The sequence below is a fragment of the Notolepis coatsorum genome, assembly GCF_963971535.1.
Source record: "Notolepis coatsorum genome assembly, chromosome: 2".
Taxonomy (NCBI): domain Eukaryota; kingdom Metazoa; phylum Chordata; class Actinopteri; order Aulopiformes; family Paralepididae; genus Notolepis; species Notolepis coatsorum.
The window spans coordinates 94,041,544-94,113,632 of NC_140166.1; positions in this window are offsets into that span (position 1 = coordinate 94,041,544).

Below are 72,089 nucleotides of genomic sequence, written 5' to 3' on the forward strand. Positions count from 1 at the left end.
GTTAAGGAAGTTCAGAGTATCGGGAAAGATACTCCAGTCCTTCTACTCAGGAGCTGTAGAGAGCATCCTGACCGGAAACATCACTGCCTGGTATGGAAACAGCCCGGCACAGGACAAGAAGGCCCTACAGAGAGTGGTGCGCTCAGCCGAGCGTACCACAGGTATTGCACTACCCCCCCTGCAGGTTCTATACAACAAGAGGTGCAAATCCAGAGCCTGCAGGATAATGAAAGACCCTCACCACCCCAATAACAGCCTGTTTCAGCTGCTGAGGTCAGGCAGACGCCTGCGAACCCCAGCTACTAGGACAGAGCGGCTTAGGCTCAGCTTCTTCCCCCAGGCCATCAGAGCCATGAACAATGAACATTGAGTGCTCAGAACATTGAACTGTCCACACACAAGCACACATGAACACACACACGACACGCACACTGTGCACGCTCACACACGAGCAGCCACTTAACACTTTAACATGAGCGGGCACACACTCATGTCGCACACACGCACACTTATGGCCAAAGGAAAGGACACTTTAAATTAGAATAACAGGAACAGTGTATTGCACTACCAAAGCTAACTAGCATGTCCCATATGCTCTGTAAATAACTATGTACAGATACCGAGATGTCACTCCATGTTACCTGTTACCTGTTACTGCACAATGTTGTTTTCTTCTTTTGATTCTATTATATGTACCACTGTATTGCACATCGTTGCGGGCAAGACCACCCGCATTTCATTGTATACCTGTATGCCGTGACAATTAAAACTCTTGACTTGACTTGACTTGACTTGACATGGTGTTATTGGTTCTGGGTCCTCCCAGTTGTGAGACTAAGCTCGCCTCGTGTGTCCCTAAACGACAAGGTACGGTTCCCTGGAAGGCGAAGCCACTAAACACAAGTCCTATACTGCCACCTATTGACCAAATTATGTTAATGTCTCCCAATAAATATAAATGACTGTTCTACCTTGTTTCTGATGGAGGTAATCCTGTACCAGTATGTTCACACTGTTTTGACACATAATCTAAAGATATTAACGTGATACCACTTCTAGTGGGCATCACAACCGCAGCAGTTCAAAGAGGCAGTTGTTTGGGTGGCTGGAGTCTTTGATAATTCTCTTAGCCTTACCCATGCACTGCTTGTTGTAAATGTTCTGGAGAGTGGGAAGCCCCCCTCCAATTGTGCGTTCGGCTGAACGGGCCACTCTCTGTAGTCAGCTACGGTCTTGTGCGGTGCTATTCCCAAACCAGGACTGACTTGGAACTTCCTTAGGCACCTGAGGAAGTAGAGGCGTTGCCATGCCTTCTTCACAACACTGTCAATGTGTGTGGTCCATGTCAAGTCCTCGGATATGTGGACTCCGAGGTACTTAAAACTGTTCACTCTCTCAACCGGTGCCCCGTCGATGCTGAGGGGGCTGTAGTCCCTGACCCCCGACCTCCTAAAGTCCACAATCATCTCCTTTGTTTTGCTGACGTTCAGGGAGAGGCTGTTCTCTTGACACCATCCCGCTAGGACCTTGACCTCTTCCAGGTAGGCCCTCTCGTCGTTTGCAGAAATCAGACCCACCACTAATATGTCATCAGCAAATTTGATGATTGTGTTGTTGTTCCACTGAGCCACACAGTCATGTGTGTACAGGGAGTAGAGGAGGGGACTCAGAACACAGCCCTGGGGGGCCCCTATGTTGAGAGTGATGGATGAGGAGGTGCAGTTGCCTGCTCTCACCACCTGGGGTCTGCCCGTCAGGAAGTCCAAGACCCACTGGCAGATGTCATAGTTCAAGCCCAGGTCCCTGAGCTTGGCTATGAGTTTGGAGGGGACTATGGTATTGAATGCTGAGCTGTAGTCGATGAACAGCATTCTCACATAGTTCCCCTGCCTCTTGTCCAGATGTGATGCTGCTGTGTGCAGGACATGGGCTATGGCGTCCTCCGTGGACCTGTTGGGGCTGTATGCAAATTGCAGGGGGTCCAGGTTGATGGGGAGGGAGGAGCAGATGTAGCCCTTTATTAGATTCTCAAAGCACTTCATGGCTATGGAGGTGGGAGCTACAGGGCGGTAGTCCGTCATTTAGAATTAGCTCTGCGTCGCCGAATGTAGTCATTCGAGGAGAGGGCATCCAGAGCTCTCAATGAGCATTGAAATTTCGAAAAACTACCTTTCCCAGCCGATTCCAGCTTCCTGCAAGCAAATTACTTCTGTATTAATTATTTTTATTTCTCTTATTTCTTGGGATTCTCTATCACAAAACTGAATGTTATTGGCATAGATTGGAGCGCAGTTACAGTAGTGTGTCTACCTTCTGTGAACATTTAGCAACAATCCCTGTTGCAATCCGATCCAAAATGGCGGAGCCATATCCATTATAAGAATGGAACTGTACATATAGTAGATTTCCTTCTCAGTTCTTCCTGCACGCCTGGTGATACTAAATCCAAATTGAACTCTGGCATTGGAAAGAGTAGATTTGGCCCGATCCATAAATGTGCAAGTTAGCTATAATATGTTAATTTATAGGACTGATATTCTATATATATATATATTTTTTTTATTGATCTTTTTCCCCCTCCATTTTCCTCCGATTTTCTCCCATCCCAATGTTAGTCGTATGCCAATTCCCAGTCCCTTCCTGGTCGCTGCGCACTTACCCCCCACAGTCAGATAATCTGGGAGAGTGGAGGCTACCACGTGCTTCCTCCGACACACGTCCAGCCAATCACCGCTTCTTTTCACCTGGCAGCGCGGATTCTCATCGAGAGGGCGTAGCGTGTGGGAGGATCACACTATCCCCCTCAAGTCCTATCCGCGCTTAGCAGGCGCCCCGACCGAACTGTAGGAGTCGCTGTTTACAACGACCCGGACCCACCCCACCAGCTTCTCCCACCCTCTAATACAGCCAATTGTATTAGTGCAGACGGCCAGCCAAGCTGGTGACAACCCCGGAGCTGTGAGCTGGATTCGAACAGGCGAATCCAGCTCACAGCTCCGGGGTTGATATTCTATATTCTATAATAATATTTCAAATGGCATGTGTCCGGATGGCAGAATTCAGCACTGTATCTACAAAACCTTCGTCATTTTTAGCATGGTGTTATTCACCGTCAAAGATCCAAAGAAAAATCATAATTTATATTCTCCTTTGTTTCATCACAATTTACTCAAGTTTATTAACTGATTCTCTGCCATCAACGATTATATACGTGTTTGTCCGGCAATCGGTGAATGCCAACCACGTATATATACGTTACTTGATCGTTTTTCCTTTTTTTTCCTCGATATTTTTATTCATTATTCATCCATGGACCTTGGTGTTACCATAGGGAATGAGTCTGAGATCGCAAAAGTCCAATACCGCCGCCTGGTTGGTTGCGGCCGGTGTTGCACTTCCTTTGAGACTCTGTGTATGGGGCTGTGCGTCAATGAAATGCCTCCGGGTGGACTTTTCTAGTAACCTGAACCAAGGGTTTCACCCGATCGCATTGAATAGTTTTCAGGACCCCCGATTCATTATGCTGTGGTGGGTTATGTCTTGGGCCAAATGGACATAGGATCTACCAGATGGCAATCAAATAATTGGAATATTCTTTTTGAATCCCACCGGCCACAGGTAGGGATGGGTATCGTTAGGATTTTATCGATACTACTACTCTTATCGATACTCGTATTCAAAATGGTATAAAACGGAAATGTACAGATGAAAAAACAATCCGTTTCGTACATGTTGACTGCAAGCAAGTCATTGATAAGCGACGGGTGTATTAGACCCATAGCCATAATTTAAGATATAGTTTAAGCGTAGCAAATATCCCCGTCCTCCCATTGACTAAAGCACTGGCACGGAAAGGGCCATCAGCAGAGGGCGCTGTTGGCCCGGAATGAGTTAAGAACAGAATCGACATTGCTTTATTATTCTTTTATATAACTATATTACTGCACATGGCTACTTTTTGATCAATTAATACAAGCAGTCAGATAAATTACCTATTTTTGGACTTTCTATTTTATTTAGAAAGTTCTTAAATCATATTATGCAATGGCATGCACATTTCTTGATTCTGATTGACTGAGGTTTTCCCCAGGACGTCGTCTCGGACCGGGGGCCCCAGTTCACTTCCCAGGTATGGCGGGCTTTTTGCAAGGGATTGGGGGCAACGGTCAGTCTTTCCTCTGGTTATCATCCCCAGACTAACGGACAAACGGAGAGGATGAACCAGAGCGTGGAGTCTGCTCTTCGGTGTGTGGCTGCCGAGAGACCAGCTTCTTGGAGCCGTTTCCTTCCCTGGGTCGAGTACTCCATCAACTCCATGGTCAGTTCCGCCACCGGCCTCTCACCCTTTGAGGTATCCCTGGGCTACCAACCCCCTCTTTTCCCTGCACAGGAGACGGAGGTGGCAGTTCCCTCCGTGCAGGACCACCTCGACCGGTGCCGTCGGGTCTGGGAGATCGCCAGGACCACGCTGCTCCGGTCATCAGAGCGCGCCTGTCGTGGGGCTGACCGGCGCCGGTTTCCTGCGCCGACGTACCACCCTGGGCAGAGGGTGTGGCTTTCCGCGAGGGACCTCCCACTTCGGTCCTCGGCCAAGAAACTTAACCCCCGGTTCGTCGGACCTTTCGAGGTTCTGAAGGTACTCAGTCCGGCGGCGGTGCGCCTTAAGCTTCCTGCGTCCATGCACATTTACCCCGTTTTCCATGTGTCCCGGGTTAAGCCTGTCTCTCTCAGTCCCCTGATGCCTCCTGCTCCGGATCCACCTCCTCCCAAGATGGTGGACGGTCACCCCCAGTGGCAGGTCCGCCGGTTGATGGGCGTTCGACGGCGGGGTCAGGGGTTCCAGTACCTGGTGGACTGGGAGGGTTACGGCCAGGAGGAACGGAGCTGGGTCTCCCGCCAGCTCATCGTGGATCCCGGCCTGATCACCGACTTCCATCGTGCCCATCCGGGCGAGCCGGGTCGGCCTGGTCGCCGGGTGGCTCCCGTGGAGGGGGGGGGTACTGTGAGGTTTTGTCCGCTGCCCACCTATTCGTTCTGTTCCTTTAAGGTATTTTGTTAAATTAATTGCATTCCGCGCCTCACGCTTCTATCCTGTAAGATGCCGTTTGATTGGTGCTCTCCCAACCACACGCTTCTGGAGCAATGATCAATTTCATCCCGCAGCTGTCACAGCTTGTCATTAAGCGCCCTGTGGCTTTAAATACCCTGATCTCCCTAATATTGATGTTGGATCGTTTTGAAACATTCCCTGCATTTGCCTGTTCCTTCCCGTCGCTGCTTTCCCTGTTCTGTTGCTTCCAAGGACTCTCGAGAAATATTCCGTTTGGAGAACCTGCTTCCCCGTTACGAAGCGGCCGCCTCGTTTGATCTGCCCGCCTCGTTTGATCTGCCCGCTTTACGCGTTGCGCTCTGGTGAGTTTTTGTAAACAGTCTTTTGGATCTATCGTTTTTGTGTGTTTTTAAAGCACCGAAGAGATCCCGTTTTTGTTCATACTGTTCTCACCTTTTTGTCTGTTGGAATTACACGTTTGGATTACCTAATTGTTTTCACTCTGGACACTGCTCACTGTGTGTTTCACACCGAAGATCTGTCACCTGGATTATTTGTTTGGACAATTCACCTCACCAGTCACCTGTCAGTTTCAATTGTGCGCTGAGCTAACTCAGGATCTCTCTCTCCCTCTCCGCCTCCATCTGGAGCATATGCTGGGAGGATCTGCAGAGCGGCTCAGACGTCACGGACAAATTCCACAACATCACCTTCTGGGAGAAGCTGCAGAGCAGCAAACATTCCTCACATGCCTGTTTCCCAGTTTGTTCTGTTCACCACCTAATTCATTCTTGTTTCTCAGTAAATAAACACGCCCTTGATTTTGGCTAACTCTGAAACAACTCTCTGTGCCGTTTGCGTTTGGGGTCGGTTTCAAACCCTAACAGTAGTCGTGTGTTATAGGAATTAGATCATGCCTAGGGGGGTCTAACGACCCTCCGCTGCACGTCGGGCCTAACAACCACCCCTAGGCATGATCTAATTCCTATAACACACATAATGCTTAAATGTCCCACCCAATACCCAGCTGTTAAAAACGGTTCAATACCGTTCATCATTTTATTAGTAGAGGCTGACACTCGTTCACCCTATCCTCTGTCATCCTTCCTCTAGCTGCTAGGGTGAAGGGACTTTCAGGGTTCCAGACTAACTTTTTACATTGGTTGCACCAGTGCGCCTATCTTTTTCATTTAGGTGCACCAGCACATCATTTAGGTGCACCAGCACATAATTTAGGTGCAACCAAAAACTTTCACTGCGCTTTTTGCCGCTGCAATAATATATTTTAAGCGTTACCGTTACCATTACCTTTTTTGTCACTTCCCATACACTCAGTACTGTCGAGTCTTGACTTTAGGCACATAGCGCACATTGCTGTGGTTGAGTAGTAGCAGGGACGTGCACAGGACTTTAGAGGGGCAGGTGCTCAAAGGCTGAAAAGGGCACTACACTTGTGTGTATATATTAACCGAGCGATTTTTAAGGGCCCTTTTCGGGCGGGGGGCCCCCTTTTTATGTTTTTTGGGGTTTTTCGTGATCAAATATTGAATATTGAACTATAATAATCAGTGCAGGAGCTCACTTATCCTTGAAAGACACTTTTATCACTGACTTAAAAGGCCCATATATCTCCATAAATGTTCAGGGGGGAGGGAATAAGTGCTTACCCTACAGACCCCAAGAAGTGCTGTATATTCTGTATTATTTAATATAAATGCATTTTTTATTCCAATCCCGATTTGTATTTGAGATTCCCAAATCCCATCGGACTTGACTTCTTCGTGTCCCTCAATGAGTGTAATACCAGCATTCAACAGTGGTTTCTATCATCATCATCACCACCTACGCTATGCATAAAATATATAGGTCCGCGGAGAGGCACGCTGAGGAGGCTGTGCAAACTGCAATGGAATATGGGGCATCTCTCTCTCTTTACCTAATATTTTAATTCTATCCTGACATTTTTCAGTTGGAAGGGCAGTCTATATGCGTAACGGTAAAAAAAAAAAAAAAAATGTTTTTTTTGATGAGGCTCAAAAAGGCAGGTGCTCAGGCACCCCTTGGCCTCTATGTGTGCACGTGCCTGAGTAGTAGTACATACTTACTGGTCACGGGAGGCTTCAATAACGTTTGAATGATAATCCATTTTGTGAATCCATTTGTTGAAACAACTTTGTTGGCCGACGGCTCCTGCTATCTTAACGTTAGCTGCGCTCTAACGTTACATAGCTTAATTAACGTGCATAACATACCTGTGTAACGTTAAGCAGCTTGTGTTCTGCTGGGAAAGCATCACTGCATACACTTTGTTTAATCCAAACGTCCATTCGGAAACATTGTATTATGAAACCAGTATGAGATGCTTATTTATCGTTTCAATTCGGAAAGTTGATGTCATTCAGTCATTCAGCTGTGGTATAATATCTAATGTTCTCATGTAAATATAGTCCCCTCCCCTATATCCCCTTACCTGTGCCCCCCCCTCTCTGTGGAATAAGACACTCCCCTCCCCTGTGTCCCCATTACCTGTACCCCCCCCCCCCATCTGACCTATCAAATGGGACCACATCCCCCCCTTGTTAACTATATAGGTCTCCTCCCGAGATCTATCCAGGCTTCTTACCTGGGGGATTTCAGCTGATCACCTGGGGGGAAACCCTCAGCCATTCTCTCTATGTAATTCTATCTGTTTGGTTAATAAACCTTTGTTATTATCCAAACCTCGGTTGACTGAGAAACATTCTTCTTCAGGATATCCACAAATATCCCACAATTGGCGTCTACGAACTTGTGACGGACTTTTTGCGTCCTCCCGGCGTGCTGTATTGTTTCAACTATACAGAGAAAAGTGAGTATAATAGGATGGTCGACCAAAAATGTATGGAAAGGAATTAAAACCTTCCCGCTTTTCTCTGTGCCAGGTGAATATTACAGAATGTTGTCAAACATTGAGATCATCATTGAGTAAGAATAATGTGCATTAATATATCTGATCTGTATTGAGAATCGTACCGGGGAAACGCGTGTACCTGGGTCCTTATCTGGACAGATGTTCTGAGAGGATGGGTTGTTGTGCTATTCCCGGATTTGAGCTGTTGCCAAACCGAAAGTTAGGGCACAAAATAAGGTTGTTGGTTTGCTAACCCAAGTCTAGCTGATGCAGGCTAAAATATAGGCAACAAGGCAAGAAACGTGGGCTTATTATGATGTGATATCCTTGGAAAAACGCTACTCTATTGGAACCTATTAATTACCAGAGTAGCGTCAAAATATTCATTGTTTCAACCTCAAACTAAGCCCACAATCTCTTCCATTCCTGAAATGATGTATTTGGATTGAATTCCAATTGATTATACAGATAGCGGGAAGATGACCGGCGATGTCTCGGGAGTACGTGAATGTACATTTAACGAGTCGCAGGTCGAAGGGACCGTGAGTGTGATTAAAAGGTATATATAATCTAATATATCGCTGGTAAATTTCGAAGTCAGGTTCGGTCGTTATGACTTTAATAATGATGTGTAGTTAAATCAAGGGATAAATGCCTTGTCGCAGCAGAGTGCTGGCCGACTAAACGTACAGCGATCCAATACAGTCAGATATTCACGCACGTTAACTTATATGTATTATTGTTGTTTTGTCTGTTTAAAGTCTCGTTTGTATTTGCGTGCGCCGAGCATTGAGAGACTAGTACCGTTATATTAGAGAATAACATTGAATTCACGCGACAAACTAGGAAGTAATTTCCGGAATTAACAAAACGGCCCACGGGAACGACCATTTGGGGAAGTATAGTTTATCGTTTCAGTTTGTTTACGTTTTCACATATGAACAGGCGCGTTCATTCGGTAACAAAACGCTGGTTTAGGAATTCCAGGCTATTGAGAGCTCGTTGGAAAAATACTGTATGAATTGCAAAGCGTTATTTCCGAGGCGAATGAGAACGCACGAACGTCGCATGGAGCGATGACGTCACGCTATGCGCGCCGTGAAGCTATGATTTTATATTAAACTATCCATAGGCGAACGTAAAGTTTAATGTGCCCAAGGCCGAAGGTGCGTGAAATCCACTTGTAGTATATGTTTTATTTGTATATGTATGTGCGCGCTGCTATTGGAAAGTGTTGAGTTGCGGTGGCGAGATGCAGAAGAGTGTTTCCAGGATTGCATTATCCCAGACCACCGGAGAAACGAACCGAACATTGCAGCTTTCCCCGGTGAGTATGAAAATCATGAATATAGATGCTTTGATTGATTGATTGAAAACTTTATTAACAGATTGCAGAATGGGTACAATACAGTACAGCTCAATACACACAATTGTTAAGGGGATGCAGACCAGAGGAAGACTTTTGTCTTGTTTACATCAGGGTCCCCCATTTTCAATTCATCAGATAGTCAGTACTGCTACAACTATACATTTATGACATACCAGATTTGCAAATTCAGTACTGTTTGTGATACAAAAGGAGTCAAGAAAAGGGAGTCATTTGACGTAGAAACTGTACACACAACTATCATCTCAGTTACAGTAAATTACAACTATCTCAGATCACTTGAGTGTTTATGTTGCTTTAATTTACACGTTATAAGTCACATAAAGCTAATTTTAAATAAAATTCTAATCAATTGGATAGATTTGATCTAAAAACTAAAGAAAGAATAACAACCTTTCTTTAGAGATAATGAATAAATGCAGATAATGTTTAAATGAGGCCAAAATCATGCCTCCTCTTTTTCCACAGTAACATTGATGAGTGAGATGATGAAATAGAGAAGGACTAGCTAATGTTTGTTGAGCACACAGACAGTCAAAGAGGATTCACCCAGAATCTTAAGAAAGAGTGGAAAATTAACATGTGTTTGTATTTACAGATCTGGCGCTGAGGCGAGATGCAAAACAGTGCATGACTACACCCAAATTGTATCACAAAAGACAGAAAATCCAACAATTTGCTTGTCAACCGAGAGACAGTGTGGAGCTGAGAGACAATCGATTGACCATTCGGAACAAATCTACATCCAAACACCCACATGTAAATTTCTTCAGAGTGGGCACTTGGGAGACAAAGCAATGCAAATGCCTGCGCTCGTGACCACAGACTTGATGAACTCACCTGGCGGTGGATGGCAACAGAGAACCACTTAATTAACATGAATTAGACACAGGTGATGAATTTGCAGTTATGAAAATCTACCTAACTCCCATACTAACAATAACTAACCAGTCGTTTTCATCATCTCTTTTCAAGAGGCACATGAATTAGAGAAGTGCCCGAGATGAAAGATTAATGATGAAAACAACTTTACTTACAATCCCCTCCTTCTATTCTCTGTTTATAACCAATAACATGCATGACTATTCCTTAGACTATTCTTTTAACAACTAATACATTTCCATGACTGCAAAATATCAACCACAAAATTGAAACACAATTATCTAAATGTACAAGGTATACACGTACATTGATCATTTAGCTGACACTGTATGACAGGACATCAAAAAGGGCACAACTCTATCAGCTGAGTAACAATGTTCATCAAAGTGTTGAGTGCCACAGTGTAGGTTAGTTTTATTAGTGTTGAGTGCTACAGTGTAGGTTAGTTTATTAGGACAAATGCATGACAGTAAGGTTAGTTAGGGTTAGATGACAAAACGAATGATTGTTTTTCATGCAAAATTAACTGGCTGTCTAGATTTTATGTTTTTTTCCCCCTATGCCATGATGAGCCACACTGAGATGTGAAGAACGCCAGAGAAGTCATGGCGAGGTAAGTATCCTGAGGCACACTCAACGCATCCTGAGGTAAGATCAACTTCAATTTAACATCACAGACTATTTTATCTAATTCAAGACTTTGGCCATTCATTTACAATTTTATTTAAAGCCTAATGCTGTAAGATCTAGTTAGATACAAGATCTGATAAGATTGTAGTGAATGTGACCTTCTTGACACAAGGAATCACTGCTAATGCAATTGGCTTGCATTTCCTATTTTCAATTAAGTGATTTTATTTACAATAAATTGAATTAACCCTAAATGATTTTCCTCTGTAGCAGAAAGGCGTTGAATCATTTATGTGAGGAGTTTTCTAAGGCAGTTTTTATCATCCTCAGATCACGAATTGGTGAGAGGACAGGACGAGGAACACAACCCAGCGACCTGAACGACCCACGACAGCATACTACCACCAGAGACGCCGCCAAGGAGCTGCGGACACAACCAGAACGACGACAGCAAACGTGGGAGAACCGCCATCCAACCCAGCCCACAGACATCCCCAAGAAAGTGGCGCAGGGGACCACGAAGGAGACTGACCAAGGAGACACTGACGAAGAGGAGATCAACCTTTGACGGCCTCCACCCCGGCACTGCAGACCACGGCAGACCAAACCCATCACCTGCAGATGGGAACCAAAGCCCCGACCATCAAGGTGGATTCCCATGACAAGATTGTCATCCGTGTGAGAGAGAGCGTCCTACTGACTAGCCACTACACCGGCGGGCCCTCGCCCTCCATCAAGTGGTACCGCAATGACGAGGAGAGGACAGCGAAACCAGCACAACACATTCAAAAACGCCCTGACCACCATGTCTCTGGGCCTGATAAAGGTCAAGCGTGAGCACAGTGGCAGACATGTGGTGGTGATGGAGAGCAGCGCAGGCTCCAGGAAAAGAAGTCTGCAAGACCACTATAGTTGACTGCTACAAGTGACCCTTGACAGGGAATGGACGGCGACCAGTGAATATTCCCGACTGCATCGTCAAGAAGAGACACATAGCAAATGAGACCTGTGGACCAAGAGATTTCTGAACACACATTGTCAAAATTGTTATGTATTTATTTACTTTTTACTGTCTTACTGCCACACGACAGGCTCACAGAAACATCAACTGAATGTACGATACGTTCAACACACAGCAGGTCACCACAGAAGGACACATCCCTGGCAGAGAACAGATGGTCAACAGCGACGCAGCAACTGTCAGATTCACAAACAAGAGCTGTTTCACAAAGTTCATATGTATCAAGAAAATTATGAACTAAGAATATGATGAAATACAACCAATAAGATTGCAATAACCAATTTATAATAACAATAAGGAATGATCACAGAGTCACATTGAAAATTATATTGTTAACAAGACAGAACCAGTTGGTTTATTCCAAGTCACCAAGTTTGTTTTGACCACCACAGAACAATGCATAACGATTATCATAATCACCTTTTATATTAACCACTAGGTTAACGGGTTTCAATTTTATTTTGACACATTAGCCACTAAGGTAATGTCTATTGTAAATATTACTATGTTTGTATATGTACAACCATGACATAACCATGACATTAGCTCCCCTGAGTCACGACATGAACGACTGAAGGTATGCCAAGATATTTACACAGCGATAGCTTCTAATGATTATGTTAATTGTTGTTTGATATCAGAGTTGAGGACCACTCATTGATATAGGTATTTTGAGCGATTAATAAAAGAAAAGGGTGATATCTATTCCCACATCTCTGATATCAAAATAACACAGACCGCAGTCCAGTCGATCATGTCATGAATCATGTATGTAAATAATTCTATTTTAAACTATTATTTTCACTTTTACCTGTTCCAAACAATCCTGGTATATTATACATTAATCTCACCCACATTATAAGAAAGAAAAGTGAGTATTGTGGTATAATATCTAATGTTCTCATGTAAATATAGTCCCCTCCCCTATATCCCCTTACCTGTGCCCCCCCCCCTCTCTGTGGAATAAGACACTCCCCTCCCCTGTGTCCCCATTACCTGTACCCCCCCCCCCCATCTGACCTATCAAATGGGACCACATCCCCCCCTTGTTAACTATATAGGTCTCCTCCCGAGATCTATCCAGGCTTCTTACCTGGGGGATTTCAGCTGATCACCTGGGGGGAAACCCTCAGCCATTCTCTCTATGTAATTCTATCTGTTTGGTTAATAAACCTTTGTTATTATCCAAACCTCGGTTGACTGAGAAACATTCTTCTTCAGGATATCCACAAATATCCCACACAGCCAATACGAATTTCAGGGTGATGATCAGAGCCAATCAGAGGCAGATTGTTTTCATAGCCATCGCCCTGATCAGCATATGTTGTTGTACTAACAAATGCCGTTGTTGACAATCAATTAATCAGAAACGATCCCCCCTTTCATGCATTCATGACGGAACATAATACCGATCATATGCATTTGAATTTTTTATTGTAGCGTGTATAAGGACGAAATGCCAATGGATTAAGTATAATATACGTCACAGGCTATTACTTGCCTCCCAGGAATTACCCTAAACCGCTCTAAAACCATACTTATATTCACCATGGTATAAAACGGGAATGTATGGATGGATTTTTTTTTTCTTTTTCACATCTTGAACGATAGATACTCGATGTCAAATGGGCCATAGTATTGCATCCATAGCTATAATATAGAATATAGTTATTATAGCCCTGCAAACAAGGTGACCCCATTGGTTTAATGCGTGGCAGCACATAGCCATATCCCGTTCCCAGCGTGACAGAGAATGAGTTAACAGACACAATATTTCTGACACTGGGAATACATTCCATGAGATCCATAGATGTCCCTAGATACCAAGAACATGCAAATGGACCTTGTAGAAGTGGAGCAATCTTCCATTTACTTAGGTATGTATTTTTAGGCGAATTTTCTGAAAATGTGGCTAGGGCTTAAGAGGTTAAGTAAATAATAGGCAACAGCAAGGGGGTAGGTTTGGCTTAAACATTGCAGGAGACAATTTTGAGTGTCAAACACTTATGCACAAATGTATGGTGCAATGTCTTATATAAAGGATAAGACAACCTTCAGGTACCCAGGGACAAAAAAATATAATGCACTAAGGCTCTCAGGCATTCTGTATCGCTTTCAAACATGTATTCTATAGTTACAGGTAAGATGGATATATAAATGTTTTGAAACCCTTATTTTTACCTCTTTTGGGGAGCGGGATGTCTTTCATATATTAGCTATATTTTTTGAGCGGGACAAAATTTACTTTTTTTTTTGTATCCACTTTTTCTCCTCTTTTTCTATTTTTCTCCCATCCCAATTCCAGTGTGCCAATTCTCCCCTCCGCTGTCTTGACCGTTGCTCGCATATGCCCCCCACTGGCCGGTTGTAGGGAGGATAGAAGCCTTGTATCACGTGTCCCCTCCGGTACACGAGGAGGCAGCCTGTCACATCTTTTCACCTGCCAGCGCGGACTCTCTTTGGCGAGGTGTAACATGTGGGAGGCTCACACTACCGCCGCCATTTCCTGTCTCTGCTGTGCAGGCGTCCCCAACCGACCTGTAGGAGTCACTGCCCACAACGTCCAGATTACCACCCATCGACTTCCACCCACTAACTCTGCCAATTGAGTTAGTATGGCGGCTGGCCCAAGCCGGAGGCAACGTCGACAGCCGGAGTCAAACCCGGTGTCTCTTGCGTTGGTGAAAAGCGCAATGTCCGCTGCGCCACCCAGCCCCCACAAATTTACTTTTTAATATTGAGGGACATGTCCCCTGCAACCCCCCTGAATCTATGCACGACAGTGTACACTGCAGTTTTACTCGTTACTTTGACGCACTCTGTCGAGGACATCGCTCGGGGAGCTGTTTTGATTTCCTCCCCTGCCGGAGGTGCTCGCAGATGAAAGGTTTTCCAACTTAGCGGGACAACATTCGTGACTGTTCACAACCTCCCCTTCGGGGTACGAAAGCTTAAGGCGGAATCTTGCGAAAGAATGCCTCGCTCTCATACATCCTTGATTTAGATCTTTAATAAGCGTATTTCTCTTGGCCGGATGAACCTCGTGACCCTGCCCCTAAACACTTAATGTCACCCAAGTGGGATACCCTAATTAATATGACATTAGTGGAAGTGATTTAGAAACATGAGGAGGGTCACTTCTCAAGTATGTTCTGGAGTGTCCTTCTCCATGGCAACCTTGTTGGTGGTTTCCTGTACTGTATTTCAGCAGCAACACACGTGGCTCTCTCTCTCTCTCTCTCTCTCTCTCTCTCTCTCTCTCTCTCTCTCTCTCTCTCTCTCTCTCTCTCTCTCTCTCTCTCTCTCTCTCTCTCTCTCAATCTCTCTCTCCCCCCCCCCCCCCGAGGGGCAATGTTTGGCAGGCAAACAAAATAGTTGGTATCTGGATACAAAATTAATGGATACCAGAGGATCGTCTTCTCCCAATGCTGCTTTCAAATTGAGTCTCTGATTATTGATAGAAATTATACCTACCATTGTATATTATGCTACAGACCCTCACCTGCACCTTGTGTATACTGTTTACTTTTACTCATAGCATATTCCGATTAATTTGTATTGCTTATTCTACTATTATTCTACTATTACCCTGCCCATACCTGTACCTCTCCTCACCCCTCCCCCATGCTGCTATGACGCCTGAATTTCCCCAAGGGATCAATAAAGGAATATCGTATCTTATATTATCTTATCTTATGTTGTCTTGTGTTATCTTATCTTATCTCACTGCCTAATAACAACAATAATGATATATTTGCATGCCCCTGTAACTGGGTTGAAATTATATCTTTATTTTTGTGTTTGAAACTTCCTTATAAATTAATAACATTTGTTTTGTTTACATTCAATGTGTGTTTTGCAGTGATGGGAGTAACGCCGCTAATAATAACGGCGTTAATAATGGCGTTAGTTTTTTCAGTAACGAGATTACTCTTCCAATCCTAATAACGCCGTTACCGTTACTGCCAAAAAATGCGGCGCGTTACTATGATTGAAGCTTTTTTCCCCCATCAGACAGATCTCTGCGCCGAGAGGCATTCTGTCCTTCCTTGGTTAAAGTGGTCAGCGCGCGATTGGCTGAGGTTGAGTAAAATGTCATGGTAAGCCAATCAGAGGTAGAGGTAGAGGTGGGCAGGTGCCTCCAGAGTCTGACACACAGCGACACAACACAAGCGACTCAGTCAACGTGAGACCGCGGGTCCGTGTACGTTTTGATAGTTGGTTTGGCGAGCCCAAATAATCCAAAACTAATCCAACGAACAACACAAGCGAGCAGTCATGAGCGTTTTATTTTCATTCTTCTGTTAGTTGTGTTGCAGCGCAGGGCACTACACAGTAGTGAAGGCTACAGCCTTATCAACATAGTGCTGCCCTTCCTGGTTTAATAGCACAGTCTTCAGGTGCTCAGACTCAGAGATATACATATCTGTATGTCATGCATGTATTAAATGTCATGATTAGATTAGTTTAGATGATTAGATTAGATTCTTATATCTGTATGTTGTGTATGTCATAAATGTCATGAATTGAAAATGGGGGACCCTGATGTAAACAAGACGAAAGTCTTTCTCAGGTTTGCAAAAGGGTTGGTGGTTCTAATCCCGATCGAAGGGTTGGTGGTTCGAATCCCGCTCAAGCCCATGTCCATCCCATTGCCGTTGTGTCCTTGGGCAAGACACTTAACCTACTTGCCTCGTATGAATGTGTATGCATGTGACTGAATGTTGGTGGTGGTCGGAGGGGCCGTAGGCGATGATTATTCGCCGTGAGTCTGCCTCAGGGCAGCTCTGGCTGCAATTGTAGTTTACCACCACCGGTATGACTGTGTATGAACGAATAATGGACTCTGTGAAGCGCTCTGAGTCAGAGAAGAGCGCTATATAAATCCAATCCATTATTATTATTATTATTATTGCATCCCCTTAACAATTGTGTGTATTGAGCTGTAATGTACTGTACCCATTCTGCAATCTGTTAATTAAAATGTTCAATCAATCAGTATATTGTTATTTATTTTTGGTATAGTGCATAATTTAATGTTGCCCAGTTGTGGCCTGTTGAGGGGCCATACATATCAAAAGTTCCAAAACATCTATTGTGTTTGTATTTGTATAATCCACTATATAAACATAGTATATATAATATCTACATACATGGCATTTGATTGGAGGCTAATCTCACTTTGTCCCACAACAACACTTTGGATGCCACGGACGACATAACACGTGTTATCAGCCCGCCCCCTGAATGCCCACGACGACAAATATCGTTTTATTTTTTTATTAGCGATCTGAATTCATATTTCATCAACCGGGTCTACCGTTGGGAAACCAGCCCCATCAGGAGCTCAGATGTGAAAAAAGCGCCCCCTATCGTCTCCCAGATGGTAATGCACCCTTTTGGAATGGACTCAATGAAAATGGATGAGAAAAAATAATCCGGAATCCACATTTTACTTCTCACGCATGTAACCGGAGATGATCCCAGTCATTGTGGACCATCAGAACAGCGTGTAATATGTGTTTACAGTATGTAGCATTGGATCAATAAAAGGATCGATTTTTGGAATGGCGATCAGGAATTGGAATAATCTTTTTGGATACCATCTGATCTCAGGTAAGGAATCTATTTGACCAGTCTTAGGATAATCAGACCTGTTTTCACGGAGATACGCTTTTCCTCTATGTGTGATATGGCTGTTTGGCTGTGCGAGCGATCAGGAAATATATCAGATCAGATATCAGATCGCCTATATAGCGTGCATACGTACACATATACTATCGATAATCTAGCGTTTATTTGAAAACGATTCATAAATAGGCAGATAAATTTGAACGTTTTTTGTTTATTCTAGAATATTCCGTTTATTATGAGACCCCTCTACCTATGCTTTGATCTATTCCGTTAACCCTTAGGAGTCTAATCTAAAGAGCTAATCTAATTTCCCCCTTTTTTTTTGTTACATAATATAAAATTACAGATTCATACCTTCAAAATAAGCCATCTGTAACTGAGGGGTACAATTCCCTGACTGTATTACTAGATATGATACTTACTACCACTACCTTTGTACTTAATATTCGGCCACCCAGTACACGGCATAAATATATTATCATGAACACTCTCACGTAGATGAAACGGATCCAACACAAATGTACGAATTAGAAACAAGTCTTTATTGCCTACACAGCGATGGTGTGTAGACTAAACACTTAATCACTTAATTACATTTATGAATTGAAATAGTATGCACTTTTATGGCAAGGAGTATTCGTCGGTATATCAATAGATAATGTCCAATCTCTGAAGGCGCAGGTGGTAAATATACGACCTGGAATAGTTAAGGAATAACAGCAATGATACTTTAATGATTATAGGCTGGATACACTAGAGGGGGTTAATCCGGTCGCTTGTAAGCCGACAGGAGTAGGAGGGGGGGGGGGGTAGAATCCAGCTGCCTCGTCCGGCCAAGGGTATCCCAGGAGAACCCACTGTAGTGCCGTTCAATGCGCCGGCGATCCTTGGACCACAGATGAAAGCAGGTGGACTCTTTGTGGGCCGGCTCTCTCCGGTCCACGGGGGAGAGATGTGGAGAGACCTCGTCTTGCAGAGCGTCTCCTCACCTTGTGTCCTCTCCAGGGGGGGGGGTTCCAACACACGGTAGTGTCGGGGGTCTTTATCCATAGAATAATCAAAGTATCCAAAGCATAATCCGTGCCTGGGAAGGCGGGCTGTCGTCGGTAGAATAATCCGGTATACAGGTCCACTCGCTCGTCGGCTCTGGGGCTCCTCGGGTGCAGCTTCACATAGGGTCAACCACCCTGGGTAAGCAGCCAGTTCTCTGCCCGAAACGATGGGGTACTGACTACGGTAGTATTATCACCGCACGAAGCACTATATATTAACAGACTATTATTAGCTTAATAGACTACGTCCAACTCGACGATATAGTGCCAAATATGACTATTCAAATATTAATATACACGATGTCTCAATACCGATGGTAGGCGAACTTGGCCTTACTCCCACACGTGGCATCGCGGGGAGGCTTTACGTCTGTGACTCTATTGGAGGGTAAGAAACTGGACTGAAAAGAAAGTCCTACTTTAGTAGCGCAGTATATATACGCACTATGAACAAATAGTCCCATTAGTGGTGCGGTAGCCAAATTCCTACGCGGAACTAGGACTTGTTCGTACATGTCGAGCGGTACGTTTGAACTGGGTCTGAGGGGTATGGCAGCCTGGCACCAAGGTCTCGACCAATAGTAGAATGGAGACTATTATGGGATGTTCAGTAGGCTAGAATGGATATTCAATGCATATTGTACAAGGAATATACAAGGGATATCAGGGAATATTAGAGAATATACAAATACAATTAAATATATATATATAAATAAATATATATATTCGGTTTAATCTGGCCCTTCACAACAGCCACCCCCTGAATAGGTCCCAGACCTAATCAGTTAAACGGAGACAGATTAATCGCGTTGTCTATTTACACATAAGGGTTTGCTGTAGGGGTCAGTCAACTTCACAAAGTCATAGGGTTGTAGGGTCATGGTCATCATCGATTGTGTCTGGGAGTCGAGGCAGTTCTATGAGCCTTGCCACGGGACGGGTGTAAGTGCGACCCTGGACGAGCACTTCAGCTGCTCGGACCTTGCCGTCGGCACCGGTGATCACTTTGCTTACGCGGCCGGCCGGCCACATAGCTCTGGGCAGTGATTGATCAACAATCATGACGACTGTTCCTTCTGTCAAATTGTCTCTCTCCTTTACCCACTTCTGGCGGGTCTGTAGAGACGGTAGGTAGTGCAGTAGGAAACTGTTCCAAAACTTGTCGGCTAATACTTGGCTGTACCTCCACATTCGTCGGCCGTTCGCTTCTTCAGGCCGGTACATTGTCTGGGGTAATGTGGGATCTAGCCGCCCCATCAGGAGTGTGTTGGGGGTAACTGGGTCGATATCCGCCACAGTCTGGGCCCCAAGTACTGCGTACAGGGCTGTCTTTATGGAGCGCACTTCTCGTTCCCAAGTGCCACCGAAGTGGGGTGCGTTTGGGGGGTTGAATTGGAAATCAACCTGTGCTGGAGCGAGGTGGGTCTTAAGTTCTGGGCCCATAGCTTGGAAGCTCTCTCTCAGCTCTCTTTCGCCGCCTTTAAAGTTTGTCCCATGATCGGACAATAGGGTAGACGGTCTTCCTTTCCGTGATATGAATCTACGGAAGGCCATAAGGAATGAGTCTGTGCTCATGGTCGGGAGAAGCTCGATGTGTATCGCTCTGGTGGTCATGCATTTGAATACAATACCCCACCGCTTCTCGGTTCCTCTTCCTTTCTTTATGTGCAGCGGGCCAAAGCAGTCCATACCCGTTGAGTGGAATGGCTTGTCACCGATTCGGAGGCGACATGGAGGAAGGTCAGCCATCCTTGGTATGCTGGGCTGCGCGCGCCACTTGCGGCAGTCTAGACATGTTCGTTGGAAGCGTCGTACCGCCTCTCTTCCTTGTAGGATCCAGTAACGACGTCTGATTTCCGCGAAGACTCTTTCTGCTCCTGCGTGATGTACATCCTCATCGTATTTCTTTATAATCAGCTCTGTGACCTTGTGTCGGCTGTTCAATACGATCGGGTATTTAATGTCATCCGGTAGATTGGGGGCTCTGCGTAGGCGACCACCCACTCTGATGAGGGTGTGAGCGTCGCTCTCGGGGGCCAGATGAATTAATCTGCTGTCGGATGGGACGGGCTTTCCTCCCTGTAGACAGGCCAATTCATCGGGGAACGAGTCTCTCTGGGCTCGCTGCAGTAGAAGCAATTCTGCTTCCTCGTAGTCAGCTGCTGACATATCAGCGGGGGACTTGCACTCCGGGTGGTACCGCAGGAATGTTCTTTGTTGTGCACTCTCTATGGACGTGCAATCGTTTATGTTAGGGTCGGTGGAGGCTACGGTGCTCAATCCACAGAACACAGACTTCTTAATTTCCACCTCCTCTGGACTGGCTTCCCTCGGGATAGGCATGGGCCACTGTCCTTCCGGGAGTCTTAGGAATGCGGGGCCGTCACTGTAGACATTGCGACGGGTGAGGTCATCCAGGGGCATCCCCCGGGTGATGACGTCAGCTGGGTTCTGTTTTGTATCAACGTAGCGCCACTCTGTTTCTCCGGTTAATTCTTCGGTTAAGTCTTGAATCTCGGTGACTCTGACTCCCACGAAGACTTTGTACTTGCATGAGTCCGATTTGATCCAGGCGAGTACCGTCGTGGAATCTGACCACAGGATTGTTCTAGACACCGGTATGGTGAGCTCACGTTGGATGAGCGTGGCTAGGTGCGCTCCGGCTAGGGCTGCGCAGAGCTCTAGACGTGGGATAGATTGTTGCTTGCGTGGGGCTACTCTCGAGCGGGCGAGGACAAATGCTGTGTAGATCTCTCCCCCTTGGTCTTGGGCCCGCAAGTAGGCTACTGATCCGTATGCGACCTCTGAGGCGTCACTGAAGACGTGCAAGTCCATTTTACATGTCTCTGGCCTCACCGTGGGTGGGAAGTAGCTTCGGCGCATATTAACGCCTGGGAGTGAGTGGAGCTCCATCTCCCACTCTCTCCAGGTGGATGTAAGGTGTGCGGGAATGGGGTCGTCCCAGCCCTGGTCCTTGTCCCACAATGCTCGTACAATCATTTTTGCCCTGGTGGTGTACGGTAGAATACATCCTAGCGGGTCATATTGTCGGGCGAGTGTTGTGTACACACTCCGTCTGGTGGTCGGCGCCGCCGCCGGCCTTCCCTGCTCCGTAGTCAGGGGCTTGTGTCTGTAGTGAAGCGAATCTGTTTTGAATCGCCACACCAATCCCAGGGTCATCTCCTGGGCTTCTCCCGGGATTGTAGCCATCCAGGTCTCGCTGCTGGCTGCCTTGTCCTCGGAGGAGAGGCTGCGCAGTACTTGCGGATCGCTGCTGGCCCACTGCCTGAGATCAAAGCCGCCTTTGATCAATGAGGCGCAGAGTTTAATCAGGAGAGCCTCGGCTTCTTCCTGGGTTGAAAGGCTTTGTAGACAGTTGTCTACGTAGAAGCTGTTCTTTACGCTGTGTCGGACCTCTTCGTCCGCTGCTGGGTCCTCTGCTACATGTTTCTGTAGTGCAAATGTCGCACAGCAGGGGCTGCACGTCGTTCCGAAGGGGAGGACTTCCCATTGGTAGATGGCTGGGTGCTCATCTCCTGGCTTCTCTCTCCATAGGAACCGTAACAGGGGCTTGTCCGCCTCTACTAATCTCACCTGCAGGAACATTCCTTTAATGTCCCCGCTGATGGCCACCTTTTCCTGGCGGAAGCGGAGTAGAACGCCGAGTAGGGAGGGGCCGAGTGTGGGACCGGGCAGTAACTCTTTATTCAGATTTTGGGATCCGATCTGGTAGCTGCAGTTAAATACTATGCGGTCTTTACCGTTGTGATGGACCTTGTGGTGGGGCACGTACCACGATTCAGTGGTCTGGTCAGCCTCTTTAATGTCCATCTTTGTGACGTGTCCCGCTGTGATGAGCTTCTCAATCTCAGCGCGGTATACACTCTCTTGGGCGGGGTTCTTGGCTAAGCGCCGCTCCGTGTTCAGCAGGTACCGTTCTATGGCGTCTGTCTTGGCGTGGAAAGTAGGCATTCCTTCTCGCCGCAGGAGTGGCGTGGCGTATCTCAACACGCCGTTGACCGGGACTCTCTTGGTCCCTGTCTCGAGGAGGTGAATGGCGTAAATGTCATCTTTAGAGCGAATGTCTTTCTTTCCATTCTTAAAGGGCATTTGTTCCAAGCTCCATAGCCGCTCTACGTGTTGCAGGAGTGCGGTTTCTCCCTCTGTGACTCGGGAGTGGAGACATCTAGTGGCTGTACTTCGGTTGAGAGATTTGGCGAGCGGGCCTTGGAGAGTCCATCCCAAACGGGTCTCGACTGCTGCAGGACAGCCTCGGGGTCCGGTATGAACCCGGTCTATCGGGACAATGAGGTCTGCATGATCGGAGCCTATCAACAGGGTCGGCATAGCATTGTCTATGAGCGGGATCGGTAACTTGCGCAGATGTGCATATTTCTCCATCAGCTTGGCGACGGGGTATGTGTACCGCGACAGTCCTATTTCTTGGCTGGTGAAAGCGTCTGCAATCTGGTACCGTCGCTCAGGCTGGCCGCTTGCTGCGATAGAGAATGAGACATTCTCGCCCTTTATCGTCTTCAAATCTCGTCTTATTGTCCGAATTGTCATTTGGGTTTCGCTTCCCCGCAGCCCTAGCTGGGCCGCAGCGGAGGCGAGCAGCAGGGTCTTCTCTGACCCGTCATCGAGGACGGCGTAAGTGTCCAGGACTTTATTCTGGTAGCTTAGTGTCACACACACTACTTTTAGGAGTACTCGGGCTCCACTGCTGCTGGCGGGATCGATGTACATGACGCTCGCTTTGCGGCTGGATGGTGCAGGTGAAGGGCGCCGTCTGTTACTGTCGTGAAGTATGTCCAGATGGGCTCCATCGCACTTGGTGCACCTTTTCTTTAAGCGGCATTCGGCTGCCATGTGTGAGCGCGCACAGCGAAAACAGCGCTTGTTGGACTTTATCCATTGACCTGCTTCCTCCGCGTTCAGCTTGGGGAAGGAGTCACATTGCGCTAGCCAGTGTTCTTTCTCACAGTAGGGGCACACTATCTTCCACTTCTCCGTTCTGGAGGGGGTACTGTGGCTCCTGCTGCTCGGTACTGACTCCGATTGGTGCATCACAGTCACCGATCTTCTTCCATCATTTAGTCGTCTGGTTCCTTCTCTGGAGCCAGGGGTGCTCCGTCCGAATGTATCTAGCCGTAGGCTGCTGACTTCTCTCGCCAGGAAGTCTGCTAGATCGAGGAGGTTCGGTTCGGGGCCATTCGGGTCTCTGTGGTCCCTCTGCCGCCTAAAGCGCTCCTGACGAGCGGGCGGCAGCTTCTCCAGGATCCTTTCCACATTTGAGTTGGCGTAAAGTTCATACTTCCCCTTCTCTCTTTGCGCTCCCAACATCCCTACCAGGGACTGCACTCTGATGGACAGGTCGTCCAGTGCTCAATTGTCTATTGCTGGGGGTAAGCGGTCGATGTGTCGGATCTCCTGGATCACGTAATCCCATATGCGCCCATACCTCTGGTCCAATGCTACCAGCGCTGCTGTGTATGGGGTGGTGGAAGTCGCGTAGGCGAGCGCTATATTATGTGCGCGGGGCACCTTTAAGTGCTGCAGTAGGATGGCGTATTTGTGGCGTTCATCCAATACATCCACCAACATGGTCTCCAGACACATGCAGAGTTCTGTATACTGGGCCCGGTTCTCTTGGGTGAAGTCGGGTACCATAGGCGTGCCAATGTATGACGCTGACTGTGGATACATCGGCGAGCGTTGGGGGAGAGGCCTCCTAGGCGAGTCTCCTGGTCCGGTAGAGTACTGTGCTGTCTTCGGGTGTGGTTCTCCTCCTCTTCCTCTTCGTCTTCAGTTAGGTCATCCAGTGCTTGTAGTCTCTGGTTTAGCCTCTCCACAGGATATGCTGCTCCTTCCCGGTTGCTAGGTCTCGCTTGGACCGGTGGGGGGAGGTGGTCTGTGGGGGGTATAGACCTCGTCTGTTGGTCAAGTTCAGGGTTGTTTACTCGGCTAGGGGATGCCGCCCTGGAGGTGTGTCTAGACGAGTTCCTGGAGCCTCTGGCGGAGGGAGAGGGTGTTGTCCGTCTGATCAGCTGTTCTATTAGTTGCGCTTGCTGTCTGTCGCGCTCTGCGTCCCGTTGAGCACCGGCTCGTTCTCGGGCCACATTCTCTTCCATCTGAATGCGTCTTATTTCTAGACGTATCTGCTCTTCTTCGCTCCGCTGCTGGATCTGCAGTCGGTCGCGTTCAGCAGCGGCGTTCAGGCTGATGAGGAAGGCCTGCTGTAGGGTCCTCTCTGCCTCGCTGGGAGAAGGCGGTTGTATAGGGGAGCCTTCCCTCGGGGTACTCCTTGCGGAGCCTTGGAGCTCTATCTCCACGGTGCTCTCCCCGTCTTCTTCCGTGCCGAGTTCTCTCTCGGTAGCGTTGTATTCCTCCCGGGACTCATCGGGGACTACTTCTTCAGTACTGGCGGGGTGTGAAGTCATGTCTGGTTCCCACTGGTCCCCACCGTGAACTTGGTCAGTTACATTAGAGCCCGTAGGGGCCTCTATGGTCGGGGTAGTCTGGGCGTTGGGGTTAGACATACTTTTACTTTCTAGTTTTACCGCGTTTACTGTTAGTAGAAGACTAGGTTGTTGACTGACAGCGTAAGCCTCTAAGTACTGAGGGAGCCGTCGTTCGCGCTGCGGGCGTTGGTTAGGAGGATCGTTTCGTGGAGTGTTCATAATAGGCCATTTCAATATTAATAACACTATATTAATATTACACTGATTACCATCCGGCTCGAAGGACCAATTGTAACTGAGGGGTACAATTCCCTGACTGTATTACTAGATATGATACTTACTACCACTACCTTTGTACTTAATATTCGGCCACCCAGTACACGGCATAAATATATTATCATGAACACTCTCACGTAGATGAAACGGATCCAACACAAATGTACGAATTAGAAACAAGTCTTTATTGCCTACACAGCGATGGTGTGTAGACTAAACACTTAATCACTTAATTACATTTATGAATTGAAATAGTATGCACTTTTATGGCAAGGAGTATTCGTCGGTATATCAATAGATAATGTCCAATCTCTGAAGGCGCAGGTGGTAAATATACGACCTGGAATAGTTAAGGAATAACAGCAATGATACTTTAATGATTATAGGCTGGATACACTAGAGGGGGTTAATCCGGTCGCTTGTAAGCCGACAGGAGTAGGAGGGGGGGGGGGGGTAGAATCCAGCTGCCTCGTCCGGCCAAGGGTATCCCAGGAGAACCCACTGTAGTGCCGTTCAATGCGCCGGCGATCCTTGGACCACAGATGAAAGCAGGTGGACTCTTTGTGGGCCGGCTCTCTCCGGTCCACGGGGGAGAGATGTGGAGAGACCTCGTCTTGCAGAGCGTCTCCTCACATTGTGTCCTCTCCAGGGGGGGGGGGTTCCAACACACGGTAGTGTCGGGGGTCTTTATCCATAGAATAATCAAAGTATCCAAAGCATAATCCGTGCCTGGGAAGGCGGGCTGTCGTCGGTAGAATAATCCGGTATACAGGTCCACTCGCTCGTCGGCTCTGGGGCTCCTTGGGTGCAGCTTCACATAGGGTCAACCACCCTGGGTAAGCAGCCAGTTCTCTGCCCGAAACGATGGGGTACTGACTACGGTAGTATTCTCACCGCACGAAGCACTATATATTAACAGACTATTATTAGCTTAATAGACTACGTCCAACTCGACGATATAGTGCCAAATATGACTATTCAAATATTAATATACACGATGTCTCAATACCGATGGTAGGCGAACTTGGCCTTACTCCCACACGTGGCATCGCGGGGAGGCTTTACGTCTGTGACTCTATTGGAGGGTAAGAAACTGGACTGAAAAGAAAGTCCTACTTTAGTAGCGCAGTATATATACGCACTATGAACAAATAGTCCCATTAGTGGTGCGGTAGCCAAATTCCTACGCGGAACTAGGACTTGTTCGTACATGTCGAGCGGTACGTTTGAACTGGGTCTGAGGGGTATGGCAGCCTGGCACCAAGGTCTCGACCAATAGTAGAATGGAGACTATTATGGGATGTTCAGTAGGCTAGAATGGATATTCAATGCATATTGTACAAGGAATATACAAGGGATATCAGGGAATATTAGAGAATATACAAATACAATTAAATATATATATATAAATAAATATATATATTCGGTTTAATCTGGCCCTTCACAACACCATCAATTGTCAAATTTGAGACGATAGTTTTCAATCAATGTCCTATCAAACATTCTGGTAAAATCCTAACAACTTTTCAGTATAGGACTTGAACTAGATCCAAGTTCATTCAGCTATCTGATGAGAGAACTACACTCCCAGAATTCAATGTGATCATTGTCACTAGAACCATTTCACACCTGGAGCAAAGGCCCAGTCATTCCTTTGTTATTCCAGTGAATGGACCCAGCAGGAGGCCTAGCCTAGCGACAAGCGGCCACTACATAGTTGGGTATTGAAAAAATGCTCATATACACATAGAGAATAATAATCAACAAGAAACATCAACTGTATCAATTGTATTGTACAATGAACAACCCTATATATCGCTTTTGGATTACAATAGTAATACAAGGTAATGTACTGATTTCTTTTGATTTCTCTGTTTGAGAGAGAGAGAGAGAGTGTGTGTGTGTGTGTGTGTGTAGGGGAGTAGTTGGGGGGGGGGGGTTAGGATGATTCCAAGGGCCCAGCAAATGCCCCAAATCTTTTTATAGATTGGGGGCCCCACATTTTTTTAATAGATTGGGGGCCCACAAATTGATTCTTTTCATGGGGCCCAGAATCTCCAGCTACGCCCCTGTGAGCGCACCTTTCTCTAGAGAGCTGTCATCACCATGATGCGCGCTTGAATGAACTGCGAGATAACTCATAACTCGTACACACACACACTCTGTGTCTCTGCCAGTTATGTTGATGAAAAGCATGTTAGACTACTTTTAATACATAAATTAACGTTCCGTCGGGTCCCGTGTATTCTAGAGAATGATAATAATAATAATAATAATAATAATAATAATAATAATAATAATAATAATGCAGGACGCGCTGAAGAAGCATACATAGAAGCAGACTCGACATTAACGTTCCGTCGGGTCCCGTGTATTCTAGAGAATGATAATAATAATAATAATAATAATAATAATGCAGGACGCGCTGAAGAAGCATACATAGAAGCAGACTCGACACAAGTTTCGTCTCGACGCTGCGTCTCAGCGCACACACACACATACCACATTATTCTGCGAAGCAGCTCAGTGTCCTGTGGATATTATTGCAAGAGATAATTCATACATATTAGATATTATGAAAAGCCGATGCCGATCTGTTGTTTAGAATTTGGATGGGGGGTAGCGAGGTGGGTATATACACGGGCGAGGATGAAAAGCATAAGACTACTTTTAATACATAAATTAACGTTCCGTCGGGTCCCGTGTATTCTCGAGAGAGAATGATAATAATAATAATAATGCAGGACCAGATTATATTATCAACGACAGACAGTGAGAAACACAACCCCCCCCTCTCGCGCTGAAGAATATGCATATTAGATCACTCAGTGATTAACACCTATGCGCTGTTGGTGTGTGCGCGCGTCCATGGATGTGACGTGCGATGTAGTTCTTATCGCAAATGGAGATTATTACAAGCATACCATCTAGCAAGAATGAAACGTATTTACAAGTCGTATTAGGTTTAGCAAGTTGGGGGACCTATACCTTACATGTCAAAGCACTAGAAATGGCAATTTTTCTATTTTTATCGATTTCTGAAAAGATGTCCTTTTTGAGCATTTAAGAGGGATTCTAATTTCTTTTGTTGTCCGCCGACGGGTTCAAAGCTCCAGCGTGACTCCTAAGGGTTAATCCCCCAGATATGAACGAGAATTCGCCGAGACAAACCTAGTAAACTGGCGCTCGGAAGAGACAAACTCCATCCCAGTTGCCCCATAAAAACGCCGTTTTAATGATGAGCAACCAAGGCGCGCAAGCCTCATGCGTGATTCCTATCAGAAACACCCAGGGCCAGCACTATGTACACGTCGAGACCCAAAACACATCAATGGATAGTCTAACAAGACACCAGATACCGTTCCTCCAAGCCGCCTGGGGGAACGACAAGAAGCCGCTTTTTTTATTTTAAATTTTTTCAGAAAAAATTATACGGACATGGGTCCCATGCGACGCGGCTGAGGGAAACACCACCCCGTCAACCACACTTCATAAGAGGGGATGGTGAGCGACGTACCCCTATGACGGGGGGAAACCCATGACTCAACAGACCTGTAAGGCGAGGAGTCAGGGAAACCCTAAACAATACCCCGTCCACCTACTCCAAAAAGGAGAGGACGGGGAACCCCCAGAGAGACTTCCCACGTGAGCTGTATAGATTGAAAAGACATATTGCAGCATTGAGCTATGTAACAATTGGGTTAGGACTCTCCGAGGAGGAGCTCTGAACTCCCAGAGGAGAAGACTCCGAACACCAGAGGAGGAGGCTCTGACCCAATACACACACTACCAGTAGGGAGCAGCGCAGAAGAACCACGTCTCTACTGCGTTTTAATTTAATCGAATACACATACAACAGAGCAGAACTCCTTTTTGAAGTTCTACTCACCTTGACAATCTGAGGAGGAGGCTCTGAAACGCTGAGGAGGCTCCCTCACTGGGAGGGAGGGTCCGAACTCACAGAAGGCTCTTCTCCCCGAGGAAGAGCTCTGTGAGGAGGAGGCTCTGAAAACTCCCTGAAACAGAGCCATAACATGGACCCTGAACAACTCACGGAAGTCTTACCAATAGAAACACGCTCAGTGACGTACTCTATGGCGGGGGAATTTCCACAGTGCCCACGCCCAATCTTTCAGGGCGTGGGACCAGGAACCCCCCCCCCCCCCTACCCTGTAACGTGCCGAACCAGCAACGTGACAGGAAGCCCGAAGGACAGGGGGTTTTAACCCCTGACCAATCAGAAAAGGTGAGGAAGGTTCACCAGTTCACCCCTTTACGACCCCTCACCCCTGATACGATGTAATGACAAAGTAGAGCCATGACACCAGTCATAGCATGCTATATGAAGCGTTTAACAGCTTCACATAGCTCATGTGCGAAACCTGCTATCTGATTTTTACAAAGGAAAAACACAGACCCAGAGAAAACAGCCATCTGATTTTTACAACGAAAAATCACAGAACAGAGAGGGCCCCTTTAAGAGCCCCGGTACCAGACTTACACATGTGCTTCTGTGGGCCAAAAACCTAACCCAGTTGTGGACCTCAACGACACACACAACCCTTCATCACAACAAAAAAGGCAAAAGTACACTCTCACTACAGAGGAACGCCGTTTTTCATAACGAGAGAAGACATAAGTCCTCGATTATGTATTGGCCACAGGCCTTGCTAAGCACATATGACAGTGACCAAAACAACCTTTTCCCTAGGAAAAAATCATTTTCTCACGCAGGAGCACAACCCCAGCAGCTTAAGCTGAGGGTTACATCGTATCCCCACAAACATAGTGACACAATATATTGTAAACAAAACATGTTTGAGAGGAGGGGGGAAGCCCCAGGGAAACCGGGGGGGGTCACCCCTCCCTACCTTACCCTTGATACGACCAGGTTGAACAGGTACCCCTGTGTTAATGTGTGAACACGCTGCCTACCTGTTCATTGTCATCACAAGCTGAGAGAAGGACTTACTCCTCGATCACATATCACTAAGCATAGCTTTGCAGGGTAAACAACCCACTTAGTTGTGAGTTCAACCACGTTACTAACGTTACATGAACACACATGTTCTCATCACAACTAAACCAGTTCATTTTACTCACATAAAAAACAACGCCGATTGTCTAGGTAGAGAGAACCTATACCAGTGACAAGACAATTCACACACAACACACGTCGTATCCTCAATGTATTGCAGCAACATACGTTTTGGAAAACATCGCTATTACAAAACATTTAGAAGGGAAGGAAAGAAGAAGTGTTAAGTCCAGTGGGACTCCTACCTACACCTTGAGCGCAGGCTGAGAGGACTGCAAAACACTGGATAACGGGGACAGCCGAAGTCGAACCCGGCGTCTCCTGCGTTGGTGATGAGGGCAATGCCCGCTGCGCCACCCAGCCGCTACGTTCTCCATGTTGACGAAGTCCTCGCTGGCAGGGCACCCGGTGTAGGGTCGACTAACATCCTCTGTCAAAGATGACGTCGTAGTAGAGTGTTAAGGCTTGTTATTCTCACAGTAACGTTCAACAGTGTAGAATTAAGCTAACAGCCACTACGGACTGATAGCAACAGGCTAACGTTCCTAGCCTAGTGAACGCAACGGGCTAGCGCCGTAGCTAACAGCTGACTGGCTAACAGGTAGGCCACACAACTAGCACGCAAGCTAAGCAGCTATCACCTGAACTGTACACAAGAACATAATAAGCCACACTTCAGACAGGCCGCCGTCTGAGTCCCTCCTCATCCTAAGAGAGAAGAGAAAAAGAAATGTCAACACAGTTTTCAACGGTGATTTAACAGACATAACAGCGGAGTCGGCACAATTCCCGTATGGGCTACAGCCGACTTGAGCATGGAACTTCCGATAACGAAGATCCAGACTCACTTTTCCTCGTGCTTAGGGTTTAATCTTTCATTCTTATTTGAAAGATGGGGCCTTCACGGGACAGAGAAGAATCCGCTCGTCCAGAGAACCCCGGGTTTAAACCAGATCTTGGTCTCAGCCCACTAGTTTGACCATTATGGGCGTCAGACCAGGACCCTCCGTCCGTCGCCTAAGAGGCCGAACAGAGAACCTCAATCTGTGGCCGGCCTTCGTAAAATTGTCAGCTAACCCCCATAGCATTAGCAGTACAACCGGCGCCCGCATAGCAAAACATCACTCACCCAGTCCAGAGGCAACCAATGTCTCACAAACAGCCGGTGCCTCCTGCAGTCCAGCTGTAGAACCGGAGGTTCAATACCTATCCAGCCGCAGCTTTGGAGGACTGCAGGTGGGGAGTAGATCAGCGACGCAAGCCCCTAATACGAAAAAGCCGGTGGAGGTCAGAATGATCATCATCTTCCAGACACCCCAGTGACGAAGACATTATCGCCGTATTTTCTCGAAATAGTGAGAGAGAAAACAAAGATATAACGTCAACGTATCTCCTTGCTCTTCTGTTCTCCTTTCTTCAGCTAATACTTTCTTTTCTTTGTCAAAGTGATTGGTATACAGGCACTTTATTGTGGTGAAAGTGAAAAAGGAGATGAGTATGTGGCCACACCCCTGCTTATATAGGTAGCGGATGGGGGTGTGACCAGACGGATGTTGGTATGTAAAGGTACATTTGTGAGTTTTTATTCAGTGCACATGCACTGGAGTGAGATATGTGCAATAGACGCTGAGCGAGAGCTACACGAAATAGAACGTTATTGCCATAAAATACAACGTATATTGTTTCTTTACCTTTCGGTGAACATAGAAAGAAGAACTAGAAAAAGTAAGTTTTAACATTCTCAGAGTCTTGAACACACAGACACAAGATACATGCACATGTGTGATAAGCCCCCTTTTTGTTTCCCCTTCCCAGGTGCCGCCCGCCCCCTTCCTGTAGAGTGTGCTGATTACCCGATGATGACTACAGCTGAGGGCAATCATTAAGGGGCGGGTGGATAAAACCAGAGATGCTGCGCCCACTCATGGCCTTTTGCCATTGCCACTGAGTTGTGTGGATCGTGGGTTGTGTTGGCCTTTTGCCACGATGATTGCATTTGTCTGGGCTGAACTGTGGGTCAGCTTGATGCCTCTGTAATGTGGGCTTGTGTGAACTGGGAGTTCACACGTATTTTGTTAATAGCCTTGTGTCGTTGTACTGGTTCGTTTTACCAGTGTCTTACCACATGAGTGTTGATTTTGTCCTGTGACACTAGGGTTATTTGTCATTTGAAGGGTTGTTTAGTTATTGTTTAGTGTTATCCTTTCCTTGGTAGTTTGTCTCCTTGTATATCCCTGTTTTGTTATCCCTTACCTTATCCCGGTTATTGTCTGTTTACAGGTTTCATTCCCCTTTATGTTAATAAATATAATTTACTTTGGAAACGTGTTATTCTTTCCTCCTGCCGGGACTGGTGCTAAATGCACTTACTGAAGGGGTTGGATTCAACAACCCGGTTCAGCTACAGTTATGGGTTAACTGATACGTCTGTAAAGCATTTCCATCATCATTATCAACCTTTGTAGACCTTTGTATGTGACAACATGGACTATTGTTATTGGTCACAGACACACATGGACCCTGGACTGCACCTTAACACATTGGTGCCAGACCCATGATTTCTCGGGTTAACGCGCCAGCGGTTGAGTGCCAGACCTGAGATTTCTCTGGTTTTGGTCGTTTTTTCTTTTATTAAATGTTTGTATTCATTACAGGTTCACGGACCTCTGTGTTACCATAGGAAATCATTCTGATATCCCAAAAGTGCAATACCGGCCGCATCCTGCTAGGTGGCAGTATCGCCCACCCTTTGAAACCTTATTTCACACTGTGTGTTACATTGTATATGGTCCGGGCGGAGAATTTAGACCAAGCCAAGTGAATCGCTTCATCTGACCACTCGAAACGCGTTCAGCACACTTGAGGCAAATCTTGTGCCACTTCATGTCAGGGACCAATACAGGATCAATACTGGAAATCGCGATCAGACAATTGGAATATTCTTTTTGGGATACCTCCTAGTAAAGCTAAGAACTATGACATCAATCCTACTTTGATTCAACAATGATTTCACATCGATCGCAACGATCATAATTTGTAACGTACTCCAAAACATATGCCGTTGCTGACGATCAAAGCATCAAAAAACTACCCCCCCCCCTTTCATGCATTCATGATGAAACATAATACCTATTATATACCTTTGAATTGGAAATAGTAGCATGTCCAGGCGAGCAACACGAACGCTTTTAGCAAAATTCACATATTGCTCCATTACACAGTTACCAGGAATTAGCCAGGATCACTCTGAAACTATACAATATTCACAAACGCAAACGTATACATGAAAAGATTTATTCTTTTTCACATGTTGAACGATGGCTAGTTAATGTCAAATGAGCCATAGTATTGTCTCCATAGCTATAATATAGAATATAGATATAGCCCTGCAAGCACAGTGAAAATCGCTATCCTTTACAGCGGTGGCACACTGAGTACAAAGATGGCTAGACCGGCTGGCGCCCAAAGTGTTAAGATGCATACAACTGTGATTATAGTTAGTGCTCTCACCACTATGTAACTGTGATTATAGTGCTCTCACCACTATGTAACTGTGATTATAGGGAGGTGTAGTGGTTACGTCATTGCCGTTTTTCGTGTTCCACCCTCTGTTCCACGCATTGTGTTTTCCCATTGCCCATTTCTAAATCGTCTCGTTTAAAACAAATAAAGCATTAACATTTGCATGGTGTACCTTTCTGTGCTTATTCATCCACACTCTATAGCTCAACATAAAAATATGCTTAAACAATAATGTTAGTGATAGAAGGGAACTCATTTTGTGCAAAAATGGAAAGATTTTCAATTTCCATGCGGCAGAATTGTTACAATAGCCGATAATCCATTTTCCCAATGATGAATCCCTATACGGGTGGAACAACCAGTGACGTCAGACTACACATCCCTTCTATCACTAACATTATTGTTTACGCATTTTTGGTTGAAATAAAGGTAGTTATAAGGTTTTTAATTCGTCGTAAAAAAAGAACTACATTTACCAGTAGGCAGCCTGTTGTTCAGTAGCCAGTAGGCAGCCTGTTAGGCTGTCGCCTAATCAACGTCACGGCAAGCTGATATCAAGCTAGCTAGCTAGCTAACGTTAATATTACCTAGCTAAACGTACTAGACATTAGCAATGTCTACTGTCGTGAACCATTTTAATTGGGGCATGTAGAGGAGTTTCGGGAATGAGTAAAATGTGCAGGTCCTCTTCTCAGACCTGTGCACTGCATGCATCATGCCGGCTAGCAAGCTTGCTAGCTACACGGCATGGCCCGCTGATACCATGATAATAGCTAACTAACCCTAACTAACCCTTATAACTACTACCGTCGTGTCCATAAGTTCCCTGGCAGAATACTTTGTTTGTGAGGACAAAAGTATACAAAGAGGAGAGAACCATTTTAAATTGGGGCTTGTGGAGGAGTTTCGGGAATGGCTAGCTAGCTAGCTACTAACGTTATATAAAAAACAATAACGTTATAAACTATACACAATATGTACAACGAAACAATGATTTATATTAGTATTTACAGTGATTTGATATGCAGCGAAATAACGTTATACGATTTAAATTATAAATACAAATATTTTTTTTAAATAGTGGTTGGTGAAACAGATACTAGCAACAGATTCAGGGTCAGTTCTTTTCCCATTGTACGCTTATGGAATGTAAGGGAAATCTGATCCTAGGTCTGCGACTAAAGCCAGGATGCTACGCTGTGGTGACGTCAGTCAGCAGCGCCAAACGTCAGTGTAGTCTCCCACTGAACGAAAACATAAATGTTGTTATTTTGCTACCTTTACGATTAATTGCGAATATTTTCATGTTGAGCTATATATTGTGGATGAATACGCACAGAAAGGTACATCATGCCAATATCCATGCTTTATTTCTTTTAAACGAGCCAATTTAGAAATGGGCAATGGGGAAATACATTAAGTGGAACAGAGGGTGGAACAGGAAAAAACGAAAATGATGTAACCACTACGCCTCCCTATAGTGAGTGCTCTCACCACCATGTAACTATGATTATTATTGTATATAATTTTATAGTAGTATTACTACTACTACTACTTATTGTTATTGGACACAGACACACACACAATACACATGGACCCTGCACCTTAACTCAATCAGCGCCGGACCCGATAATAGTCGGGTTAACTCGCCAACCGTTCAGCGCCAGACCCGAGTATAGTCGGGTTTTCATCGTTATTTCTTTTATTCGATATTTCCATTCATTACAGGCACACGGACATCTGGGTTAACATGGGGAATTGTCCTGAGAATGCCAAAGTGCAATACCGGCCGCATCCACCCAGGTGGCAGTATCGAGCACACTTCGAAACATTATATCTTGGCCTGTGCGTCGATCAAAAGTCTCCGGTCGGATTTTTATTTGTCGTGCAAGGGGGGCGGTTGTCCCGATCGGATTGAGAAGAGTGAAATGCTCCCGGTGCATGATGTGTGGTGGATTATGTTGGCGACACGATCGATACCAATACTGCGACTCGCAATCAGATAATTGGAATATTCTTATTGGGGTACATCCTAGTGAAGGTAAGGCCTATATGGTATTAATCCTGCTGTGATCCAACCATGACTTCACTTTGATCACAAGATATGTGTGTAATGTTACTCCACAACGTGTGCCGTTGGTGACGATCAAAGCATAAAAAAACACCCCCCCCCCACCCTTTCATGCATTCATGATGAAACATAATATAGATGTGATTTCGAAATAGTAGGGTGTACAGGCGAGCAACGGCAAAGTTTTTAGTGAATTGCACGTATTGCTGCATAGCGTAGTTTTCTGGGATTAGACAGGATTACTCTAAAACGATACTCCTATTTACCCCGGTATAAAATGGGAATGTATTGATGAAAAAATTCTTTCTTAAACACATATTGAACGATAGATAGTCGATGTCAAATGGGCCATAGTATTGTATCCATAGATATAATATAGAATATAGTTATAGCCCTGCAAACACCGCCACGTATTCCTATATTTTAGAGCGTCGACCTGCTAAGTACAAACGATGCTCAACTGCGTGGCGCTGATTGAGTTAAGATGCATACACTTGTACGCAAGACACTTTCTGTAGAATTTGATTCTTTTATTTTACCTCATTTTATTACTACTACCTATTGTATAATCCTTTTTACATACCTGTCGATACTATATCTGTACATATCCCTTACCTACTCTTACTAGTTATGCTGCTGGCCAGTGCAAATTTCACAGGGTTACGCTATTTTCACAGCTTACAGTATGTTTCTTTTTTTTTATGTTACTTGTCCTTCCAGACAAGTTATGTTTTTTGTAGGTTTTTATAGATTTTTCCTACCGGGCAGTCCGGTAGAGAGAGAGAGAGGAGGAATGGGAGATAGATCGGAGAAGACAAGGATCACCGGGTCCGGGAGTCGAACCCGGGTCGCTGTATGCGGTGCGCCACTCGGGTGCCCCGATTAAAGGTCCCATGCATTATAAAGGGCCTTTTCCAGTGTTTAGCATTGCTTCCTAGCAATTGGGGATTATATCAATAGGGAGGTGTAGTCTGACGTCACTGGTTGTTCCACCCGTATAGGGATTTATCATTGGGAAAATGGATTATCGGCTATTGTAACAATTCTGCCGCATGGAAATTGAAAAGCTTTCCATTTTTGCACAAAATGAGTTCCCTTCTATCACTAACATTATTGTTTAAAGGGGAACTATCTTATAAATGGCCTTTTTGAGTGTTTAGCATTGTTTCCTAGCTATGTGAACTTATATTAATATGATCTATGTCTCTAATTCTCATATTGGCGCATTCTTCCAATTCTCCTCTCACAATATTCACCCTCACTGAACTGAGTCATCTGAAAATGTGCTGATTTGTGATGTCAGAGAGACACCGCTGCATGATAATGTGGCTGTGTGGCATCAGGTACATGATGAGCTGCACACAGTGGTTGGAGCCCAGGCTCAAAACGGCTTAAGATAGAAAAATGCTGTTTTTGAGGACTTGATTAGAAATACAAAACAATGAATAAAAAAAAAGAATACATTTCAGAGGTGTTCCATAGACTCACAGGAATTGTGTAAAAGTGCCCAAATAGTGAAAGAAATAGTAAAATAGTTCCCGTTTAAAGGGGAACTCCAACATTTTGGGAAATTAGCTTATTTAACATCTTCCCTGGAGTTAGACAAGAAGATACATACCTTTTTTGTCTCTGTGCGTGCATTTTAGCTTTGGGAATAGACGCTCCGTTAGCATAGCTTAGCTTCATCACTGGAAGTGAGGCAGGACAGTAGCCTTACAGTGCCTTACAGTGTATTGCAAGGTCTGACATTGACCAAACTTGATATGCATGACCTTGGTGGGCTCTAGGTCAACTCCTGAAAAGGGGGTCAATGTCAGACTTTGCAATCAAAAGTTAGGGGGCTAATAACCCTTGCCATAATTTCAGTGCGCCCCCTAACTTTTGATTGCAAGGTCTGACATTGACCCCCTTTTCAGGAGTTGACCTAGAGCCCACCAAGGTCATGCATATCAAATTTGGTCAATGTCAGACCTTGCAATATACTGTAAGGCACTGTAAGGCTACTGTCCTGCCTCATTTCCAGTGATGAAGCTAAGCTATGCTAACGGAGCGTCTATTCCCAAAGCTAAAATGCACGCACAGAGACAAAAAAGGTATGTATCTTCTTGTCTAACTCCAGGGAAGATGTTAAATAAGCTAATTTCCCAAAATGTTGGAGTTCCCCTTTAAACATTTTTGGTTGAAATAAAATTTCGCAATTTTTTTTATGATTAATTGCGAATATTTTCATGTTGAGCTATAGATTGTGGATGAATAAGCACAGAAAGGTATACCATGCCAATGTTTATTTGTTTTAAACAAGGCGATTTAGAAATGGGCAATAGGGAAATACATTGCATTAGACAGAGGGTGGAACATGAAAAACGGCAATGACGTAACCGCTACACCTCCCTATGTGGTCTGTGTCGTTAATTATCATATTGACTCATCAGTCTAGTCTCGAGTTCACGAGATCTTCCCTCACTCAACTACTAAGCTCACTAGCGGACTGGCCATCGGGACCACCGGGAGACTGGCAAATGCTTTTTTTTATTTAAATTTTTTTTTGTTTGTGCCCGCAGTCAGGCCACTGAACTCCGAAGCAGGCCAGGTCGGTATACATGTTTCTATTTGCGCATATATAAGTTCAAGCAAGCAGGCAGGAATGCGTGATTTTTTTTCGTAGCCGCAGTTTGCGAAGATGCTCTCTAATTGGCTAGCCCGCGTACAGCGAAGACCCTCTCTGATTGGTTTAGCTCCGAAGGGCTCTTCCGTGTTACTACACAAGTTTTGAATCAGATGAAACTCCGGATGTTGATCACTTGATCACTTTATTGGATGTACTGCTGGGAGTTAAAGAAGACAGTTTGTTGGAACCTGAGTCAGGGCATGGGTATGGGCCTGGCCTGGCCTGACCTGCCTGAGTAAAATTCCCGGTAGGAATTATGGTCCCAGTCCGCGACTGACTAAGCTGTTCTGATTTGACTCGCAATGCGACGTAGCAAGTAGCTGATCTGCAGTAACGCCCCCTCAACCATAGGGTTGTAGCGCATAGTGTAACCCGACACTTCCTCAAACAGGTTTTGACAGAGGCAGAGAACGAGCGAGCGAGAGAGAGAGAGATAGAGAGGGAGAGAGAGAGAAGGACCGGCGGGGCCGTGCAGAACTTGACTTGACTGCGTGTGTGTCGGGACGCATCTCTCCTCTCTCTCTCCCTCGTCGGAGCATTTTATGGCTGTACCGAATGCTTCGAAGCTTCGATCATAATGTTGACATTCGAATTCTAAATCATCATTAAAATTCTTAATTTTTAATAAATTTTATATTTTTATTTTTATTTGTATTTATTCTTTTTGTGTCTATTCAATCTGTTTAAACCAATGGTGGTTTTCGTCACAGCTGCAGTTAAAGATTAGGCTACACTAATATTATGATATTATACTATAAGACGTCACCATCACTTTCATACCAACCGTGCCCTTATTGGATTATTTATGTTGACGAAACTGATGAGTTGATTTAATAAAAGAAATCCATATTACCATATTATCCATATTACCCATCCAATAACAGCCTGAAATCCTGAGGCTGAAAAATTATGCTTTTGAGTACTTCATTAGAAATATAAAACAATGAGATTTTTTTTTTTTTTAAATGTACAGATGTCTTCCATAGACTCACAGGAATTGTGTAAAGTTGCCCAAATAGTGCACGGAATAGCAATGCATGTCCCCTTTAATGCTATTCAGTGAGGGGAGTGGCTGGGGCTGGGCGGATCCTAGGGGGCTATTGTTTACGCCCAGTAGAAACAGGCAGATGTGTTAATTCTAGCCTTTTCTTCGAGAGGCGTTTTCACAGCTTAAAAGCAAACAAAATAAACAGTTTTACAAGATTCAAATTAGCACATCATCTTCAAACATTCTCAGATTTCAACGTATGACACATCATTTGAAAGCTTACATTCTGTACTTTCACAATCTGTAAACACCTGGAAAATGATGTGGCATGAATCACTGGTCAGGGTCACTATATGTAAACTGCTATATAACATTACATGAACATTTTGTCATTTAGCTGACTTACTAATTGTGAAAAACAATTCGGCAGAAGGGGTACATCTCTGGCAGCTAAGGGTCAGTGGTATTGTTCATCAAATAGTGTCAAACTTGAGTGTACAGTAGTATAGACATATTAGCATATTAGCATGATAGTCCAAACATGATTGGTCCAAATACGTCAACGTCGAGACGGTTGTCAAGAATGCAGACTTTTTCTTCTTGTTTTTCTTCGAGACAGTTGTCTTCTACAATAGACATTCAATCTGACCTTGTTTGAATATATTACCAGGGAAGTCCGCGGGAAGTGGGGGTGCTGAGATATAGATCGTTTTTGATTAACATTTTCTTTTTATATATATATATATTTTTTTTTAAATATATATATTACATAATTATACTTGTAGTTGTATTGTCTGCGAGACATCGCCACCACGCAACACGTCAAAATGCTCGCTATCTGCAAACAGCTCCACTGTCTGTGTGTATACTCTGCTTTGGTCAAGTCACATTCAGCGTGGGTGGGGCCTGAGAGTGCTGGGGCTGACGTTCTGCAGATGGATACTATTGAGTCAGAGGCTAGAGCGATAGTTCAACAGGGTCTGAAACGTGTTATGAGGGGGTGCTGAGATAAGCGATATAATAATAACGTCATAGGTTTACCATTCTGGTAAACCAACACTCTCGTTCACTAGAGGAGACCACGGCCCAACTCCACGCTCTCACGCTCAGCTCTGCGGAGCGTGCGAGACAAACAATGTACAGTAACCATTTTGATGCACACATCACAGCCCAGCTTACCCCACCTGTTGCTCCCTCCCTCTGCAATTCGTTCCCCGCATACATGATCGCCGACATGCAAAATCTCTTCGACCACCCTCCCGGGGGCTCGGATAGTTCTGCTGGCTTGTTCACGCCAGGGAAACCGCATATATATTCCTTTACTGCGAATTCAGCGTCCCAAAACTATTCCAGGCTGCGTCTATTTTTTTACCAACGGATTTCCAGTTAAGCGTTGACGCTCCCAGGCCGCGTCTATTCGAATCCCAACCGGTTCATGCGTCGGCTACACGCTGTTAATAACACTGCATTATCGAGACAGCGCCCCTATGAGGATCTGGCAATGAATTCCAAGAGTAGGGTAAATCTGCAGTGCCGCTCCGCTCTGTGACATTGAGTAGCCTTGGTTACAATGGAATAAAAGCCAAAACAACCTTGCAGTTGCAGTTACACTCCCCGCCAGCAGGGGGTGCTGCAGCCCCCGCCGCACCCCTACTTGCCGCGTCCCTGTATATTACATGTTCTTTTTTACACTTCAAACAAGCAGACCTGGATATATACCAGTGCGAGACTCACACAGGCGCGTTTCAAAAACGGAGAGTCAGTCATTCAGTAACACTGGCCCGTAACGGGCCGACCAAAATCAATTTGGCCTCCAGTTGAATAACTTGACCCTGCGAGACGCTGCAGACACAGGGCCGTTTGTGCCGTCTGGCCCCCGACGCAGCGGCTAACCCCAGGGTCACACAGGGAAGTTCAGGGCTCCTGTGACTGCAGAGCAGGAGGTCAGAGGTCGGGAAGACTACATCCACCATGAAGGACAAGCGAGGAGTGGGAGTCGACGTGCATTGGGGAGAGAAGGCGATGCCCATTAGATCTCGCCTCCGTTGGCAGTCGACTAGAGGAGGATGTGTGTGTGTGTGTGTGTGTGGTCTTAGCTGTGTGGGAGGGAGCTGGGGGGGGCATTATTAAAAACGATCTGCTGTCCTGCAGTCAGAAGGCTGGCTGGACGGAGTCGCTAACCGGGGGCCTGTTTTTCTGGACACCCTGAGGCAATATGAAAAGTGTGCCCAAATTGAAATAGTGGGTTGGGGTGGTTGAGGCATAACAGGTTTTTATTTTCTCCGAATAGGGCATTTGTTTATTGTGTTGTTGTTTATGTTTTAGTCTGTATGTATGCATATTGGTGGTGGGGAGGTGGTTGGCTGGGTGCAGAGAGTTCAAAAATGTATTATCCTCAAGGAATCCTATATTTTGAGCTGATCAATTAGATTATATTGAAAATAGTCAAACTCATTTCACCAGATAGGCTCTAAGTGGCGAGCTGGTGCTTCCTCGACCTGTAGGACTAATCATTTAAAGTCCACAGTGCGCTATAGAGCCATATTCAACTGGAACAAGCTACCAGGATCCACAAGGCAAGTAAAGAATAAACATTTATTTGTTTTTATTTTATTCTATTGTATTTTTCTTTTTTTTTTAATTATTTTTGTTACCTGAAAGTTACCATTCAGATATAAGTTTTGAGGGGGGGATATTCAATGTTGAATATCAGTGTCTTCTTATTTTAATTGTATTACTAATTACATTCTGTATTGTATTCTGTTATAGTATTAATTACATTCTGTATTTGTATTCTGTTGTATTATAAATGACATTCTGTATTTGGGAAGACTAGCGGCCATTAACATGACAGCTAATGGGGATTCTAATAAAACAAACAAACACATAAGGATCCCAAATACTTTTGTATACAAAATATTCGTTTTTTTTTTTTTTTACAATTAAATGGCTGAGAGAAATCAATGTAACCTCTGCAAACATCATCCACATCAACAAAAGGAGCTTCACAGGTAGGAGGCCAAACGGCCAGGCAATGCTGCTGTAAACCTCGGAATGTTTTTTTTTGAGCATAGGAGAAGGTGGGTGTTAAATCATTTTATAGATTGACAAACAACAACAGACAAACAAAACAACAAAGCGAGCAGAGTGCGCTGCAGTTTATCCAGCTACACAGGGACATTCGTCACCGAAGATCACCTGTCAAATGGTGAGCGACATCACCATCCACTGTGGGGCGCATTGATCTTCTTCACCAGCCTTCTGAGTTATACTGTACTACTTTGACTTTCAGATGGTTTGAAGGCTTGTGAATGTACTGCACGCCTTATATTGATGTCCTTGCTGCATGTATTGTCCTTACTGAGGCTTTCTATACAGAAACAGAACCAGCTTTCCTGGCTGCAATTTATAGGCATGCTGTGGCCTCAACCCTTAAATCCCTGGGCCCTCATTTATCAATGGTGTGGGACTTATCAACATGAGCGTGTGCTTGAGATTGTGCGTATATCTACCTACGCACAGCTCAGACCGTGCATACATGGCGCCATGCGGTAGAATAAGAAAACTGCAACAAGTAAGTAAGTAAGCTCTCGTGCATTAGTTTCAACACTGACGTTAATTGTAAAATAGCGACATTAGTGTAATTATTGTCAAACCCTATAAATAGCATTTGGAATTGGTCTTTCCGAATGAATGCATCATGATTGTTAAATGTCCCTTGACTAAGACGGGGAGGACGTGACCCTCTTTGCGCCGCCCCTGTGCCTCAAATAGATTGCTATCAGCTCTATCTTTAATCTTTCAAAATGTTCAGTTGCTATCGCTATTAGCTCTATCTTTAATTTTTCAAAATGTACAGTTGCTATTGCATGCACTCATCTGTGTTCCACTACACACATGAGTGCATGCTTACCAACTGTCCGTCTGCAACACTACTATCACCAACATCTAAGAAGGGAGATCCCCCCTTGAATGGCCCTTCTAAGGTTTCTCTCCTCCACACTGCCTGTGGAGCTTTTTTTCCCTATTGTTAGGTTTTAGTGAGTTTTTCCTTACCTTCGCGTGGGGTATGTCTGGGAGTGCTTGCATTCTTTCATTTATTTGCATCCATCTAAAAATGTTTGCACCTTATGGTGTTCTTGTTCTGTTCTTGACTTATTGTTATGTTTTCTTCTTGACTTGTTTAAAGAAGATCTGTACGGCCCATGGGGACATTAACGTGTGTTGTTGGGCCCTATAAATAAATTTGATTTGATTTGATTTGATTTGATAAGCTGATAAGTCATTGCCGGTTATTTTGAACATCTTTTCTATTGCCAGTTTGCTTTTACGTAATATCAATGCTGTTTTCAATTCATTAAATAAAACTGGTTTTTGCAAGGGTTGACTGACTGCCATACAAATAAATAATTAACCATCTACATACTGTAACTTTTCAGTGCACATTTTTATTTACATTGTGACAACAGCCAATTTGTGAGCTCCTGCATAGATGGAATTCAAGTTCAAGTTTGTATTGATCACATAGGCAGGCTACACATGGCGTAGTAAAGGAAATCGATGATTTGCATTTGGTTTACAACCTATATAGATATTAGTTTTAACTTTGTATTGTGTGTTAGACTCTTCAGAGAGACAGAGTGCATGGTGTGGGAGTAGCAGCCAGCCGCACCAAGGTCATCGGCTGAAGTGCTTGAGAAGCTGTTGCTATGGTGATGAGATAGGGTGGGGCATTTTGAACCATAGTTTGATTTGGGTCAGAGGTGCCACCGCTGTTGCTATAGTAACAGTCATGAGAAAGAGAGAGTTTGACATAGCAAGACTTGAAGACTGTAAGCTGTGAGTTCTTCAGAAGACTAACCAGACTAGGACACGAAGCTGACACATAGGGACATTGACAGAGAGACAGCAGAAATCCCTCCACCCTCCTATAGCCAGAGGGTGGGGGAAGGGGAACGCCACGAGGAGCTAGCTTCAACAGGAAAGGCTTTGGCTACCCACTGGGCCGCAACCATCATCGGGCTGATAGCAGGAGAGATCGTTAGAATTAATTAATTCAATAGACTTTTCAAAGACTTTCAGAACGGTTTTCATCTTGTACGAATCTATGTTTATGGAATAAACATCAACATCAAGGAAAGGTATCACGTTTCCAGTGTGTCGATTCTTCTGATTACGAATGCATTAACGGGGGAGACAAAGTGTGCCAGCCAGTACGAGGAGTAAGGTATAAACAACACAACACAGACTTCATGGAACCACGGTGATAGTATCAAAAAGCCCAAGTCCTTTGGATTGATATGTATGAGCCAGCTGAACAGAGATTCAAAAGACAAAGGTGAATTCAATCTGTGTTTTTTTGTGTCTGGAACACACGGAGAAGAGAAACAGTCCTGCAGTTCCATATATAGGGAGGTGGTTAATAATGGATGATCCGACAGGCATTGCCATACATGGTCTGGTTTGGAGATGAATCTGATATTATGTTCAGGTCTGCCCCTCCTCACTGGCCTGTGGTTTGTGTGTGTGTGTCTGTGTGTATGTATGTGTTTGTGTGTGTGTGTGTGTGTGTGCTTGTCTGTGTGTGTGTGTGTGTGTGTGTGTGTGTGTGTGTGTGTGTGTGTGTGTGTGTGTGTGTGTGTGTGTGTGTGTGTGTGTGTGTGTGTGTGTGTGTGTGTGTGTGTGTGTGTGAGAGGGGGGTGGGGGGCTGGGGGCATGTTTACACATGAACTCTTCAAGAGGCATGGGGGGGCTGAGCGAGGGATGGAAGAGAGAGAGAGAGATGGATGAGGCATCCAGATGTAGACAGAGAGAAACAGACGATAAAACATCCACAGCCCGACAAATCAAAAGGGATGTACAGTAGCAAACGGGGGGCGCAGGGGGGGAGGGCTGTTCATGCGCTGGTCATCAGGTCACACAGGTCATCAGAGCTTGGTCACAGATGCACATCCAGAGTGGGGGAGACGATCATGATTTGACCAGAGGAGCTTAAATGTAAGATATTAGATATTAACGAACTAAAACGATCAACAGAGAGATTACTGGCTGATGACACGATTATCCAACAGTAGGCTACATGGCAGTGAGATTCATTGTTATTGTATGCTCTTGTATTATTGTTATAGGCTATTGTCAATAAAGGAAGTACATTATTTTCAATTGTGGCTTTAATTCGTAGCTGAGAAGCAGTCTCCTAGCAGCTTCATTAATCCCGATCCGTCTCAGCCACAGCATAACTGAGACCGGCTATGGGAAAAAATCATAGACTACTGTAAATAAAATTGCCTATAACATTATAAAGGATAGGCTATAGCAGGGGTTCCCAACCTTTCTTCCCTAGAGCCCCACGATTCCTTGGAGACATAGAAATATGATATGATATAGGTATACTGGTCCGTCAGCGAGGAGATAGCCCACAGTGGATAGCCATTTGAGAATAGGCTATTATGGCCAAACGAGGGCCTATAGCAGGGCTATTCAACTAAATTGTTCAGAGGGCCACATTGTCAGAAACCCAAGGGGCCAGGGGCCGGACTGCCACGGCGCCTCCCCATGCTATGAATATATGTACACTTGACACAACACGCAACCACATTTTCACAACTTTTATTTAACTACATTGCAAAAGTAGTATACTTTTTTAAACAAGCGCTTAATTTATGTGCCACATCTGCAACATCTCCTGCAAAAAGTGCTTCATTTATGACTGTGCAACAACTGCAACATCTCCTCTTCAACATTTCAATATAAAAATTAAATAAAAAACAAACAAGTGCATGATGTGCATCTGAACATTCTAACATCAACACTTGAACAAAAAAACACATTTATAGTGCAGCTGAGCTAATGAAAAAGTGCTTCATGTCTGTGCAACAACAGCAAATCACAGCATCTTATTAGCACTTCTACTCTTAACTCTCAAACATCAGGGGGGGTGGGGGGCAGACAGGCCTAGCCTACATACACACATCTAATGAGAGAGAAACGGTTGCTTGTTTTAATGGCATTCATGTGAGAGAAACTGGATTCACAGGTGTATGTTGAGCCAAACATTGTTAGCACAGATATTGCCAGCGTTTTTATTTTGGGGAATGTGTTGACATGAATACACTTTATCCAAAATGTTGTGGTGGATTCATTCTCAAGTGCCTGCTTCAGAGCAGATGATGCTTGCATGTCAATTATTTCAAGTTGCAGGAGACCTTCATCAATGTGAAGTGATGCAAGGAACTCTTGTCCTTTTGTGGAAATAGCAGCTACATTGGCAAATGGGTTGCTCACAAAATGCATCAATTCTCTGGGCATGTCAAATTCATCAAATCGACTTGCAAAGTTTTCCCTCAATTTATCAATGAAATCTGTCATTAATTGAGTGACTTTTGGCTCAATTGTGCGTGTGAACGTTGACATGAAAAGAAAAAAGTAAAAAAATAATAATAAAAAAATATTACATTTTTTTTATTTTTTTTTTTATTATCATGTAATCTTTTGCGGGCCGGTCAGAATCATCCCGCGGGCCGCCAGTTGAATAGCCCTGGCCTATAGCCTATAAATACAATTCTTATTTTTTTTATCCACTTTTTCTCCCCATTTTCTATTTTTCTCCCATCCCAATTTCGTATTTCCAATTCTTCCCTCCCCTGTCTTGAACGTTGCTAGACTATGCCTCCCACTGGTCGGCTGTGGTGAGGATAGAAGCCTTGCATCACGTGTCCCCTCCGGTACACGAGGAGGCAGCCTGTCGCATCTTTTCACTGCAGCAGCTCGAACTCTCAGTGGCGAGGAGTAACGCGTGGGAGGCTCACGCTGCCCCCGATACTTCCTATTTCCGCCGCACCGGCGTCACCCAACCGACCTGTAGGAGTCGCTGTCCACAACGTCCAATCCCCACCCACCGGCTTTCCCACCCTCTAACACTGCCAATTGTGTTAGTATGACGGCCGGCCAAGCCGGTAGCAACGCAGAGAGCTGGGCTCGATACCAGCATATCCTGCATTAGTGGCAAGCGCCTTGCCCACTGTGCCACTCAGCCGCGATACCTATAAATATTATTTAATGTTTTCATAAGCGTAAAGATACAAGGACAACAGTTAGATTAACGATCAAGTTAGTTTACTGTATGCAGGTGTAGCACCCTGAAAATATGGCTATTATTCAGAAGTGCTGACTTGCCTTTTTATCTCCCCTGATGCACCAAGACCTACTAATTAGTCTCCATTAATATTCCCTCGAACAATGACGCAGGCTCCTCCTTGTTCTACCGGCTGGAATATGGATTATGAACAATAACCCTGGATCATATTCTCCACTCAGTGTTTCCCTTTGGGGCTAGTAGGCGGTACCAGGAGGGGGCGCCGGTGGCAGGCAGAGAGCGTACGAGAGAGACGGAGAAGGAAGCAAGCCAACTGAGACGGAAGTGCGAGGAACCAGCCTCTTCGACATTGGACTTGGATCGGTTCGGTCGTGTCTGGACAGAGCCCCGTAGTGTACCACGGGTGAACGGATTGAACTTGAGTATATTACGGGTTATCCTATAAAAGTAAACGTAGTAGCGTGTTGCATGTTTCCCTACTGAATACCCTAGCGATACAACGAGTTATCCTAGAAGAAATGCGGTATAGCCAAGTGTGGCTTAAGTTAAAGATATTCCCTCTAGTGAGGTGCCCCGCCAGCGTGGCGTGAAGAGGACCGGTGTTTAGAGACACCCTGCGTTATTATATATCACGGCTAGCAGGAGGGCTGTTTGGGACCCAGAGTGTAGCTTCAGTGTCAGTGAGGGCAAGTTTATGGATGCGCGTCGACCCAGCACCGGCTGTCTACAACCAGTCTTCACCGGCGTCAACGTCGGCTCTGCACCGGCTGTCTTCAGTCAACACGGGAGTTCGTCCCGACCAGCAGAGGTCGCCATCACCCAGCACGCGCTCTCAGCCCACTACTGCCCCTCTGCTCCAGCCCCGCTTGCTAGCGCCCGTGCCGAGAGCGTTCGACGCCATCTTGCTATCCGGACGGCGGTGGCGCGGCGAGGCCGCCATCTTGGTTGAGTACATTAGGACTTCGGTGCCCAGGATCTTATTGCACAGTACACAGTGTGATGCGGCCTGCGGGCGAAGCTAACGTTGCTAACTACAGTTCATAGGGGTACCCCATCAACAATATATGCCGGCATTAGTATAGGACTTTTGTTTGGTATTGTGGGCCCACATTTTTTATTTCCTTTGAGTGTGATAACGTGTTGTGTCTTTAATAATAATTTCCCATCTAATCAACCCTTTCCCAGTGGGGAGGTTACAGACTAGAGGTCTTATACATAGTACTGACCCAGACGTGGGCGATGAGACAAATGCATTAAAGTATATTATTCCTGGTACTAACACAGAGGTGTGTGTAGAATATACGTGGACATGAGGTATTGAGTTACAAATTGGGTAATAGTAAGATTTCATTCTATTTGACCCAGTGCCTTTAAATCTTTGTAACTGACCAGTATAATTAACTATAAAGAATTAGATGGGAGTTCTGTGTGCGTGTCCATTCATGAGCCGTTTAACAACTCTTTTGGTGTGGGTAACGTTAATACAATTAACCCCTTCCTATTCCACCTTTCCCTTTTTATTGTAAGGTTTCTAGTGTCACTGAGGGAGGGTACTGCTTGCGGGGGGAACCAAGTTATTTACTTACAATGCAGTCACTAGGTGTGGGAGGGTCACAGGAGTAATTGGGGGAAGTGGGAGCGTGTTGGGGAGTACTGCTGACCGCCCTGCTGCAGGGGAGGAAGACCAGAGTACCAGACCAGGTTGGTAAATCCCGGGCCCCATCCACTCACACTGCCAGCCTCCAGTTGAAGCTCCAGACTCAAAAACGGAGGTGCAGTCAGACAGAGCTCTACTGTGTCTCGCTACCCAGTGATTGTGCCCACCCGTTCCCACGAAGCAGGGATAATCCACCCTGCTACACAGGCTTCGCAGGGCTCCGTGTCTGTGCCATGCGTTATGCGCAAGTTACTATTGCATATGTATATAATACTAATATAATATAATATGCTATTATATATAATTTATATAGGCTACCTAATACCGACAACACATTAGATTGTATGCCTCTACAAATCATATTATACCAGGTAGCCAATCGAACTTTAAAAGAATGAAACGAAAAAAGGCATTCATATTCCAGCATGGTTATTAATGACACCAACGCCAAACAGTGGTTAACGGTCTTTATTAGTATTTTGTGCTGCCCAGGCAGCAATGGTCTTTAGGGAGTCGTTGATATCCGACATCACTGCATACAAGTCCTGTTGCGTATTTCTCCCATAACACGCGTTGTGTCTTCTTGGTTCGACAGTGCGTTAAATTAGTTGGTTAGACCTCCGTGATCAATTTCACTCTTTCAGTGAAGTTTCTCACTCGGCTTAGTCCATTTTTCCACATTTCATGGGGGTGTTTAATTACCATATATGGTTAATTATGGGCGGTTCTGTATGCAAATACTTGCAAATACGGAGCATAGAACAAGTGGCATTTATCAACACGGAGTACTTGCAGGTGTGCGTAGGACCTGTGTACGCACGTTTGATAAATCCCGATTTTTCTGTGCGTAGAGACATTCTAAACTCTGTGCTTAGGAACAAAAATAGAACACTTTCTACGCATTATTGATAAATGAGGGCCCTGGACTCTGTAGATCACTCTGCCCTCAGATGCCTCACTAATGATAGATACGACACTATTTTTTTTTGGTAAGCTACCTCCTTATACTACATCATTATTGGAATGGAATTTTAGTACCTATGGACCCCAGTGACTGGCTGGTCCTTAACCTCTTCCACCCATGGTGAAAATCCGCCTAAAATATATACCTAGGTACAGGGCCGCCTCAGGGGGTGTGCAAGCAGTGCGGTCGCGCAGGGCCTCGCGGGAAGGGGGGCCTCGCACAATAAAAAATAAAAAATAAATATCTTTTATTTATTATTTTTTTATTTATTTATTATAATTTTTTTTTTTTGCGAGGCCCCCCTTCCCGCGAGGCCCTTTTTCATCACAGACCTAAAATCTAGTTTTGCTTATAATATGCTTATATATTTCACATTAGACACGTTTGTAGAATGTACACATTCTGACTTGTTCCTGGCTCTGCGGCTCTGCAGACTGCAGATACACTATTGGAGCTCTGGGACTCTGCAGCAGACCTACTATTGGTTTCAACGAAGGGAGGGGTTACATGTGTACAGTCGGCCGGCGTGCGTCAGCTGCGTCTGACTATTTCGCGCGTGCAGCATTGGAGGTTATGCCAGCCAAGACGAAGAGGATGGTCGTTCGGCTGATGGACTGAAGATGAAAGTTGTTGCATGTTAGAAAGTTCAGTCAAGCTAGCCATGTCGGCTTAGCTAAAGGCAGGGACAGCTAGTTAGCTTTAGCTACGTTATAATATCGAGTGCTAACGTGTGGTTCAGTCGGGATAGCCATGTCGGCTAGTAGCTTAGCTAAAGGCTAACTAGCGTTAGCTAACCTAGAGAGAGCGCGTGCAGCATTGTTATGCCAAGATGAAGAGGACGGTCGTTCGGCAGATGAACTTCGTCAACTCCACGCGGTTGTCTCCATCCTCTTGGACGTTTGGTGAGTTTTTAATGCACTCTATTCTATTCCCGCCGTGGAGATATCTCTCTCTCTCTCGGGCCGGCTAGCTATCGTGGCTACGTTATGTTGGCTAACGTTATGTGGAGCCAGTGGGCCGCCTAGCTATCGTAGCTGACGTTCTGTTGGACCAGCGGGTCGGCTAGCTATCGTAGCTAACCTTATGTTGAGCTAGCGGGCCGGCTAGCTATCGTAGCTAATGTTATGTTGAGCTAGCGGGCCGGCTAACTATCGTAGCCAACGTTATGTTGAGCTAGCGGGCCGGCTAGCTGTCGTAGACGTTATGTTGAGCCAAGCTGGCCGGCTAGCTAACGTAGCTAACGTTATAATGAGCCAAGCGGGCCGGCTAGCTAACGTAGCTAACGTTATATTGAGCCAAGCGGGCCGGCTAGCTGTAGTAGCTAATGTTATATTGAGCCAAAGCGGGCCAGCTAGCTGACGTAGCTAACGTTATATTGAGCCAAAGCGGGCCGGCTAGCTAACGTAGCTAACGTTATATTAAGCCAAAGCGGGCCGGCTAGCTAACGTAGCTAACGTTATATTGAGCCAAACGGGCCAGCTAGCTGTCGTAGCTAACGGTGTGTACCTGGTGTCAGTACCTGGCTACTCTATTTGCAGTTAGCCTCCTTAGCTGATGTTGGCCGTTGGCTCCTTGTTACTTTGTTTTCTCTGGTATAGATCCTCTTCTCTTTGGATTTAAGTGTTGATCTTTGTCCTTTTGGATCTATGTATATTCATGTTGCCTTTGAAGTTATCTTTTCCTTCTGTTTTGTTCTTCCATTAAAAGTTGAATATCCTTTAGGGGCTCATCTTAGCTGTCTTGCTTATCTCTCTCTCTCTCTCTCTGTCTGGACCACAGACCCATCTTTCTCTCTCTCTCTCTCTCTGTCTGGACCACAGACTCATCTCTCTCTCTCTGGACCACAGACTCTCTCTGTCTGGATCATCACAGACTCTCTCTCTCTCTCTCTCTCTCTCTCTCTCTCTCTCTCTCTCTCTCTCTCTCTCTCTCTCTCTCTCTCTCTCTCTCTCTCTCTCTCTCTCTCTCTGAGCATTGCATTGCTTATAGTTGTCAATTGTGTCGGTCAGTTCATTGCAATTTTTCCTTCAGTCACATTTAGTTTTATCCTGCACCTGTCCTAAAACAGGTTGGATGTGCACACAGCTGCTCTAATGTGTTTGTAGCAGAGCAACCATACCTGAAGTACGGATGTGCACCCGACGTTGTGAGTGGCTGCAAAAGAGGGGAAAACGCGGAGGTGCATGGGCTAGGCTAAAAACAAACCCATTCAAACCCCCGCTCCCTACCATCTTCCTCTCGAATGCCCGTTCGATCCGCTACAAGATAGACGATATACGAATGGAATTAGCAACACAAAAACACATGGACAACTGCTGCTGTTTAATTTTCACCGAAACCTGGCTGGATAGCACAATCCCGGATTCGGCTACTGAGCTAGCCGGTCGCACTGCCTACCGAGCCGATAGAACAACAGACTCAGGTAAGAGGATAGGAGGAGGACTGTGCATCTATATTAATGACTCGTGGTGTACCAATGTCACAGTGGTTGATAAACATTGTTGCCCCGATGTGGAATTTTTGCTGCTAAAATGCAGACCATTTTACTTACAGAGAGAATTCTCTTCTGTTTACATCTGTGCTGTTTACATACCTCCGGACGCCAATGCTAAGCTAGCGTTAGCTAGGCTACAGGATACTGTAAACAAATGCCTGGCGGCACATCCCGACAGTATTTTTATTGCGGCGGGGGATTTCAATCATGCCGACCTAAAGACTGTACTTCACTCTTTCCACCGAAATGTGAAATGTGCCACCAGAGGGAGAAACACACTTGATCAGGTTTATACCAACATAGCCCATGCTTATAGAACCACGGTGTCCCCCCACCTAGTTCTATCAGATCATGTGTCGCTCCTCCTGCACCCTTGGTACACACCAAAAATCAGATCCAGCAGACCCGAAGCCAGGTCTGTCAGGATCTGGCCTGAGGACGCCATCCCTAAACTCCAGGACTGCTTCAGCACCACAGACTGGGACATTTTCGGTGGCCTGGGAGTGTTGACACATAGGTCTCTGGACATTTTCTCTCTCTCAGTGCTCGACTATATCACTTTCTGGGTAGACATTGTTACAACTTGGAAGCATATCCGTGTCTTTCCAAATGTCAAACCCTGGATGACACAGAACATAAAATCACTATTACGAGCCAGGAATGCAGCGCATAGATCAGGTGACACCAACGCATACAGTGCAGCGAGATCAGACCTGAAAAAGGGAGTCAGATCTGCTAAGCTGTCACAAAAACCGCATTGAAGCCCACTTCAACAGCGCCTCAAACCCCGTCAGGTGTGGGAGGGTGTCAGGGCTATATCGGACTACAAGGGAAGAACATGTCAACGGCAGCGCCCCCCTAGCGGAGGAGTTAAACATCTTTTATGCACATTTTGACAGGGACAACAAGGACCCGGTGTCGCCCCCTCTCCCCTCTGACGGCTCCACCATAGTCCTGAGCACTCATGAGGTTAGACTCAGTCTACAAAACATCAACACAAGGAAGGCGGCGGGGCCTGATGGAGTCCTGGGACGGGTGCTCAAGGACTGTGCGGCTGAACTAGCCCCAGTTCTCACCACCATCTTCAACCTGTCTCTGGGCTCATCCTGGGTTCCTGCATGTCTTAAAGCAGCTACAATAGTCCCGGTTCCAAAGAAACCTAAAGTCACAGGCCTGAACAACTACAGACCTGTGGCACTCACCCCCATCGTCACAAAATGCTTTGAGAGACTGGTCATGAAACATATAAAAGCCTCCATACCGCCATCATTAGACCACAACCAGTTTGCCTACAGGAAGAACAGGTCAACAGAGGATGCTATTGCCATTGTTGTGCACACTCTGCTGGAACATCTAGAGCACAGGCACACATATGGTAGACTCCTTTTTGTTGACTTCAGTTCAGCTTTCAACACCATTCTACCCAACAAACTCCACAGTAAACTGCACAAACTCGGACTGAACACCACACTATGCAACTGGATCTTGGACTTTCTCACAAATCGCACACAACATGTCAGGATTGGCAAGCACACATCCCCCACCCTGGCCATTAGCACCGGGGCCCCTCAGGGGTGTGTACTCAGCCCACTTCTCTACACACTTTTCACACACTACTGTTGTTCCTCCTCTCCATCTAACCTCATAGTAAAATTTGCAGACGACACAACAGTGCTTGGCCTCATCAGAGGGAATGATGAGACCTCATACAGGAGGGAGGTTGAGCAACTAGTGGAGTGGTGCGATGGTCATAACCTTGCTCTCAACCCCACGAAGACCAAGGAGATGATCATCGATTTCCGCAGGACTGGTGACCTCAGCCACTCTCCACTCCTCATTGGGAATGAGGAGGTGGAGAGGGTTTCAAAATTTAAGTTTCTGGGCGTGACAATGTCTGATGACCTGTCCTGGGGGGTCAGCATTGCCTCTGCTGTGGGCAAAGCACAGCAGCGCCTTTTCTATCTTAGGAAGCTTAAATGGGCTAAACTCCCACAGGGACTGATGGCCAACTTCTACCACTGCGCAGTAGAGAGTGTACTCACGTACGGACTACTGGTGTGGTTTACTGGCTGCACCAGGGCAGAGAAGGAGGCCCTCCACAGAGTGGTCAAGGCTGCGAGGAGGATCACTGGAGCTAGCCTCCCAGATATCTCCACAGTCTTTACCTCCCGCTGCCTACGGCGTATAAATAACATCTTACAAGACCAGGGCCCCGTTCCCCGTACCTGGTTCAACTAAGTCGATCAAGATGTCATTATCCAGATTCAGTTAACCCGATGTTTGAAGCCAGGATTTTCCTGTTCCTCGAAGGTGGATTCAGTCTCGTTAACTCAAGCCAGACTTGAGACCCAGGATAAGTGCGCGTGCCCGCCTCAGCCGAGAAGGCAGCAAGTGTCGAGAGCAGAGATCCTGATTCTCTAGCGGCATTGATTGATTAATTGATTTAAAACTTTAGTAACATATTGCAGTACGGCTCAATCGCCTCGCCGACAAGTTAAATGCGTTATCTATAGGCTAATTTTAAGTCCCTCATTACCTCAATCAATCAGATTATATTTCTTTGAACTTGCCTGCTGGATTGAATAATCAAATGAGATCTTGCTAGCGAAAATAATTAGTTAAACTGTTATACAAAATAACGATACGGCTTTCTTCCCATTGATTGATGTATAGTCGATCTTTTAGTTATCTCCACTGTGGTGTAACGGGTTCTTCTTTTGACTTTCACGCAGACGACCGGGGTTCGAAACCTAGTCTCCCCCTTCTTTTCGCGATGTAGGAATAATTCAATTTGGTGCACGTTGAGAGCTATATAAAGAATGACATCCTCAATGCATGTAGATTTATAATATTTTAACTTGAAACTAGGCTACTTTGGCGTATAATCATTAATATTATATTCAAAAAAATTATATTGGAAAGACGGGGTTTTGAACACCGGTCGCTGGGTTGGCAGGATAGAGCACTACCGCTGAGCCACTGTGCCAGATGGGATAAATTCATTGTTTATACATTAATGAACGAGACAAGATCCACAATCCACGCATAGACACTTCAATTTTATGCTTGAATGAAACACAATCCAGGCGCTCCATTAAACATCCACAGCGGAGAATATGAAAGGAATCAGAGCCAAACGAGCGATAGGTTTCAATCATTAAAAATATCCCCGCGGGATTCACATTTTCAATGCTGCGCGTTGTTAGAATAACCACATAATGTGTACATCGCACCGAGCGAGCGCCACGGTATATATAACGTGCATTATTTAGGACAAAGTGAATTTAGTATCAGCATTTTGGGTCTATTTTACATTTCAAAAGCCCCCTCTGGAAGAATGGAGCACAAAAACGTAATTCAGAATGGTATAAAGCAGATCCTAGACTGTGGGAATAATTTCAGGAAACGCGCTGTCACTCCTTTGCGGGGGCGTGGCGATGGTTGATCCGGCTATCTTGAACTTAAACCCTGCTTTCGACCAGGCTCAAACTTTTGGATCTGTTGTCATGGTGATTTGGAAAATCCAGGTACGGGGGGCCGGAAAGTCCGGCTTAAGTCAGACTTAACCGGAAGTTATCCGGCTAACTCAGTTATCCAGGTACGGGGAACGGGGCCCAGTACCACCCAGCAAACCATCTCTTTCAACTGCTGCCCTCTGGTCGAAGGTACAGATCCATCCAGTCCGGAACCAGCAGACTGACCAACAGCCTCTACCCACGGGCTGTCAGGATGCTCAACAACGAACATCAACTTTCCCCCCTCCCGCATCCCACCCCCGGTGACATAACTCCCACTCCCACATTACAACAATAACTATGAACCGGACTTGCATTGCTGCACTATACAATATTTTATCCTTTGCAAGTCAACACCCCCCCCCCTCCTTCCATCAACTCACTGGACTGAAATATTTATATTTATTAATTTATTTTGCACTAGCACTAAATGCACTTGGGACAATGATGGTATGTTATGTTATATTGAGGACATTGATAATTTATTACTATATTACTATTATTATTGACATTATTATTTTGCACATGCTATATCTTATGTTTGTATGCCAGTGGTGATGCTCCTAACAAATTTTCGTTGTACCAACAATGACAAATAAAGATCTATTCTATTCTATTATTATCCCAAATAATAACAGTTATCGATATAATTCATACAGAACTCTGAACCTTGAACCCCTATAGAATCTTCCAGGAAGTGTAGTTCTGAAAAATTCCAACGCTGATCGACAGCTAGTGATGTCTATTACAAAATGGCCACAAAAAGACTACAATTCCCATGGTTCAAAAATATCCAAGATGGTCGCCCTCGCGACTAGACTTGTCCAAAATCGAAAAGTTAAATCTATGTAATGACACTTTTAACCTATTGCTAAACTAACGTATTGATGATAATATACATTCCAGATGCTGTTGTGACATGTTACTGATGTTAATACTTGAATACGTTTGAAATTAAAATCGCAGTGTACAGTAGCAGTACTGTCTACCTGTATGTCATGTATGTCATTATGAATTGAAAATGGGGGACCCTGATGTAAACAAGACGACAGAGAGACGTGGTAGTATCCGCGTCTGTGATTTGCCTAAACGTTATTATTTTGGTAACGTTTATTTCTGACTACAGTACAGTATGTATTACTATCTATTAGTATTACTACCTACTATGGGCCAGCCGTGTATAGGTGTAACAGAGTTATAATAGTTCAATGGTTGTGATGTCGGAGTTACTGTACAGTAGCGATGCGTCAGGTACTACTTTGTATCACAAACAGTACTGTATTTGCAAAACTGATATGTCATAAATGTATAGATGTACAGTAGCAGTACTGTCTACCTGTATGTCATGTATGTCATTATGAATTGAAAATGGGGGACCCTGATGTAAACAAGACGAAAGTATTTTGCACTGTACAGTATGTCACAGGTGAGCTTGCTAGCCATTTGATTGTTAACGTGATATAAAAAAAATAATCAATACTTGATTGATTGATTGAAAAGTTTATTAACAGATTGCAGAATGGGTACATTACAGTACAGCTCAATACATACAATTGTTAAGGGGATGCAGACCAGAGAAAGACTTTCGTCTTGTTTACATCAGGGTCCCCCATTTTCAATTCATCATAACATATATGACATACATGACATACAGATAGACAGTACTGCTACATCTATGACATACCAGATTTGCAAATACAGTACTGTTTGTGATTGCCAAAACATGTGGTCAGAACACAGTGCATTTAGTCCATTCACTCTCATTCTCTCTCGGGACATCCCTATTGATTACCAATAACCGCGTTAGCCTCAGTAGCCACATACGCTGATCGGAGTGTCATTCATAGTGTAACACCCAACAAGAATGTGAAACAACTTATTAGTATTGGGTTAGAGTTGTTTGATTTCCACTAACGTAATGTTAGATTGCTATCTGAGAAAGTTACGTAACGTTACTCTACTGTATGTGAGCTGGCTGGCTACACCATTTGCGGCATTTGCCATGTATAATCTGTAGGCAAAACGGACTGCATATATAAACGGCTGATGACTCATAACTTCCTATCACGTTTGAATAATGCTGTAAAGTTAAGTAAAAATGCATTTCAATAGTAATGTATATAAATTAAGAGCTTACCGATTGCAATCCACTGCCGACAGAAGAGACGCAATATTTACTTCCTAGTCCATGACGGCACTCTCTCTCTGCCTCTCTCTCATTTTGCCGAGGGCGGAGCTCGTCCAGCACGTTGTCACCAGCTGTATGAGAGCGCCCCCGCTGGTCATTGTTAACATTAACCACACCAAAACGACTTCATAACGGCAGGCAAACAGCTGTTCCAGGACTTTTCCCAGCTGTATCTGTATGATTCCCCTGGCTCATGGAATGAACTCCAACAGTTAAAGCCTGAGATGTTCCCCTCTGTTTGCAGAACCTGTTAAGCTGTAGCCCTATTTTCAGAAATCTCGCCTAAAGGTACATGCATAAGTAAATGGAAGATTGCTCCACTTCTACAAGGCCAATTTGCAGGTTCTTGGTATCTAGGAACGTCTAGGGACCTGGGGGTATTATTTCCAGTCTCTAATATTGTGTCTGTTACTAGGCTTGAGTAAATTGTAATGAAAAAAGGGAGAATATAAATTATGATTTATTTTTGCATCTGTGCCGGTGAATAACACCATGTTACAATTGTGAGCCAGCCGAGCTCGCTCACTGAGCCCATTCAGCACCTTCTTGAGATCAAGTGTAAAAAAAATCTATAAGCAAATGAATAAAGGGAAGATGATTAAACAGAAGGATTTGTAGATACAGTTAATAAATGATAATCGATTTTAATTATTATCGGCCGAAATGGTTAAAAAAGGCCCTTTCGGCTTTCTGCCGAAAAGCTTTTAGCACAGAAAAAAGATCACAGAATGTCAAAGAACAGGGTTACGTTCGTAACCTAACGTGTTGTTGTGATGGTGTAATCAAAACGCGGCTACAGTCATAACATGCGCAACGTGTAACGTGAGCTTTTCAGTCCTGCGTTTGACAGCCTGCGATAACTCCTATTGGGAGTCGCACTGTTTCTATGTAAACTCTGCGAGCAACGCCTCCAATAAATGCGTCGTTAACATGCTTCATATCCTTGCCATTACTATATGCCCGTCGCGGTTAAAAACCTTTTTAACTAACGTTAGCATTAAGCTAGCTAACAACGCTTCCATTCCTCTTTCACTAGTCTCTCTTAACCTATTGGTAAACAGACGTATTGTTGAAAATATACACTATGACTGCTGTTTTGACAGGATTAGGGTCTTTACTCTTGGTTACATTTGGAAAAAAAATGCAACATTAATCCATACAGTCTGGAGAGATGGATTTATGGCGTGATGTCATTTGCGGTCCGCCCCCAGATCAGAGCTGAGAGCAGAGCTGGGCTGGCCAATCAGGGTTTCTTTTCACAGACATTTATTTTTACATTGTTATTTCTTGATTATTTTTATTGTTTATAAATGCATTCATTCATTCAGATGTTGTGCCTTATTGAATGTATTACTTTTACATGAGATTAAGAAATCAATCATGAATCAATGAATATTGCATGAGGAGTATTTATGCAACAGCAGTTTTAAGCAACCTCTAGGCAAGAGCCCTGCTTGGTTGGTATTGCACTTTATTTGAGTGTTTTTGTTTTTGTTTTGGTGGGAGGTGTGGGTTGGAGTTTACTAACATATTATTCTGTGAATTTCTCCAGACCTCTCTTGGTGGAACCTGGTGTGTGGCCAGCAATAACAATCCATCCCCTATCCACACTCAACTCCAACCCACACATCAGGCCCAAACAAAATATTCAAACAAAGTGCAACACCCAGCCGGGGGCTCTCTTGCCCAGGGGTCGCTGTTTGATGGCATACAGAGTTTACATAATAAAGGTTGTATTTAAATGCTGTGCTAATCATCTCTGTTAATCCTGTACTTCACATTATTCATGGTGGCGTCTGCACGTAGTGGTAGTTTGGAGATATCACAGTTTGTTACCTTAGTTTCAGGAGAAGCCATTTGTTCTTGTACTATATGAAAAACTATTTCCTTCAAAGTCTTCAAAATGACCCCAGTTAGATGATCCATCACACTTAAAATTGTTGTTCAAACATTTTGTTCAAACTGTTTCTCCATTCAATCAGTCTGCTCGCTCTGCTATGAGCTTGATCTCATATCGGCTTGCTAGCATTCATATCGACTTGCTCTTCAGAGATAAACAAGTATCGCAGCACAATAACTTCTCTACGGCCCGCTAATTGCATGCATACCTTTGTGTGACTTCTCACCTGAAGTATCTTGCTAATGGTACTGTATGTCATCTATTCAATGTTCAAGTGGGACTTCAATGTTATTCTCGCAGGTAAACTTTTGTACGTTTTCAAAGCACTTGTTTCAAGGGCAAACCTTCGGAGGACATTCAGCACTGAAAGGGAAAAGGTTAAATCTGGTTAGAAACACACTCCCAAGAGGCAATATCTACAACAAGATGCAAAAATGCAAAGCTGATTCTAAATGAGTCGTGCATACTTTTGGAATCATTAGTGTTATGTCATCCATGACAGTAAGTGGACGTAAACTGAAATAATGAGTGGAATAGTCATGCTTTTACAACCAGCAAGAAGAACAACAGAACATGTGGATTTATTTTTTATGAACAACTTTCTTGTTTTTTTATGGAATATGCGTCATGGTCAGATAGCACCAAAGGAGAAGGCTAATTAGGTAAGACGCAACATTTTATTTTGACAATTTGTAATAAGGAACTTGATGCCGTTTGGGTCCGTGTCTCCCGGGACCAACCAGGTTTGGGTCCAACATAGTCATGAGTAGTCATACAAATGTTTATATTTTCTCACTTCTTCTGATAAGGTTTATTGTAACTGGTTCATGGTATGAATCCAATACAACTATCAATATCGATAACGTTAGCTAGCTATTGGATCTTGATGGCTAAGTTTAGATACCGTTAGCATCCTGATATGCCAATTAGCAACAGTGACTCAGGGGGTAGAGCGGTCGTCTGGTAATCAGAATGTTACCGGTTCAATTCCAGCTCCTCCCGGCAGCTCGTTGAAGTGTCCTTGAGCGAGTCACTTAACCCCTAACTGCTCCCGATGAGCAGATTGGCACCTTGCATGAATGCTGTGAATGTGTGAGTGAAGGGGTGAATGTGAGGCATAAATTGTAAAGCGCTTTGGATAAAAGCACTATATAAATGCTGTCCATTTACCATTTACTACTGTACTGAACTGTGACCACAAAACCGCGGTACATACCGAACCATACAACCCTACTATCTGTCTGTCTGTCTGTCTTGAATAACCACAAAGCCAACAAGGAGCTCAATAAATGATCCAATAACCTCTTTTATCACTGGCTGGCAATGGTCTCCACCCCCTTCAACACGGCACGACACGTGACCTAAACCATGAGCAGATCCAGATTCCATTGCATTTCATTATTGGGGACTGTTCCTCCTGCTGACTTGACCCCCCTGCCCCGGGCGGGACTGTTAGAGCAGAGTCTATACAGTAGGGCGATTACTGCCATTACAGTAAACCCTGCCACTACTCTTACTAACGGTCAGAAAATGTACCAGGCTGCTCCAGATCCACAACGGCAAATGAGACAAAATCACCTTAGGCTTTCTCCGATTCGGCACTAAAAGGTCATTATATGTTTAGGGAGGGGGAATTCATTAATCAGCGGGGTCTAATAGTAATTTGTGTGTGTGTGTGTGTGTGTGTGTGTGTGTGTGTGTGTGTGTGTGTGTGTGTGTGTGTGTGTGTGTGTGTGTGTGTGTGTCTGTGTATGTTTGTGCATGTGCTCACATGTGGATTTGCACGTGGCACACCCACACACCCACAAACTAACACACATGCACGCACACACACACACACACACACCCACCTGACTTTTAGCAGTCAGATGCACCATGTCAGTGCATTACGGCGCCGGTAGCGCTCGCCTGATTAGTCTCAGACAACAGTCCCTCTTGATTAGGGATTCTTTGTTCTCCGTGTGGAGGAACAAGCTGAGCCTCCTTCCCCCTCACCGGCCCTTCACATTGCTCAGTAGCTCCGCTTGACGGCTCCACCGTGTGTGGGGGTCACAACTGGTGGAGGTGAAAGCCTGTTGCAGGACTGGACTGAACGGATCCTCCATGTTGCCACTGCCCCCGGGGTACGAGAGGAAATGACGGAGGCTAAACACTACGAGATGCGCGTATATTTTCCCTAACGGAGTTGCACTTCCGCGTTCGGTTTGCGTGATCTGATTGGACACTGACGTTTTTTCAGCGCCAATCGCGTTACTCCTAACAATCGCGCCAGCAGGCTGTTACCCTAACCCTAACCCTAACCTTAACCAACTAATCCTAACCCTAACCTTAACATATGGTTATCCTATAACCATAGTTATATGAGTAATAGCGGCGCTCTGTGCTGCCTAGTGGAACATATCCCATATCAGCCTAGTTGTTGAATACATTTCTCCACATGTACCTGTACACACCCATCCGCCTAGCCACACCCCTGCTTATGTAGAGGAGCGGATGGGGGTATGGCCAGGCGGATGGGTGTGTACAGGTACATGTGGAGAAATTTACCATACTAACAGCTCCTTCCCAAGTCTTTCACCACCGAAGGCGAAGACCACGGGTTCCTCAGGGAGTCCAGCGCAGAGCGCCGCTATTACTCATATAACTATGGTTATAGGATAACCGTATGTTATATATCGTATAGCTTACGCTCTGCGCTGCCTAGTGGAGCTGAGCAGAGCGGAAGCTCAACAAATGTACCCGCTGAGGCACCCCACAACCATCAGAACCGGGGAGGACCCGAGCCCCCGGACCCCCTAACTTTAGGTTAGTTGTAACGTTAGTTTAATGTTAACGTTAGATAATGTACAAAATAAGCGTATTTCTGCTGCTATAGACGTCGCTCTTTTATTTTGAAACCCCCCCGACCGGAAGCTATTACCCTCGTTATTTGCTTTAGTGTCGGCCCGGTTCTGTGTGTGTTGGTTAGCTCCATTAGCTAGCAGCATATCAAGACCAGTTTTCTAAATTGGGGAGGCTTTTAATCGTCAAGGTAAGAGGATTTTAAGTCATGGTATCCATAAACTTCAATCGGTTCGGATCCTTTGAATGAATGAGAATGTAAACAAACACGGCGTCACGTTGAAATCACTGACTGCGCCCCGAGAGGAGTAGTTCGGCAAAAAATAGTTCAGAGTATATTTGCTTAGAAAACGTAATTGTCGAATTCAATTATTTTTTTTCTCCACGTGGTAAATACACAGGTCACAACATGTTTACAGGAACGTTTTGGAGTTGTATTTGGAGTGTATTTTGTGACTGTGGGGCACTGTAGGGAACGTCGGGGTACAAGTCTGACCTACTTCCAGTGATGAAGCTAAGCTACGCTAACGGAGCGGCTGTTCCCTAAGCCTAATGCATGCACAGAGAAGAAAAGGGTATGTATCTTCTTGTCTAACTCCAGGGAAGATGGCAAATAAGCTAATTTCCCAAAATGTTGGAGTTTTCCTTTAACCAGTTTGTTAGGAGTAACGCGATTGGCGCTGAGAAAAACGTCAGTGGCCAATCAGATTGCGCAAACCGAACGCGGAAGTGCAACTCCGTTAGGGAAAATATACACGCCAACGGGATCCTAAAGGAAAGGTGTACTGTAGAGAGAAAAGGAGGGCGAGAAGGAGGAGATACAGAGGGTTGTGGTAAAACACAGGGGCTGTTTCCTAATTGGGGCATGTACTGGACCTGTTGGAACGACAAGCCTGGGCTCCTTCTCTCACTCCTATTGGTTGTCACCAACCTGCCATGGCACATCAGGTGACAGCAAGCTCACATTCCCGTTCACATGAGCGCACACATGCCCACGCACATACAAATACACATACAAGTTCAAGTTTCTTTAATAGTTTTCATACAGAAGTACAGAATACTTTTATACAAAATGCTTCTTACTGTTACGCTCCAGAGACTGTGCTAGACAAGATAAGTATGAAATAAAATAGTATAGCATGTAAAAATAGAAGTAAAAATAGAAGTCACAGTGTTCAGTATATACATATGCCATACAATATACAATATACTATGCAATGTACTAATATACAATACTATATAGTGCAAAGCAGAAATGGGATGAGGTACAATTTAGGTACAATTTCCAGTAAGGTGTACGGGTTGTAGTGCAAATCCTCTACCAATAAATATAAAGTGTGTTTAGGTGTTCTAAAGTGTGGAGAGTGGGTGCTGCAGTGTGTTGTTTGTTTAAAGTGAGTGTGTGCGTGTGGATGTGTGTGCTGTGTGCATTTGATGGTTGTTGCATAGTGTTTATTGTTCGTTGAGCAGCCTGATGGCCTGGGGATAGAAGCTTCTTCTGAGTCTTTCTGTGCTTGCCATGAGACTCCGGTATCGCTTGCCTGACCGCAGCAGTTCAAAGAGGCAGTTGTTTGGGTGGCTGGAGTCCTTGATGATTCTCTTAGCCTTACCCCTGCACCGCTTGTTGTAAATGTTCTGGAGGGTGGGAAGCCCCCCTCCAATTGTGCTTTCGGCTGAACGTGTCACTCTCTGTAGTCTGCTTTGGTCTTGTGCGGTGCTATTCCCAAACAAGGAGGTGATATTGCCAGTCAGGATGCTCTCTATTGTACATGAGTAGAAGTTCTTAAGGATCTTCTGACTGACTTGGAACTTCCTTAGGCGCCTGAGGAAGTAGAGGCGTTGTTGTGCCTTCTTCACAACACTGTCAATATGTGTGGTCCATGTCAAGTCCTCGGATATGTGGGCTCCGAGGTACTTAAAACTGTTCACTCTCTCAACCGGTGCCCCGTCAATGCTGAGGGAGCTGTAGTCCCTGACCCCCGACCTCCTAAAGTCCACAATCATCTCCTTTGTTTTGCTGACGTTCAGGGAGAGGCTGTTCTCATGGCACCATCCCGCCAGAACCTTGACCTCTTCCAGGTAGGCCCTCTCGTCGTTTGCAGAGATCAGGCCCACCACTACTGTGTCGTCAGCAAATTTAATGATTGTGTTGTTATTCCGCTGAGCCACACAGTCATGTGTGTACAGGGAGTAGAGGAGGGGACTCAGAACACAGCCCTGGGGGGCCCCTATGTTGAGGGTGATGGATGAGGAGGTGCAGTCTTGGATTTTTTAGGTACAGGGATGATAGTGGACTTCTTCAGGCAGGTGGGGATGACAGCCTGTTCTAAGGACAGGTTAAATATGTCAGTGAATACTGGGGCCAGTTGGTCGGCACAGACTTTTAGGACGCGGCCGGGGATACCGTCCGGTCCTGCTGCCTTCCTGATATTCACTTTTTTAAAGGTCCACATCACCTCATGCTCTGTTACCCTGAACACTGAGTCTCCATCAGCAGACCCCCCCCCCCATTGCCGTGGCTTGTAGGCTGGTGTTGTTATTCCCAGCCTCAAACCTCGCATAGAAGGTATTGAGATAATTTGCTAAGGAGATGTCACTGTTCAGTTTGAGGGAGGTGCCTTTGTAGTCTGTCATCGTTTTGAGGCCCTGCCCCATAGCTCTGGAGTCAGCCTGTTCATATTGAAGTTCAATTTTATTCCTGTAGCGCCGTTTTGCCTCTATTACTGTCCTCCTTACGTTGTATCGCGCCACCTTGTGGTCATTCATGTTGCCTGCCACCAGCCCGGCGTTGTATGCTGTGGTGCACGCTTTCAGAGCTTCACGGACAGATTTGTCTACCCAGGGCTTTTGATTTGGGTAAACTCTAATTATGGTAGTGGGGATTGTTTCTTCCACCAAAGTACGAACAAAGTCCAGCACTGTCTCCGTGTAGTCATTAATGTTATCTGTGTTGTCACGGAATACACTCCAGTCTGTGTACTCAAGCGCAGCCTGTAGCGTCTCCTCTGACTCCACATCCCATTTCTGCACCTCTCGCGAGACTACCGGAGTGCTCTTGATCCTTTGTTTATATTTTGGTGAAAGAAAGATGGCCGCATGATCAGATTTACCGAAGCCACTAGCAGAATGAGCCTTGTACCCACACTTGAATTGCCTTGAATTGCGAGTAACAGTGGTCTTAAGTCTCCCTGCTCACTCACCAGTGCCTCCACGGAAACGCCCCCCCCCCCCCCCCCCCCCCCTCTACCTTAAATAACTTCACTCCTCCTCACGACTTCTCCGCTCCGGCCAGGCAAACATCCTCCAGCGCCCAAGGACCAAACTCTGCATTATGGGAGATTGGGCTTTCTGCTCATTCACTCCCAGTCTGTGGAATGCTCTCCCTGACCACCTGAGAGCCCCACAGACTGTGGCTGCTTTTAAAAAGGACTCATCTTTTTAATAGAGCCTTTTGCTGATTTTTTATCTAGTTTTAGCTCCACATATTTTATGTTCTTTTACCAGTTTTAGCCCTTCTTATTTAATTTTTTACTCTTTTGTTGTGTTCTTTTTACTACTTACTAGTTTTAGTCTTGCTTATTTTATATTCTTTCTTTTTTTTACTCTCTTGCTAGCTTTTATGTTCTTTTACAATGTAGCACTTTGAGATTTGCTCCACAACTATAAAGCGCCCTACAAATCAAATATATTATTATTATTATTATTATTATTATTATTATTATTATTATTATTATTATTATTATTATTATTATTATTATTATTATTATTATTATTATCATTATCATTATCATTATCATTATTATTATTATTATTATTATTATTATTATTATTATTATTATTATTATTATTATTATTATTATTATTATTATTATTATTATTATTATTATTATTATTATTAAACACACAAGCATACTGGCACACACACACACACTGTCAGTTTTAACTAGGTGCTACAGTATATCACTTACTGTATCTCAGTCAAGTCAAGCTTGGCAGGACCGATCTACTGCAGGCTGTACTTCTGAGTCAATGAGTCAGAGTTGAGGACCTCCTCAGACTTAAAAGAGAAACTTATACAGAAGAGCGGCTGCGTGGCGCAGGGGACATTGCGCTCGTCACCAACGCAAGAGACACCGGGTTCTTCCGGTTTGACGACAGTATGTGACAGTCGCATCTGTCACAAGCTCCGCTCCAATTTTTGTTAATTTCGCTTAAAAACCTACTTTATACAACACTAATGTGTTTAAACCTCGACGTATATATTAACTAAGACCTTCAACTAACTATATCAACAGTGAAACGCAGTATGCCAGCAAAGAAAGATAACTCAAAAAGCCGTGAAGCAGATTCTCCAACGGTAGACGGCGCGGTGACACGTTCCACAGTGAAAGGAAAAGCAGACACTACTGAAAGCCCGACAATCGCATGGATTCCAATATTCCGACGACCTCAGCCGAGACAGTCATGGAGAGTATGTCACCCGACTTCAAAACACTGATGACAGCTATGATGAAGATCTTAACCGACAAGGTTAATGATATTGCTAAAGCTGTGGAAAGAGCAGAGACTAATGCTACCACATTTAAGATAGCCATAGAGGCTAAACTTGAAGAAATCAAGACACAGGTTGTAGCACGATCCGATCGCATAACGGCGGTTGCAAATACTGGGATCGAATACTCACGGAAACAAGATGAGAAGAATAAGGAACTATTTGAAACTATCGCCGAAGTATCGAAGGAAATGCAACTGGAAAACAAACAGCTCCGGCAGATGATCCGTGACAACAAGGAGGAAAACTTGATCCATCTGCTAGAAATAGAACGGCACGCCCGCAGATTTAACCTCCGTATAGTGGGTTTGGATGAATCAGTCAACTGCACAGATGACAAGTTTGCTGCAGTGCTAGTCGAAATCCTAGGTTCTGAAATCCTATCTACAGAACCAATAGTGGACAAACGCTACAGAATTGGAACTGAAAACTACAACAACAACAACAAGGAAAGAGTGATAATTGCTAGTCTATGGGAAACTGCAACAAGAGACACGATTATCAGGGAATCACGCAAGAAATGGGGAAAACTGATGTACAAAGGGAAAAAAGTGTGGTTTTATGAAGACATGTGCAAGGAAGCCATAACTCTGCGGGCCCACTACAAGGGTGTAGTACACCGGCTATATGAGAAAGGTCTCCACCCCGTCTTACGGTATCCAGCTATTCTTTCCATAGTTGAGGGAGAAGGAAAGAGATTCGTGCTACGTTCGCTTGAGGCGGCAGAAGATTACGTGAATAATATAAAAAGTGGATGACAAGATTCATCTTTCATGGATAACTCTACAATTGCATGGACATCAAAAACGGCAACATACAAGCTTTTGACAACATTGAGAAATAAGTAATTATAGATATAATTATAAAACGCTAAACACCATATATAGATAGATTCATGGTAATATGCAGATCATGATTTGATACCGACCATTTTGGAACATTCTAGAATTTTCTATCTATTTTTCTTACTTGAAGGCTATGAGTCATAACGGAATATTCTGGAATACACTGGAATGTTATTGTTCTAAGGCACGAGGAATGTACTGGAACATTAAAACATCAATCTGCAAGTCACGAGCAGCTGACAGCACTCTGGAATACAATACCCCTTTTTCAATGATGGCCCCGTGAAACAACAACGATATGAGACTTGGTCATGAAATAGACGTGAAGAACAACGACCACCATAACAGATTAATGATCACGCATGACGGGGGACGATCTGCATACAAGTATTTAAAAATCTCCTTGTCGTTTAGATGTGTAAACATGCAAAGGTATTTACATTTTTTTTTTTAATTAAGTAGATATTCCCGGATTATATGGGTTTTCGATATCTAATTCTAAATATCATTATTTCTTATTCTTTATTTCTTTATTCTGAAATGTTCTAACCAATAAATGTTAATAGAAGGTTAAAAAAAAAAAAAAAAAAGTTTAAATGAGTATACCAATTGAGGTATAATTTTCATTGTGTTATAATTACATTAACGGGAGAGAGGCTTGGTCACAGGTGACATTCTATTAAATTAGAATTAAAAGTATAGATCCTATGGTATACATAGGAAAGCTTAGGATAAATTGCTCATTCTGGGCAGACCGGAGGTGCAGGAAAGGAAGAAGTTGTACGCGAAGGAGGTATCAAATAGGTACCTTGTACGACTCTGTAAGGGAGGGGGGATCAGTTTATTTTTTTTGTATATATGTATGTTTTCATGCTCGGCTCTCAACAGGACCTCAACAGTGGGATGTAAATCCATTGTGAATTCGCACTCCAGAAATATTACCAACAAATACAAATCAATATGTATAGATTATGGCTAGTTTGAATATAATGATCTGGAACACTGGGGGAATAAATAATCAACATAAACGCAAAAGCGTGCTCACATTAATGAAAAACAAACAGGTTGATGTGGCTCTCTTAAGCAAAACGCACATTTTAGTGGGAGACGAAGCTACGTTAGCGGACAACACATACCATAACATTAGTCACTCTTCCTTTGGAACGAGAACCCGTGGAGTTGCTATAGTCAACGGAAATTGAATATTGAATTGAAGGGAGTATGGTCTGATGCAGATGGTCGGATAACCATAGCTAAGATTATACACAAGAATAGGAAAATAGCGTTGGTAGCGGTATATGCCCCAAATCTATACGAAACTAATTTCTACACTGCACTAACTAGGGAAATGTTAGACCTTCCAGAATACTCATTTATAATTGGTGCGGATTTTAATGCCATTTGGGACCCTGGGTTGGATAAATCTTATCCCAACTTTTCCAACGAACAAAAAAAGTCATCTAATGCGTTAAAGGATTGGGCAAAGAATACAGGTGTAAATTATCTATGGCGATCACTCAACCCCACGACCCGGAAGTACTCTTGTCGATCAGTAAGACATAAAACACTCTCCAGAATAGATTGTTTTCGCAACACCGAGACTATTTGAAAACTATGAAGTGGAGATGGTACCCAATGCATTATCAGATCATTGTTATTTACTCCTAAAAGGATAATTTGGTGTAATATCATCCCGAGCCCCAAGATGGCGCTTTAACACGACACTGCTGAATAACAAGGAATTCATTACACAACTCAAAGAAGCTCTTTCAGTATTCCTACCAGAGAATGTGAACTCGGTGCCGGACCCTAGAATATTATGGATGTCGGTAAAGGGAATGATCAAGGATTTCACTGATAGCTTTTCATCCAAAATACGCAAGAATCGATGCTCAAAACTGGCGGAACTAGAAACGCTTTACTCTACATTATTTACTTCTTTACAATATAACGACTCGGTTCGACTGGAATCTCAAGTTAATTTACTAAAAATAGAGATTAACGCCATTTACAAACAACACTCTGAAGTACAAATACGTAGCACAAGACAACAGCATTACACTCAAGGTTCCAAACCAAGTCACCTACTAGCTACGCGATTAAGAGTTAACGCAAAATTTGCAGATATAACTTCCATTAAAGCACAACAAGGACTTGTAACAGACACCAAAGAAATAAACGCGACATTCAAAGAATTCTACTCCAACTTGTATAAATCAGAAACGACCTTCGATCAAAACAAAATGGACACATATCTTAATCAAATTAACCTCCCCAAACTTTCAGAGGATGATGCTAAACAGTTAGAAACACCAATCACACTAGACTGACTAGAGGAACTCAAGAAGGCCATATCCGAAATGCAAAGTGGTAGGGCTCCTGGAAGAGACGGTATCCCACCAGAAATGTACCTCTCATGCTGGGACATAATTGGACCCCTATTACTTAATATGATTTTATACTCAGTCAAGGAGGGGAACTTTCATAAGAACGACAATATTGCACTCATAACAGTCCTCCTTAAAAAAGACAAAGACCCCACAGAGTGCGGTAGTTATAGACCCTTAAGCCTCCTCGGAACCGATATCAAACTGTTCTCTAAGGTATTCAGACTTCAAAAGCATATGACGTCTTTAGTTCATCCGGATCAAACTGGCTTCATAAGAAACCGTTTGATTACTGACAACATAAGACGATTACTATACATACTAGATGCCAGCAAGGATGACACCACACCTAAGGCGATGCTGTCCCTGGATGCAATGAAAGCTTTTGATAGGCTGGAATGGTCGTATTTATGGGCAGTATTAGAAAGGATGGGGTTAGGAAAAGGATTCATTGATATGATTAAAGTATTATACAAAGACCCATCGGCCATGATTACAACAGGTATAATCACCTCCGGAATATTTCCGGTATCACGCTCTTCTAGACAGGGTTGCCCTCTTAGTCCCGGACTATTCGATTTATCACTAGAACCTTTAGCACAATATATAAGACAATCCCAACTCATAGAACCAATCGTAATCAAGGGCACACAACACAAAATTTGTCTATATGCGGACGACGTAATACTGTTCATGCAAAACCCTAACACCACAATGCCTCATCTTCTCAAGTTGATTAATGACTTTGGCGACCTATCGGGATTTAAGATAAACTGGCCAAAGTCGGCTTTCCTTCCACTGAACGCCCCTGCAAAAAATACAAGTCTTCCAGAAGAAATACCAATGGTTAAACACTTTAGATGTTTGGGAGTTGAAGTATTCCCTACCATAAGCCAAACGGTGAAACACAATTACATAGAAATCCAAAATAAAATAAAATACGACTTTGACAGGTGGTCAAAACTTAAAAACTCAGTACAGGCACAGGTTTCAATAGTTAAGATGGATGTCTTACCTAGAATCAACTTCATCAGCTCAATGCTTCCGTTACCCCCTCCAGATGGTTACTGGAAAAAATTAC